Below are 72,089 nucleotides of genomic sequence, written 5' to 3'. Positions count from 1 at the left end.
CAGGAAACGACCCTCAGCTAGAAACCGGAGGCTCTGACATTTTATGTGGCGCAGCCCCTCGCTACACCCGCTAGGAAGGCACCACATAGGGTCAGGGAAACTGGCGCCAAGTTTACCAAGAGGAGGCCCGAGGCAGCCGGACAGAAGTGTTGGTAAGAAAGGCCAGACAAAGGACACACAAAGGGGGTCCTGTGAAGTGCTCCAAAGTTATCTGGGAGTTGTCTGAGCCCCTCACCTGGTGAGCACAGTACGACGTGGGCAGCCGTTACCTGCAGACGTGGTCTGGATAATAAGAACTGTGAGTAAAGGCCCTGAACTGCATCACTGACTCCGTGTCGTTACTGCTGCTGCCCTGCACCATCACCCCCATCCTCCGCATACACTGCCCTGAGGCTATACTCCTCCCGTGGGGAGTTATGCTACGCTCTGCTGCACCCACAACACCAGCCTCAGTGGTCTGCCCTGTAGCAGCGGTTCACTCTGACCGCAATCCACGGGTGGCGTAGTCGGACATTTAAACATGAAAACCACATAAATAGTTCCGCCACTGGTTTGACCGCCCTGAGCCACGGAACCGGGTCGCCGCCACGAAGACTACAACCACCAGCATCCACCAAAAAGGGTCCGGCTCCGGGTGTCCCAAGGCCCAGGGGGTGCGTCAGAACATTTTCATCACCTTTCACAATCACCAATGGGACAAGGCAGTGATGTCCTCTGTCCCCTCTCTTATACATCCTAGTGACGGAGCACCTGCTCTCATCAATTCGCCATAACCCCAATATTAGGTGGATTGAGGTGGGAGGCACCGAGTACAAGTGCTCTCTATTTGCTGATGATGTCCTAGTATATATCACTCAATCACATATATCCATCCATGCTGTTATGGCTGAAATAGATCACTTTGTTACATGGTAAAATTTTAAAATCAATGCAGCGAAGTCTGAGGCCCTCGATGTCTCCCTCCCCAAATCCATATAGGATTCCATCCAGTCCAACTTTCCCTTTGCCTGGCCCTCACAGGGTATCAAATACTTAGGAATTCCTATTCATAGAGACCTCTCCCATCTATGTTATCTTAATTTTGGGCCCTTTATTGAACAACTCCATACAGACCACGGTTGGCAAGTTAGAACTGTAAGATTCACTACGTGAACCACTGGTGTTTTGTGGAAAAGCACATGTACACTGCGTTCCAAATTATTATACAAAAAGTGTTTAGGAGTGATAAGGGAAGAATTTGTTTGTTTGTCAGTTAAACTCATTGATGGTGATGTGTGTCAGGGCTCTTTATATCACTGTAAGCAATTGCAGACACCTGTGCTAATTAGTTTGGCAGGTGTGTCCAATGAAAGGCAAGACTACTTAAGAAGGCTCTCTCACATTATTAAGCAGCCTACATTTTCTGCCAAAATGGGAAAGAAAAAGGATGTGTCGGCTGCTGAGAAGCAACAAATTGTGGAGTGTTTAGGTCAAGGCATGACTACAATCAACATTGTGCGATGATCAGGATGAAGTGTCTTGGCAATCAAGAAGTATGTAGCTGATTCACAGTACACACGTGTGCGTGCTGATAAGGACAAATTGAGGACTCTTTCCTACAGGCAATTACGTCAGGTTGAAAGAGCAGCGGCAAAAAAGCCTTGTCATAGCAGCAGACAAGTTTTTGAAGCTGCTTGTGCCTCCAACGTCCCCCGAACAACAAGATGCAGGGTCCTTCAGAGGTTTGCAGCTGTGCATGCGCCATCCTGTCGACCTCCTCTATCCACTTCACACAAGCAGAAACGGCTCCAGTGGGCCAAACATTACATGAAGACTGATTTCAAAACTGTTTTGTTCACGGATGAGTGCCGTGCAGCGCTCGATGGTCCAGATGGATGGAGTGGAGGATGGCTGGTTGATGGACACCCCACGCAAACACGGCTACAGCGCCAACAAGGAGGAGGTGGAGTAATGTTTTGGGCTGGAATCATGGGGAGAGAGATTGTCGGCCCCTTTAGGATCCCTGAAGGCGCTAAAGATGAACTCCATAATGTATGTGGATTTTCTCAAACAGCACTTCCTGCCATGGTTCAAGAAGAAGAACCGTGTATTTCACAGCAAGATCATTTTTCTGCATGATAATGCACCATCTCATGCTGCACATAAAACATCTGCATCTCTTCTTGATATGGGCATAAAAGGGGACAAACTTATGGTGTGACCCCCATGCTCCCCTGACCTCTACCCCATTCAGAACCTTTGGAGCATCATTAAAAGGAGTGTCTATGATGGCGGGAGGCAGTTCACATCTAAGCAACAGCTCTGGGAGGGTATTCTGTCCTCATGCAAAACAATTGAAGCAGAAACCATCCAAAACCTGACAAATTCAATGGACGAGAGAGTTCAGAAGCTCCTTTCGAACAAGGGGTCCTATGTGAAAATGTAACATCACCTAGAATAAAGTTTTGAGTTGAAAACTGTTTGATTTCAGTTTCTAACAACCTGCTAATGCTTATAATTTCAAAAATGACCATTTTTTTGGTCTTTATTAAAATGAAAAGGTTGATCGAAAAGTTTGGGGGATCTAAGAGTGTGGTAACCCAGTAGTCATGATTACTTCGAATTCTGACAATATGAGGGTCATGCTGCAGGTAGTGCAGCAAGAAGGCACTTATGTGCCTTGCGCATCTCGGAGCCCCAAAATTATTTTCCGGGCTAGATGCAGCTAAAAATTATTTTTAATTTTAAATCTGGTGAAGCTTTAGTATAGATGGCCTAATAGGATCAGTGCTGCACACTGCTACAAAGCCCAAATTATTTTCCAGTCAAGATACAGATAAACATGATTAGTAATTTGAAAGCTTAAAACGGTTGGTAGGGTGATTTTAACCAATCATCAAGCTTTTACTCTCCCCAGGATGACACAGGGGTAGAAAAGTCATTTCGGATCCATGATTTGTTCATCTTTATGAACGTGAGTCTGTCTACATTATCAGTGGAGAGCCGCGTGCGCTTATCTGTCAGCACACCACCAGCAGCGCTGAACACACGTTCAGACAGAACGCTGGCTGCGGGGCATGACAAGATCTCCAAGGCGTAAGTGGCTAGCTCCGGCCATTTATCCAGATTGGAAGCCCAAAAAGAGCAAGGGTCCAGTGACACAGTCGTGGCTTCAATGTTTACTTGGAGACACTCCTGTACCATCGTCTCTAGGCGTTGACTATGTGTCAGACTTCTTGTCTCCTGTGGCCTTGCAAAGGATGGGCTAAAAAAGTGGTGAAATGATTCCGCAAAATTGATGTTACCAGCAGATACTGTGGTTCTGTTACGGTTTGAGTGCTGAACACTTGACGGTCCCACGGTTGGCAAGTTGGAACTGTGAGATTCACTACGTGCACCACTGGTATTTTGTGGAAAAGCACATGTAAGATTCTGCAACAGTCTCTGCTGATACTCCTGCATGCGTGCATCCCTTTCTATGGCAGGAATAATTTCTGCAAATTTACTTTTGTACCGGGGATCTAACAGTGTGGCAACCCAGTAGTCAGGATTATTTCTAATTCTCACAATTCGAGGGTCATGTTGCAGGTAGTGCAGCAAGAAGGCACTCATGTGTGTTGCGCATCCAGGAGCACCAAGTCCCTGTTGTGTTGGTGGCGAGGTAACAATCATGCTTCCTTCCTCTGTCCTCTCCCCCCAACCTCGCACAACAGAAATGTGATCAAGGTCTCCCTCATCTGATGAGTCTTCCATCAGTTCGTCCTCCACTTCTTCCTGGGCTCCTGCACCTTCCTCGCTAGTTTGGCTGCTACCATGCGCCCTGGTAAAACCATCTCCCCCACCCTCACATGCCTGCCGCCTTGGTGCTGCCGACCGTCTGGACCTTGCAGATGTTAGCCCTTCCGCATACAACTCCTCCTCCTCTACTTCCTCCACCTCCTCTTGTGCCACCACCTGACTCCGAATTCTGTTTAACATGTGCTCCAGCATGTAAATCACCGGAATAGTCATGCTGATAATGGCATCGTCAGCACTAAACATCTTCGTCGCCATTTCAAAACTGTGCAGAAGGGTGCATAGGTCCCTGATCTGAGACCACTCCTCCAGCGTGATTTGCCCCACCTCTGAATCTCGTTGGCCCAGGCTATACGTCAGAACGTATTGCACCAGGGCTTGTCGGTGCTGCCACAGTCGCTGCAACATGTGCAGAGTTGAATTCCACCGGGTAGGCACATCGCATTTTAGCCGGTGAAGTGGCAGGCCCAACGACTTCTGTAGAGATGTAAGTCGCTGAGCTGCGGGATGCGAACGGCGGAAGTGAGCACACAGCGACCGTGCCCTCTGCAGAAGGCAATCTAGACTGGGATAGTGGGCTAAAAATTGCTGGACAACCAGGTTCAACACGTGAGCCATACAAGGCACGTGTGTGACATTGCCCCGGCGAAGGGCCGCACCCAGGTTTGCAGCATTGTCGCACACGGCCTTCCCTGGTTTCAGGTCCAGTGGAGACAACCATTCATGAAATTGGTTCTCCAGAGCTGACCACAACTCCTCAGCTGTGTGACTCACATTTCCCAGACATTTCAATGTAAAAACCGCCTGATGACGTTGAGCCCTACTGCCAGCATAGTAAGGAGGTGTGCAGGATCCCTTCTGTGCAGTTAGAAAGCTTGTGGCATGACCAGACAGGCTTTGGGTGCAGGTGGAAGACCGAGAGGAGGTTGAGGAGGCAGAAGCAGTGGAGGAACTTTGACATAAAGAAGATTGACGCACAACTCGTGGGGACGGCAAGACTTGGACAGCAGCCCCTTGTCCTGCTGTCACCATAGTTACCCAGTGCCCAGTCAGCGACATGTAACGCCCCTGTCCATGCCTACTCGTCCAAGTGTCTGTGGTGAAATGCACCCTGTCACACACAGAGTTTCTCAAAGAAGCGGTGATGTTGTGTGCGACATGCTGGTGGAGCGCAGGCACACCTTTCTTTGAGAAGTAGTGCCGACTGGGCATCTGGTACTGGTGCACTGCGACGGACATAAGGTCTCGAAAATCCTCTGTGTCCACCAGGCGGAAAGGCAGCATTTCTGTAGCCAAGAGCTTGCAGATGGTGAAATTCAACCTCTTAGCTTTCTCATGGCTAGGAGGAAATGGTCTTTTACTTGTCCACATCTGAGGGACCGAGGGCTGGCTATTGTGCTTAGACGGGGTTGATAAGGGTGTCCCCGGCAAACTGCCGGTCTGTGAGGAAGATGCAGGCGGACATGTTAGGTTGCCTTGATCCAAAGGTGGTGCTATCGATGTCGGACAGCGCTCAACACCAGCTGGTGTTACCACCTCCAAAGAAAATGATGACCTGCCAATCACGCTGGCTGTTGCGGGTAAAGAGGTGGCAGGTCTGCGCCCCAAAACAGGTGTGACTGCTGTCCCCCCAGTCACAGAGGATGAAGAGGCCGCGGATGCACAAGATATGGCGGTGATTGGCCCGGCCGGCTAGGCCGCATTGTAGCACACTGAGCTTCCCACTGCAACTTATGCTTCATGTCCATGTGCCGGTTCATGCATGAAGTACTCAAACTATGTATTTTTTGGCCTCTACTTAGCTTTTGCTGACAAATGTTACAGATAACACGAGTTGGGTCATCTTTATCGATCTGAAAAAATGCCCAGGCTATGCAAGGCTTAGCACCCATGCGACCTGAAGAGCCACCACGACTTGTGGTGAGAGGCAGAGTTGTGTTTGAGGATGCAGTTGTTGACGTGCTTCCAGTACTACGTCTCTGTCCAGGAAGGCGCAACCTGACCTCGTCGTCACTAGCATCTTCCTCCACCTCCTCTGCTGACCTCATCTCTTGGCTGACTGTGGGTTGACAGTAAGTGGGATCTCCGACCTCATCATCATCACCCTGTGCGTTATCACACCCGTCGTCCTCAGAGCCAACCTGTTCCTGCCCTGACAAAAAACTAAAGTTGTCGCTCCAATCAGGTATTTGAGTCTTATCATCGTCTTGTCTCATTGTCTCCACCAACAGGAGTTACAGTTTGGGAATGAGGGTCTACATTATGGTCAGAACCTTCTGCGTCTGGTCCTGGATCCGACTCATAAAGATTCTGGGCATCAGTGCAGATCATTTCCTCGTCTGGATTCACAGAAGCGCTGGAGTCGACCTCTGATTCCCAGGCTATAGTATGAGTAAACAGCTCTGCAGACTCAACCATCTGTTCTACCTCATACTCAGACGGGCAGCTGGAGATTTGGGAGCTGTGAGGAAGCAAGTGCGATTTGGGTGACACCTTTGAGGACTGGAGTATTTGTGATGTTGAAGTTGATGTGGAGGAGAGCCCACTTAAAGGAGCACTTGATATCCGTTGAAGCACCTGCTGTTTTTGTGCCTCATCTGGAATTTGTAGCGATTGGCGTGGCCGTAAGAAAGGGATCTTATCACATTGTCCGCTAAAAGAAGTAGACATTTTAGTTTGGCTGGAAGATGGTCTTTCTTCTGCAGATGTTACTGTTGCTTTAACACCTACCCCACGGACACAACCTTTTTTTCCCTTCCCAACACGCCTATTCCCCTTTCCACCAGCAGCAGGCCTTTTTCCACTCATTTTGGTGGTTAACTAATTCACAACTCTGGAGTTGTTTGCACAAAAAAACAATGGATGGTAACCGAGCAGAGCTGAGTGGCCAAACTGTGGTATTAGGCCAAAACAATTGGCTGGGTTAGATGCAGAAAAAAATTATTTTGAATTTGCAAGCTGATGGAGGTCAGTATAGATGGACTAATACAAATAGTCCCACACACAGCTAGAAGCCCAAATATTTTTTCAGAGGTACTGTAGATGCAGATAAAAATTATTTTTAATTTGCAACCTGATGGAGGTCAGTATAGATGGACTAATAGACCAAGTCCCACACACTGATAGAAGCCCAAATATTTTTTCAGAGCTAGATGCAGAAAAAAATTATTTTTAATTTGCAGCCTGATGGAGGTCAGTATAGATGGACTAATAGACCAAGTTCCACACACCGCTAGAAGCCCAACTATTTTTTCAGAGCTAGATGCAGAAAAAAATTATATTCAATTTGCAACCTGCTGGAGGTCAGTATAGAAGGACTAATAGAACAAGTCCCACACACTGCTAGAAGCCCAAATATTTTTTCAGAGCTAAATGAAGAAAAAAATTATTTTTAATTTGCAACCTGATGGAGGTCAGTATAGATGGACTAATAGACCAAGTCCCACACACTGCTAGAAGCCCAAATATTTTTTCAGAGCTAGATGCAGATAAAAATTATTTTTAATTTGCAACCTGATGGAGGTCAGTATAGATGGACTAATAGACCAAGTCCCACACACTGACAGAAGCCCAAATATTTTTTCAGAGCTAGATGCAGAAAAAAATTATTTTTAATTTGCAGCCTGATGGAGGTCAGTATAGATGGACTAATAGACCAAGTCCCACACACCGCTAGAAGCCCAACTATTTTTTCAGAGCTAGATGCAGAAAAAAATTATTTTTAATTTGCAACCTGATGGAGGTCAGTATAGATGGACTAATAGACCAAGTCCCACACACCGCTAGAAGCCCAAATATTTTTTCAGAGCTAGATGCAGAAAAAAAATATTTTTAATTTGCAACCTGATGGAGGTCAGTATAGATGGACTAATAGACCAAGTCCCACACACCGCTAGAAGCCCAAATATTTTTTCAGAGCTAGATGCAGAAAAAAATTATTTTTAATTTGCAACCTGATGGAGGTCAGTATAGATGGACTAATAGACCAAGTCCCACACACTGCTAGAAGCCCAAATATTTTTTCAGAGCTAGATGCAGAAAAAAATTATTTTTAATTTGCAACCTGATGGAGGTCAGTATAGATGGACTAATAGACCAAGTCCCACACACCGCTAAAAGCCCAAATATTTTTTCAGAGCTAGATGCAGAAAAAAATTATTTTTAATTTGCAACCTGATGGAGGTCAGTATAGATGGACTAATAGACCAAGTCCCACACACTGCTAGAAGCCCAAATATTTTTTCAGAGCTAGATGCAGAAAAAAATTATTTTTAATTTGCAACCTGATGGAGGTCAGTATAGATGGACTAATAGACCAAGTCCCACACACCGCTAGAAGCCCAACTATTTTTTCAGAGCTAGATGCAGAAAAAAATTATATTCAATTTGCAACCTGCTGGAGGTCAGTATAGAAGGACTAATAGAACAAGTCCCACACACTGCTAGAAGCCAAAATATTTTTTCAGAGCTAAATGAAGAAAAAAATTATTTTTAATTTGCAACCTGATGGAGGTCAGTATAGATGGACTAATAAACCAAGTCCCACACACTGCTAGAAGCCCAAATATTTTTTCAGAGCTAGATGCAGAAAAAAATTATTTTTAATTTGCAACCTGATGGAGGTCAGTATAGATGGACTAATAGACCAAGTCCCACACACTGCTAGAAGCCCAAATATTTTTTCAGAGCTAGATGCAGAAAAAAATTATTTTTAATTTGCAACCTGATGGAGGTCAGTATAGATGGACTAATAGACCAAGTCCCACACACTGCTAGAAGCCCAAATATTTTTTCAGAGCTAGATGCAGAAAAAAATTATTTTTAATTTGCAACCTGATGGAGGTCAGTATAGATGGACTAATAGACCAAGTCCCACACACCGCTAGAAGCCCAACTATTTTTTCAGAGCTAGATGCAGAAAAAAATTATATTCAATTTGCAACCTGCTGGAGGTCAGTATAGAAGGACTAATAGAACAAGTCCCACACACTGCTAGAAGCCCAAATATTTTTTCAGAGCTAAATAAAGAAAAAAATTATTTTTAATTTGCAACCTGATGGAGGTCAGTATAGATGGACTAATAGACCAAGTCCCACACACTGCTAGAAGCCCAAATATTTTTTCAGAGCTAGATGCAGAAAAAAATTATATTCAGTTTGCAACCTGATGGAGGTCAGTATACATGGACTAATAGAATGATGCTATGCCCAAAAGATTTTACTTCACTAGGTGCAGTAAAAAAATTGGTATTCTATACACAGGTGTTATATCTTGCAACACAGATAGGCTACTCCACTGACTAACACACTCTGCAATAGGCCAAAAAGGATTAGCTTTGCTAGATTCAGCCAAATGCTGTGAAAAAAACTTGCACAGCACTGGCACAGACCTGCCTGGCAAAAACTGATAGGAACTCATGTAACCTAGTCCTGAAAAGGACTCCAATTACAATTAGTCTTTACTCCCACAACCTATCTATTTAAGAGCACAGACCTCCCTGATAAAAGTCGTAGGAAATGCTGTAACCTAGTCCTTAAAAGGACTGCAATCACAACTATTCCCTACTCCCAAGCTATCTGTATATTTGTGCGAAAATTGGCTTGAAATTAACAAGGTATAGCGCACACAGCAACAGCGGTGCCGTCTAACACGCAGCTGCAGCAGTGAGAAAATGGTGGCGACGGGGAAAATGGCTTGGTCTTATAGGGCAAGGACATGTGACATACACTGCCAATGACACATGCCCTTGCTTGTGTGAAAAAAAGCACTTCGCTCCGTGTGTGCGCTGCTGATAGGCTGACAGATTGCACCTCCCCACTGCAAATGCGGGAAAGAGAAAAAAAAATGGAGATCTTCATTGTTCCTGCAGAGATCCATCCCCTGCCCCTCCCCCCACCCCGCTGTACACTCAAACTGCGTATTAACATTAATTTTCATCATTACTGAGAAAAAAATCCAGTTATGATTTTGGTGCACAAACAGTTATCGAACATAACCTCGAACAGCCGAATTTTTCTCAAATTGTTCGTGTTCGCCGAACGGCTCGAACACCGCCCAAAACAGCTCGAATTTGAGATTGGCGAACAGTTCGAGTAGAACAACGCTCATCTCTAATGCTTATGCTTATTATTTCTTAAACCGCATTGCAGATCAGGCCATTGTCCAACTCTGTATTCATGAAATTAAATGCGCAAAGAAAGATGTTTGTGTGACAAAGCACCACCGACAAGTGTGAGTTGATGTTGGACGGGCTGCCATTGCTTCGGCAACAAGCTGCATTAGAGGACTTCCTGTGAGAAATGACACCCAGGGTAGAAACGGTTTCCCTCTATTCCAGTCCTTTCACCGAGCTAAATACAACTCTCATAAAAAAAAGCTGTGGACTGGCTCCGTACTGTCCCTGGCCACATTCACCTGTCCACGTATTTGTGGTTAGGCGGTCCTTCCCAGTAAGTGCACTGGGGAGGGCACGGGTAATGTTGTGGGACCCGTGCTTGTGGAAGGTGGAGACGATACCGGGAGAAATAGTGGCGGCTGGGGACCAAGTATGGACACCCGGCTGCCGCCGGCATGAGGTTGTGAAAAGCTTCCACCTCCATGAGCCTTAAAGGCCACATTTCAAGTGCAAGCAGCTATCAAAAATTTGGCAGTATAGTATTGCAGCCTGTGGGTGGGTGGGTGGCTGGCTGCATGCTTGCGCTTTCATTCCATGGAATGTTGGTAGGGACAACTGAACACTGCACTGGGACAAGGACGTGGACGGTGATTATTGCAGGTGCATGGTGGGAGGCATCTTAGCATGCGCCAAGGATCACTTATGATGGGCACACTTTTAGGCAGTGACCTGTGAGTCAGAGATGCTTCCAGAGGTCTTCCCCATGCTGTTTCCATGTCTTTTCAGCACTGTGTGCATGTGTCTGATGATATGTTAAAATGTTAAAATGACATTTCCCAGTGAATGCTTTTGTCTTTGTTGAAAGCAATGCAAAAGTGCAAAAACGTATCAAAAACGCTTCGAGTGAACATAGCCAAGGTGTGGAGGATTATTTTTGATTTTGGTTATTTATTTTGCCTTATATACAAGTCATTAACCTGGGAAGGATGTTCCTTAACATATTTCCCAGGAAAATCCATTTTGGTTTAGTTTTTTATGTTTTATTGTGTGTCCGTAAAAGTGGCGTAATACTCTGACAACGTTGTTGACAGCAGTGACCTGGGAGTCAGAAATACCTCCAGGGGTCTTCCCCATGCTGTTCCCATGTCATTTAAGCACTGTTCCCATCGATTTGGGCAATTTTTAGGCCCTCTGCAGACCGCCGGGGGGAGCTGCCAGAAAAATGCTCGAGTTTCCCATAGACTTACATTGGGCTTGTTGCTCGGGTCGAGCACCTGAGTATTCCAATTTGCTCTACCCGAGCAACGAGTACCCAAGCAATTTAGTGCTCGCTCATCACTATTCACCACCTCTCCTGTTTGTGGTGGTGGCATCAGATTCGGCTGATAGTTGCCTCTGTGTAGGAAATGACATAAGCTCATTATCCCCCCACCCTCCACCTGATTCCTATCTCAAGATTTCTACTTGCTCAAACTGCTATTAGAACTCACTTCAGACGCTTAGTGCACATGATAAAGGTGTCCTAACCGTGTCCAGCAACAGAACATTCATGGGATTTCAGCCACTTTGATGGCGCCCATGGTGCAATGAATTTAAATATGTGAGTGGGTTTAACAGGATGACTCTAGGTATCTCAAAGGTTTCTGTAACACTCTGATGCTTCGGGGTAATGGAATTTTATAAAAATAATCCCATTTTATATAAGTATTTATAACACAACATCTGTACTAAATCAAAATTGAAAACCATCATTATTAGGCTGTGTGCCCACTATGCGTTTTTAAAGCATTTTTGATGCGGAATTTCCTCAGCAGAAACGCTTTAAAAACGCTTGGTAATCCATGCCCCATAATCCCCAATGAAAATCTGCATGTTCTGTGCCCATGCTGAGGAATTTTCCACAGCGGATTTTCCGCAGCGGAAAAATCTGCAGCATGTCCATTATTTGTGCATTTCTGCGGATTTGAGGTCCCAATGCACTTGAAAAACGCAAGTCAAATCCGCATGTCAAAACGCTGCAAAATCGCATCTAAAATCCGCAAGCGTTTTTGACTGCCAAGAACATGCAGAAACGCTGCAGACATTTTCTGCTTCATTTCTGCATCGTGGGCACATAGCCTTATAGAGAGTACATTGACAACAGGACACTGGGGTCAGCTTTATATAAGAAACTCTTCTGTCAGGTTCTCTTTAACACTATTTGTGCTGCATTCAAATAGCGTAAACATTAAAACATCAAAGAACAGCATAATGGCTGTTTATGTCTATTTCGCCTCATAAAGAATTAGTAAAAGATAAGAAATATGTTGTATGTACCTCAGAAATATGCAACTGACAAATACAACTAATTCTACGAAAAACAAGCCTTCATAAGGCTACGTCAAAGAAACAATAAAATGATTATGGCCCTTGGAATGGAACAATGAAAAACTGAAGAGATGTTTGGTCAATAAGGTCAAAATAGATCTCATCCCTAGGAAGTTAATGATTGTTCATTAAAATATTTATTACACGTCTATGGTTTTATTAGAGTAAAAAAAGTGCATACAAATTGCCTTTCCCTTAGCTTCTCTGATTATTTACAATCATTGACAAACACATGAAATGAATGGCAGCTTATAATACAGAGGATATTACACGTATCTACTTACAGGTCATCTATAGTTCACCTATTAGTGAGCGCTTTAGATCTTTATTTAATTAAAGCATTTATACTCCCGCTATATAAATGATGTAGACTCATGAAAACAATGCAGACTACACTATGTCTCATCTTTTGTATTGTTTGATTAAAGTGCTTACAATAGCCACGATAAGGCTGCACCTGTAGAGGATGTCCTAAATTATGTGTTAATATACGACGAAAAGTCCTAAACTGATCTCATGCATCGATAGTGCAGATGTACAGAGGACAATCAATTTCATAGACAGAAGAACGCACTTTCTGTTCAAGGTACTGTAGATTTTGGCTTTTATTATTGAATTGCAAGATTACTGTTAATTCTTAGATGTTTTGTAAAGGATATTTTATGGAAGCTGGAGGGGCCACATTATCTTGCATATTTTTTCAAGTTAGTATGCTTAAAGCTAGCCTTCTACAGATGTCCTAGCTCTCCATTAGATAGATCATTGATATCAGATCAGTGGGAGTCCAACACCTGGCACCCCCACTAATCAGCTACTCTTAGTGTCGGCAGTTGCGGAGCTGAATAACACAAGTCAGTCAACTACTTAGTGGCTACTGCCAGATACTGCAGATCTGTTCCTATTAAAATGACTAAAGTAACCATATAACAGTGGTATACGATATATATTGTGAGTAGTGATGAGTGAGCATGCTCGTTCCTCGAGATTTACGAGCATGCTCGGATGTATTTCGAGTATCTTCAGCGTGCTCGGTGTTATGTTTGAATCACTCCTGTGTGCATGATTTGTGTCTGACAGCTTTATTACACGTTAGGAATGCCTAAGAAACAGTCATTCCTCACATGTAATAAAGCTGTCAAACAGTCGCAAATCATGCACACAGGAGTGATTCAAACATAACATCTGAGCATGCTGTAAATACTCGGTAAGCACTCCAGCATGCTCGCCGAAAGGGTTAACAGAACATACTCGCTCATCATTAATTGTAATACATATATTATGTCAAAATAATACCGCAGATGTATACTCCTATTCATTGGAATGGATCTTAGTACCCGGCAGTGAACACTCACTAAAGATAAGTCATAAATACCAATCCAGTGACAACCCTTTATGGTTATAGCGGTATTACTCTGATATTACAGTAGACATTGTAGAGCACTGGTATATGATTACTTTATTTGATGACTGTATTGTGTCTTATTAGATCACTTTGTGGCTGCACTGCATAGCTTTGTTTCTTATCTAACTGTATGGAAGTGATATTTGGCTAACATATTGCTCCATTATTTGGGCACCCTATTGCATGGCACCTATACTGTATGTTTATTCATACACTGTTTGACAATACTCTAAATGGGTACATGTAAAAAATCACTTCTATTTCTTATGAGCTTTCACTTATATACAGAAGTGTATAAATCCTGTGGCTTCATTTTAAGGGTGTCAGAAATATTATCAAGCTCATAGAAGACATGTTGCTGTATTTGTACCCCATCATCTTGTTTTTCATGTGCTATGAAGTGAGATTTTGCAGCCCAACAGATGACATTAGTGAGTATTAAAAATTACTACATAGACTATCTATCTATCTATCTATCTATCTATCTATCTATCTATCTATCTATCTATCTATCTATCTATCTATCTATCTCTATCTATCTATCTATGTATCTATCCATATCTATCTATCTATCTATCTATCTCTATCTATCTATCTATCTATGTATCTATCTATCTATCTATCTATCTATCTAACTATCTATCATATATCTATTAGAGATGAGCGAGCCCGAACTTACAAGTTCGGCATTCGTAATGGACAGTTACTGTCCAGTGCTAAACGCGAGCACGGACTTTCACCGGAATGTTCGGCGTTCCGGGGTAAGTGCAGAGAGAGAGAGAGATTGTCCCCATTGTTTTCAATGGGGTTCGGGTTCTGGTTCAAGTTCGGGTACCAGGACCCGAACTTCCACGGGTCCGCTTATCCCTAATATCTATCTGTATATTAATATAATCAGTATTATATCCACTCTTTTCCTTTATTGTAGTATCTATCCTTTTTCGGAGGATTGCTTTTATTTTTTTTTACACATTTCTGCATAGATGTTATCCTGTGCTTCTTGTGCACATCTCTAAAGTTTAGCTTCAGAAGTTGTGTGTCTAGTTTTGCCACTGTATGTTAATGGCTTGGCTGTCTTGTTGCAGTAATGTCCGTAATGAGCCCGTTCTTCTGAACAGGTCCTTCAAAAACTAATGCACAAGCTTCAGAAAAAAAAAGCATTCATGTACGTAACAGATTTTCCAATACAGACATTTCTGCAACAAATCTGCCCTATGTGAATATACTGTTGGAATAATGCTTATTATTGTATGTATTGCAACAACTACTATTTACTACTGTTTAGTAGTAAATCACAATTAGAAAAGAAAAACAGAAAGTACATGCTCACTGTGTGTGTAGCTGAAGAACAGTTTTAATTTCACTCTGCAAGCTGGCAGACAAGATGCTAAGATCCTAAGCTATAAGAAATGCCAGTTGTAAGCTGTGTTATCTTTGTTCCTGAACAAATATATATTCACTGTTGAACAGCTGAACAGTACAGAGATTAATCTGCTGCCAACATATACCCATAGGGGCCGAATCATGAAGACTGCCAGTCTTAATGAAAGACTCGGTAGAGTATGATTTACCAACATTTATTAAGAGTCACATAACAAATTCAGAACATCTTCACAGTGGCATGTGCCTCCATGGGCCTCACCATGGACTGGAGTAGCATTTCTGGAGTAAGAAACACCAGCATTTTTGCTGAACTTGATTTGCATAGTCACCTCCCTTTCCTGGCCTGGATCCTCCCCATCTCTGCCAGTTTTGTCGGAGATGATTTAAACTATCTTGAAGCAATTTTGTATAAGATGTAAATAAATGTGATACATAACATTCAATAATGATTGGCTCCTACTCCCTTTTGTGTCTGCAGGTTCCCTTCCAATAGAAAAAAGCAGGTGTGAATCATATACAGGTACATGTAATATGATATAAATATTATAAGATTGAGAACATTATGGCAAAAATATGTTCTGTATTAAGGAAGAAGTATTGAAAGCAGCTGTATATGTCTCTTGCAGAGGCCACTGCAGAAGAAATGTAGTATAACATAATAACCACCAATTTAAAGGGTAACCATATAAAGGGATTGTTCACTAATTTTACATTGAATACATATGTTTTGGACAGGTCATCATTATCAGATCGGTAAGGCCGAGACGCCTGATACCCTCACCAATCAGCTGTTACCGGTTCCAGAAAACAGATGTTATCAGTTGCAGAGCGGAACAGTATAGTGGCAGTGGCCGGGTACTGCACACCTGCCCCTATTTGAATGAATAGGAGTGGACTTAGGCTATGTGCCCACGATGCAGAAATGAAGCAGAAAATTTCTGCAGCATTTCTGCATCTCCCTGGCAGAAAAAACGCATGCAGGTTGTGCATGCGTTTTTCCTGCAGAATACATGCGGATTCACATGCGTATCCAGATGCGTTAACGCATGTGTTTCCGCATGCGGACTGACAAGCACTTTCCAGGAGATAGCATTACTTGGAAAGTGCTTGACAACTAGGTCACACTGTATACATCCATGCAAACAGCATGGATGTATACAGTGTGACCGTATAAATAAAAAAATAAAAGCTATACTTACCTCCGATGCCGTCGCGCTCCTTCCTGGTTCCTTCCTGGCTTGCCGGCATCTCGCGAGACAGCCTGCGGTCACATGACCGCGACGTCATCTCAGGTCCTGGAAGAAGCGCTGCAGGGGCCGCCGGACAGGTGAATATAAACTTTATTTATTATTTTATTCTTTTTTCACAGGTACAATGGTACCTAGGTCTGGATGAGAGTCTCCTCTCCTCCAGAACTGGGTACCATCCGCACATTGAACCGCATATAATCCGCTTGTACAAATGTACAGACACGGATTCTATGCGTCTCAATGCAAGTCAATGGCGGCGCTTCCGCAAAATTAATGAACATGCTGCGGATTTATGAGCGCTGCAGAAACGCTGCGGAAAAATCAGCAGCATGTGCATTGACATTGCGGAATGCCATTGGGGACCATGGGGTGCGGATTACCATGCGTTTTTGATGCGTTTCCGCTGCGGAAATTCCGCAGCATAAAAGCATGAAAAACGCATCGTGTGCACGCAGCCTTACAGTACTCTATTGCAGCCACCATACAAAGTTGAATTGTTTCACTCCCCTACTGATACCATTTAGCCACCAACATCGAGAACAACTCATCGGTAAAGGTGCCGAATATCACTTCCCCTGATCTTGTATTGATAACCTATCCTAAAGATAGGTCATCAATATAAAAGGAGTGGACAATCCCTTTAATTTGCCGTGGTGCTAGATTACTCAGGATTCCTGCTCAAGGAGGTAATAATAGGTTATGTCTCATAGGAGCGTATTAATGGGACAACTTCTTTAAGAATCACAATCTTTCCAAATTGGTCAGGAAACTAAACTCCATAATAGCAAACACACCATGATAACTAGAGTTTTGTTCTTCTTTAAAGCAACTTGAAAAAATCCTAAATATATTGTCTCTAAGCCAAAAGTACTGTACTATTAAAAAAGAGCAGTCTCTACATGTGTCAGTGCCCAATCCCTCTATGAAGAACAGTTGATTGTCAATCTACACTACTTCTCCCATGATGTTCATTAATGTTTCTAGACAGCTGTTAAACTGTGGATGCACAGCACTTGTGATAATGACTCTCATTACATGTAACCAATTTGTTTTATCATATTATATAATGACAACCAGACAAGTTCTCCTTATTTGACAGAGTCGTCTTCTCTGACATACCTGGTGGACACAACAGGTTCAATGCATGACGATCTTCAGCAGCTGAAGTTGGTCAATGGCTGGCTTCTAGATCAAGTGTCAGCCCGATTTCCTTGTGGAATACGAAAATATACAATGGTGGAGTACAATGATCCAAGTATGAGAATGTTTTTTGTATCCTTTGATTATCTAGAAGGCAATAGGTTTGATTACAGAAAGGAAAACAGGGCCAACAGTAGGTAGTTTGTTTTGTTCCTTTTGTGGACATGTGTGTTAGTAAGACAACAGAAATGCAACATCTACAAGTTGAGGTGAGCATTTACATTAGGCATTTCCTTGAGTGCAGAAGGCTGCAGAAGGCTCATACATTGAGATAAGAGAATACATTTGAGCATACTTAAAAAAATTCTACTCAAATTTTGCAACATTTCTGATAAAATGTTACTCAAAATTCTACATAAATTTTGCAAAAGTCAGTAACTTTTGCAAAAAGTCTGCCATTTTTCTAAACCATAAAAGACCATCCAAATACTATGAATAATGCTTAATATTTATACTGTAGTAATACTTATAATAATACTGATACTATCCTCTCTGGCCCCTTCGCTACTCACTGCTACCCGTTCAGTCCTCGTCATATCTTCAGATCAGCATTGTCAGATGTGAAATCTCTGGGTTTACTAGGCCCAAGGGGGTTCTGCACAAGCTTCCGTAAAGGTTGCAGCCCGCGCCTAGATGTATCACGTCACTGCATGCACTGCTGCCTTTGCGAATTTCCTTGGAAAACATGCGCGAACAGTCGTTTTCAAATTTTGCCTGATCTGCTCATCTTTACCCTTACAGTATCCCAGCAAGAGCTATTTATACACATCCTGTTACACAGAAATTTAGTTGCAACATTTGCTCATTGGCGTGTACTTGTTTTAGATGTAGTTGAAGGGGCTGTCCAGGATTTTCCTAGTTTTTTTTCCTATAGCTTCGAGTCTCCATAATATGGTGTAGGGTTTGGTACTCACTCGGCTGCGGTTGAGGTAGGCAGGTTTATTAAAACAGCATAAACCGCTCAGGAAGCAAAACAAAACAAACATAGCCTTTTCTGGCACAAAGTGGAAGCACAAAGTAAAATGTCCATACAGTGTTGCAGCCTCGCCACTTGGGCAGAAATTTGCTCTCCACCGTTGGTACCAACACTAGCACCCGCTCCCCAGGGTTGAAGTGTCTCACCCTCCCTGATCTATTGTACACTCTCGACTGTGCCTCTTGTGCTTTGAGGAGGTGTTCTTTCACAATGGGCATCACCTCTGCAATCCTCTCTTGCATCTGGTCCACATATTCGATTACACTCTTGTAGGGTGTAGACCCCGCCTCCTAGGTCTTCTTTGCCACGTCCCTGAGTTCACGGGTTATGACAGCTCAAACGGGGAGAATCCATTAGAGCCCTGCAGGACTTTTCTAATGGAATACAGAAGGTACGACAGTAGACAGTTCCAGTCCTGGCCGTCTTTCTCTATGACCTTCTTTAATGTGGCCTTCAGGGTTTTATTAAACCTCTCCACTAAGCCATCTGTTTGGAGGTGGTAGACTGAGGTCCTGTGTGATTTGCAGGGTTTTGCACAACTCTCTCATCCCCTCATGACATAAATGGGGTCCCTTGGTCTGGGAAGATCTCCTTAGGAAACTTCGTTCTAGAGAAGATGTGGACCAACTCCCGGGCTATACATTTGGCAGAGGCGTTATGTAGTGGCACGGCCTCTGGATACCACGTAGCATAGTCCAATACCACCAGGAAATACTGATGTCCTCTGGCGGACTTGACCAGGGGTCCCACTAGAGCCATGGCTATGCGATCAAATGGCACCTCAATGATTGACAACGGCACTAAGGGACTATGGAAGTGGGCCACCGAGGTCGTCAGCTGGCAGGTGGGATATGACCTACAAAAATTTACAATTTCTTGGTGACAACTGGGCCAATAGAACCTCTGTAGGATCCCTTCCTGGGTTTTCTCTACCCCCAGATGACCACCTAACAAATTTGTATGGGCCATATCCAACACCCTGCGCCTGTACGGCCCTGGCACCAGTAACTGCTCGATTACCTCCCCTCTGAGCTTGGTGACCCGATATAGTAACTCCCCATTTACTGAGAAGTGCGGATATCTGGTGTCAGCCCCCGGCTCCTGAGCAACACCATTAAGGACAGTGACATTACCAAACGCCCCTTTTAGAGTCAAGTCTCTGAGCTGGGCGATTCCAAAGTTTCCCCCAGACAACTCCAGCTCAGGGATGTTGGCCTCCGGGGATGCTGCCTCATCCTCATCCCCAACAATCACATACTAAGGAAACCCATCGGTGGCGGCCTGTGACAAGGTTTCTTCCGGAGCGACCTGGTTGTTATCTAGACAACCTGGCTTCCTCCCTTTCTCCCAAAGGTCCTACAGCAATGCAAAGTACCGCCATTTTATAACAGGGTGCAACAGGCCATTGACTATGCCCACCTCATGGACCTCGGCGCCACAGTTTGTGTTTATGACTACTTGGGCCACAGGGTAGTCCTTAGCGTCCCCATGGATACAACGGATGCCAACCTTTTTCCCCCGGAACCAGCCAGTGAGGAACTGCGGCCAGCACTAGGGTTACCAAACTCCCCGAGTCTAACAGAGCAGTCACTTGTATTCCATTCACCAATACGGAGCATGCCTGCAGACCCTCGCCTGGTTGAGGAACAGCACTGCAGGCAGGATATGCAAAGTACGAACAGCACCGTCCTGCGCTGCAGTCCATTGGCTCACTGGTCATGGGGTAATGGGCGGCTATGTGACCTGGGGTATGACATCTTCAACATACTACATTATTGGGCGTGACCTTTGGCAGCAACTCAGCCCCCTCCTCGGCTCTAGGATGCCCCCCAGATGTGGCTCTAGTTCCCCTCTTATCGGTGTCCGTCCCCTTTTGGGAACCCCACTATGGAGGTGCTACGACCCCTGGCTTCCCCAAGGCATTCTCTACCACCTAGCACCTTTCCACCAACCCCACCAGGTCATCGGCATTATGGGGATCCCCCTGGGCAACCCAGGATTGCACCGACCTTGGAAGGGAGTGTATGAACCTATCCACGACGACCCTATCCACCATCTGTGCTGAGGAGGAAGATTCAGGTTGCAACCATGTTTGGACGAGGTGTAGTAGGTCGAACATTGGGGACCAGGGAGGTTTGTCACTGCAATAGGCCCAGTGGTGCACCCATTGCGCCCTGACAGTCAGAGTCACTCCCAAACGCACCAAGATTTTCATTTTAATTTGTGATACTCCTTTGCGTCCTGCAAGGTGAAGTCATAATAGGCCTTCTGCAGCTTGGCTGTCAAATATGGTGCCAAAACCTCCGCCCACTGCTCCAGAGGCAATTTCTCCCGCTCTGCCACCCTCTCAAAGACCGCCAGGAACACCTCAACGTCATCAACCGTCATCTTTTGCAATACTCTTCTTACCATCATCCTTACGTGAGAGTCATCAACTGGAGTTGGGGGTGCGGCGGTTGCCCTGCCACGGATCACCTCTGCTAGGAGCTCCATCTGCTGCTTGTGCTGAAGTTGTTGCATCTGCTGCTGCTGTTGCCACTACTGCTGCTGCGTTTGCTGCTGCTGTTGCCACTGCTGCTGCTGCTGTTGATGCTGCTGGAGATTAGCCTGCACCAGTTGCTTTATCAGCTCCTCCATGCTGCCGACGACCCTTGCTGGCTGGCGGCCTTCACCCAGGACATATACGGTTTTCTGTAGCAGTCACACTGCCGCTTGAGATTCGTGCCCATGCTTCTAGCACCAATTGTAGGGTTTGGTACTCACTCGGCTGCGGTTGAGGTAGGCACAGATGCATTTTCAGTGAAATCCAGGCAGGTTTATTAAAACAGCATAAATCGCTCAGGAAGCAAAACAAAACAAATGCAGCATTTTCTGGCACAAAGTGGAATTACAAAGAAATATGTCTATGCAGCGTTGCATCCTCGCCAGCTCAGGTTAGAGTCCAGTCCTTAGGTCCTAACACAGACCAACACTCTGGAGATCCACACATCTCCAGACACAGACAGCAACTGAGACACTCGGTCTCTATTTTATACACACGCCCTGGGGTGGGGATATGGGAGCAGCCAATCTCCCCCCCAACTCTTATGACTGCTCGGAAAAACAGTCCCTGATACGCCCTATTAACCCTCTCAGCACTATGTGTGCTGGAGCATGCTTTCCTGGTTACATCACCGAAGCTATCAACCTGGGTGATACATATCTCCCCTCAAGGACCTGACCGGCGCCCATATTACAATGGTAACTTGCAATTAACCTTCTTCACCCGTCTGGCACCCATTTCCACATCCGGTCACACATCACGTGATTGCCCCTCTCAGTAATTCTTCTAATTTTTGTGACATTGCGCACACAGAGTGTTGGCTTCTCTTCTTCTCTGGTCTGTGTATGGGTCATCACCACTGATGTTACTTTGACAGACGGGTGGATGTATAAGAGGGAGACTTTCCCATTTTTCGATGTAGGATGCTAGACTGTGCTATATTTGATGGAGCGGATTGGTTCTATATAGGCAGAGCGGGCATGACAGCATAAGTGCTTGGTGAGAAGATAGTTCTCAACTTAATAAAAAATGCAATCCTTAGCCCTGGAAATAGCAGGGTCTTAGAAAAAAGCACACTACAAAAAGAAAAAAAACACTTTAATGGACACTTGGGAGATATTTACAATATTATAAAAGAGTTTTTGAAAAAAAAAATGTTGGTATCTGAAAACCACTTTTAGAAAAGATGATTGGTTTGGTATAACTAGAAATAATTTGAATAACATTAACCTTTTCTTTCAGTAATAGGACCAACAAAATCAACATTCTCTGTAAGTGAATTTGACAGTTTCTTCAATAATCTCACCGTAAGAGGTGGTGGGGACTGTCCCGAAATGGTTATTACCGGCCTTAAGGTTGCGTTGATGGATTCCCCAGATAATTCGTTCATTCTGGTTTTAACGGATGCATCTGCAAAAGATTATAATGATGAAGTATTAAAAAAAGATGTTTATTCTCTCATAAACAGAAAGCAATCAAAAGTAAGTGTATAAATAAAATGACTCGGAGAGACTAATTGTTATAATTAGAGAACTGTACATGGTACCCTAGGTATAAGGGGGTGAAAACATGTTTTTAAAGTGTAACTATTAAAAAATCTCAACAAAGCTCTATGTCCAATCCATTTCCAACTTCAGAGCCGCATAAAATGTTTTGTTTCTACCCTGCTGGGTAGCTTTATCAGGTTGTTGGTTGTTTTCATAGTGATGATAGCACTGATGACCATTTAAATAGAAAATCACTGAATAGATTTGCTGTTTGATCTCAGTTTTTTTTCTGCTACCAGCAGTTACACCGGTGCAATACACCTAGATCTCTTCTGGTATTGGGGAAGAATCTTTGTTTTCAACAAAAACATGCAATGTGGTTGCAGATACCTATTTGACATCTACTAACAATGAACAGATTGAGTATTAGTAATCCATGCCTAAATATTTTCTAACAGATCTTTTTTCTGATAACTGGCTTATGTGCTGGTAGAACAGACCCAAGATACCTAATTTGTAGAGATATCGCCTCCTTAAGTTTTGGACATGTATTTGAAGTCAATCTCTCAAAACTAAATAAGGTAAGTGAAGTATTTTACTATATAGGAAGTGTTACTGCCAGTGATGTATAGGGCTATAGTACTGTAAATGTGTACATCTCCATTGCTATATACACACAGTGGAAGAATTATCCTGAGATGCAGGTATATGACCCCTTGACTTGACATGGGTGACAAATCTTGATGACCATATTGTTTGTGCGTCAATAGAGATTCATGGAATTATTGGATATGTGTAGAAGACCGATGGGTAGAATTATTTTTGTATCTCTCATGCATTGCTGTCCTTCTTAAATAGGTCCATATTGCCAGATGACAACTTAGACATTATATATTTGTACAATGTATATTTGTTCATTGATGAAAATAGAATTTCTCTTATCCATGAGCCTAGTAAAAGCATTAGGAATTGATGAAATCTCTTGTTTGGAGAAAATAGGAGATGAAGACTAAGATACTGTGTAAACATGTTGAGGGAATGCTTAATCAGGCAGGTGTGCTCACTTAACTTTTTCTTCATCATCCAATTACAATGTTGTCGATGTTGTACCATGTTGCCCATGGGCCCATGGTGTGTGGCTCGTTGCTGTCTGCCAGCTTGGTGCATTAGTACCAGGTGTATCAAACAGCTATGAAGAGTAGATCTCTAGAAGGTGACTTTTGAGTGTAGCCCTGCACAAAAGAGGAGATCTGAATAGGGGTGAGATAGGAAACCCTGGAGTTTGGCATACTGCCTTGGTGTGATTTCAGTGGAAAAGCTTTGGCTGTCATTTTTACCAGTAATAGGGGACTCTGGGTGTCACTAATGTGAGTGGAGCAGGAGCTGGATGTGACTTGAGACCGTCTCTCAGAGCTAAATGTGTCTCTCAAGGTCAGAAAGGTTTAGGGAAAAGTTTTCCATTGGGAAAAGTTGCTGGCTCCTCCATTCTACAGTTTTCTTCAAATCCTTGTTTTTTGGCTTTGAATGTTGAGAAAAATTCTACTGATGCCACAAAAATGTTTATGATGGGTAAATAATGCATTATATGCATTTCATCTTATGTTTTATAATTACCTTTTAATACCATTTAAGGTTTTCTACTATTTGGACTTCACTCTGTCAAGACCCGTTAACAGCTCAACCAGACTATTGTCTAGGGACTATAATGCAGAAGATCATTCTGCCAACTTCTCAGTAGCAGACAACTATACTGCATTGATATTGACCACAGACGGGATCATCCATTCATTACAAGTGATTGACCCATATGGTAAATGCATAAATGTGCAGTGATGATAATATTGGATACTATTTAAAAAAAAAAAAAATGTGACTTAACTTGTGGTGGCGGTGATGGTCTCTGCTTGCTTGTTCTCTTCTTACAATGGACAATAACAGTGCGCTCTGTTGCCGGCTCGTCATTTCTGAACATAGTCGGAGAGAGAGCGCATTGTCACTGTGCACTGAGAAGAACAGTGCATCTGTATTGAGCATCCATTGGAATTGGTGGCTCAGTGGTTAGCCTTGCAGCGCTGGGGTCCTGAGTTCAAATCCCACCAAGGACAACATCTGCAAGGAGCTTGTATGTTCTCCCCTTGTTTGCGTGGGTTTCCTCCAAGTTCTCCAGTTTCCTCCCACACTCCAAAGACATACTGATAGGGAATTTAGATTGTGAGTGCCAATGGGGACAGCGCTGATAATGTATGTAAAGCGCTGCGGAGTATGTTACCGCCATATAAAAATAAAGGTTATTATTATTATTAATTGAGAATCGACGCATGCTCAGTAGAGTAGGGACTAGCCCAGCCACTATAACGGGCGTCTCTGAGGCCCCCTGATGACAACTATTTTGAGTATTTCAGATGCACTGAGATTCTCAAATGAAGCGTCATCACAAAGGAAGTAGTAAAAGAAAAAAGAAAACAGAGTAGTGAGGGAAGGATAGATAATTTTTAATTAAAGTATATTACAATGAAGATCATGACATTAAATAGATAAACATTTAGGATTCAAATAAAATTTAGTTTTGGACCACCCCTTTAAGATTTTTTTTAATGCAAAATAAATGGTATGATTTATTTATTATTATTATTTATTATTATAGCGCCATTTATTCCATGGCGCTTTACACGTGATAGGGATATACATAGCAAAAACATTTACATAATCTTAACAAAACGAGTCAGCGACTGGTATAGGAGGAGAGAGGACCCTGCCCGCGAGGGCTCACAATCTACAAGGGATGGGTGAGGATACAGTAGGTGGTGGTAGAGGAGGTCATGCAGTAATGTGGTGGAGCGGTGGTTACTGCAGGTTGTAGGCTTGTCGGAAGAGGTAGGACTTCAGGTTTCTTTTGAAGGCTTCCATGGTAGGCGAGAGTCTGATGTGCTGGGGTAGAGAGTTCCAGAGTAGGGGGGATGCACGGGAGAAATCTTGTATGCGATTGTGGGAAGAGGAGGTAAGAGGGGAGTAGAGAAGGAGATCTTGTGAGGATCGGAGGTTGCATGCAGGTAAGTACAGGGAGACTAGGTCACAGATGTATGGAGGAGACTGGTTGTGGATGGCTTTGTATGCCATGGTTAGGGTTTTGAACTGGAATCTCTGGGCAATGGGGAGCCAGTGAAGGGATTGACAGAGGGGAGAGGCTGGGGAATAGCGGGGGGACAGGTGGATTAGTCGGGCAGCAGAGTTTAGGATAGATTGGAGGGGTGCAAGAGTGTTGGAAGGGGACTATTTTCATTACTTATTTTATCTATTGCAGATTCAGAAACAAAGCTTAAAACCATTATATCCGAACCCTGGGGATCCATGTACATTGTTGAGAACCCAATAATAGGATCTTGGGAGCTCCATGTCAGTGGAGATGGGCATTACGCTATTCGTGTAGAAGGATTTAAAGGTACACATCAAGTTTTCACAAAAATAATGAATTGACTTTAAATGCTCTCACCCTTATCTTTTTTTTTTTTTTTTCATGTCTTTTAGTGAAGAATATATCAAGTAAGTCACCGAGCCTGAATACACATTTTGACTGTGAATTGACTTTTTCCTACTAAGGGTCCAGTGTAACATCAAACTGATCCCAATGCTATCACAAATGTACCGTATGTTCACAGAAGTGTCTGTATGAAGAAATACATCCAAATTAATTACTGTTAAAGAAAATGGTTATTCCCATCTGATAAAATATTGACATACCACTAGGATATGCCATGACTTTATGGTCAGTGGGGGTCTCACCTACATGAATGAAGAAGCTGTAGAACTTGTTTACCAATGCACAGTAGTCTATATTTTTTCAACACAGCAGCATAACGTCAACCTGCTGTGCAATTGGGAATTTGCTGGGGTACCTAGCTGGTTGATGGGGGTGCTGCTGTACAAGGAAAACTTTGACTGTGGCTCATCGCTAAATCAGCCCTATGACTAGGTTCTTCTTAATATCAGTTGGAGTCTCATATTTCAGTCCCATCAATCATAAAGTGATGTCCTATAGTAATGAGTTGAGAATAACCTTTAAGTTTACTAATGCTACTGTGTATTTCCATAATGACCTTTGACTATATAAATCTTCAGACTCCAGACTGCTCTAAACACTTTTCATCTCAATTTTTCTCTACATGAAATTCAAGGGAGGTGAGGAATTCCTTCAATTTTCTGCTCATGCTCCTCACCTAAGAATTCCATTAATATTATTCAACAATCTGTTGAAATTCCTTTTTCATAAATTGCTAGAAAATAATATCCATGTTCCTAAAGCAGCAACATCCTCAGTACTTAAACTTTATATGTGGCATATTTTTGATCTCCATTTAAAGCCGATTGGTCCCCAGATTTCACAATAAAAACTGTATTTACTATTAAATAGATTTTTTAGACTTGATGAGACCTGTGTGCTTACTTTGAACACACACCATAGAATAGCTGTAGAATACTTATTTAAAAATATCATCTCAATCCATGCCCATCTAAACTGATTGGCAGCTCCTCAAAGTACCTCCTCCCTGCTGCTGCCGAGATCTCATACTGCTGCATCTGTCAATCAGGCTGAGTAGATGGAAATTTAATGCACCTAGACTCATGAGCTCTGTTACTCTTAAATTAAACTCAAAAAACATTATTTGATATCAGGATAATGCACATGGATTTTCAAAGTATGTTCACATGAGACAAGTGAATTGATTTGCTGCAAATTTAATTTGAAATTGATTTATTTTAAATTAGCTAGACCCAACGAATTCAAATTATTCGTGATTCGATTTGTGCAAAATGCCATTCATCCATATTACACAATGCGAAAGGTTTCATTAGACAGACTTTGGGCATGACTAGGTGGGCTTTCTTGTAATGGTTTACAGCTACAGTATAACATGACATAGAATATCACAGTCAATCAAGAGGAACTATCGTAGCCTGTATAAAAACAGAAGCAGGGAATGTAGTAGCCATTTTTGTGGGGAATCTAAATTGTGGGAGGATGTCACATCTCAGCAATGGAGATTGGCAGAAAAGCCATAAAACAGTGAATAAACATTACAGATATGCAAAAAGGGAAACATTAGTGAGCTTGCCACATTTGATTGAAATTATAAGTCCTTCAGCCTGGTAATGATGGGTGCCAAAACCCGCTGGTGATTAACAGCAAATTTCCAGAAAAACAAGAGTCTATAAACACATTCATTAAAAATTGTATTCACGCTTTATTTTTATTTCTTTAAAAGATGTCAGCAAATGCGTCTGTTTTTTCTTAGCATGTAGGACTTTGGTGTATGAAAAGATTACAAATAAAGCATAAATTCAATTTTAATCAAGTGCATGTGAGTGTAGACTGTTGTTTCTTCAGACACATTTCAGATAGTGTGTGACAGCACATCAGAGAAGAACAGTTTCCATTAATTTACCCATAGTCATGTATTTTGAGATCAATATGAAATATCTAAAGAAGTATTTACATTAAAGGGGTTTTCCCATGAACAAAAGTTCTTTTTATTCAATAGATCTTGGAATGATAATAATTTCCACAATTGGATGTATCTAAATAAAATGTTCCTGTGCTAAGATAATCTTAAAAAATGTGCCCCTGCTGTGTACTGTGTAATGGCTGTGTCTGACCGTACAGGAACATGGTCTGATCATACCACATCTCCTGGGCAGGGGAGGAAGGAAAAGAGTATACAGACACACAGCAGGGGATCACAGCTGATTCTTTCTTTGAAGTAAAATATTGTTTAAAAACAGGTAGTGAAATGTTTTACCTCACATAAAGAATCAGCTGTGATGCCATGCTGTCCTGTCTGTATACTCTTTTGCTTCCTCCCCTGCTCAGGAGTTGTGGTATGATCAGACCATCTTCCTTCATGGTCAGACACAGCCATTACACAGTACACAGCAGGGGCACATTTATAAGATTATCTCAGCACAGGAACATTTTATTTAAACACATCTAACTGTGGACTTATTATTATTCCAAGATCTATTGATTAAAATCAACTTTCGTTGGTGGGACAACACCTTTAAGGAGCTTGAAGTGAGTTGGATACAGTTGCAGGATGCTCAGAGTGTTAAAGAAATCTTCTCAGGGCTATTGAATGACTTGTGATTCACCACAAATTGATTGTCCGTAAAAAGAATGAATTTTTGTAAGAATTAGTCGTAGTTGGTGAATTTCATTTTAAAAAAATTTCACCTAATCTCATACACCAACCATAATCGGTCTTAGATATTTATTTAATCATGTATACAATTTGTATTGTAAAATCTGATGACAGATCCACTTTAAATTGTGAAACATCAAAGATTTAATAACATTTATTTATTTTTTTGCCCAGATACTGAAAACTGTTCTGAATGTGACTCCAACGCTATTTGTGAAGAATATTTTGGCATCAAAGAATGTTCATGCAATGAAGGCTTTATCGGCGACGGCTTTGCATGCTCTGATATTGATGAATGTGCCTATCCTTGGTCTAATGACTGTCCGGATATCTGTGAAAACACACATGGTTCATACGTATGTGAGTGCCCAAATGGCTACACCAAAAATATAGATAATAAATGCATTGATATATGTTCGGACCCTACACTGTATCGCTGTCGATCTTTGGATGATTGCTCAGAGAAAGGGGGAGATTCTTCTTGTTCATGTGAGTCTGATTTCACTAAAGATGGATTCAATTGTAAAGATGACGAATGTGCAACAAGTCTATGTGACCAAGGTCTGGAATGCCGAAATGAAGATGGATCCTACAGATGTTCTGATCCATGTTCAAGCTATAACACCCTTAATGATCCTTGGAGAAGTATCTTCAGATCCCAAGGTGATAAGTGTGATAGTAAAAAAAATGGGTGGTACAGATTCGTAGGGACTGGAGGAATTCACCTTCCAGAAAACTGCGTGCCTGAAAATAAGTGTGACACCGAGGCCTCAATGTGGATAAATGGTTCACATCCTTTACCCAATGACGGAATAGTAACCTTCACCTCTTGTGCTCAGTGGGATGGTGACTGCTGCTACTGGTCAAGCATTGTGCAAGTCAAAGCCTGTCTAGATGGATATCATGTATACAAATTACAAGGAACACCCAAATGTCCAGCAGCATATTGCACAGGTAAGGCGTTATTTCATATTGCATGCATCAATGGAGCCATCTGCCCTTCTTACTAAAGAATATTTAGTAGGTTAGTAATTGACAGCTGGAAAGAAGTAGGACCACTAGATCTAAGCTCACAGTATGTTTTCCAATCTATAACCATTAAGACATATAAGTTAGCATAAAAGCTGTAGATACAAAATAAAGACAATTAGGAAAGTTTCTTAATTTTTTTTCTATTTTAGGTGCATTGCATAAACCAAAAAAACTGTGACCAAAGTGGACATATACAACATTTTAACCCTCATTTTTAGACCTAAAATTGCCTTTCAATGTCAAATAATACTTCTATGCGAAGCCCATAATGTAAGATCTAATACCATCATAAAATCCCTATATAATAACTTCATATAATATTTATATAAGACTAGGTTGCTCATGGGAGTTCAGTCCTGGGGACACTTTAGGAAATGGAAGTCTTTGGACATTTGCCCTGTTTGCAAATATCATAAATTGACCCTACCAGAGGCTCAGGTCTAAAAGTGTTTTTCTGGGTCGCTTTATCTAGGGTTATAAATCTTTATGATATGGTATTGATTGGAGGCATGTAAGATACATATGAATCTGTTGGACAAGACCTGTAAGCTCAGCTCTATTGTATGAACGGAATCATGATTGAAAGTAACACACTTTCCAAGGTTTCAATCAATATTATAAGGACATAGACTCCTAATGCATTTAAAGGCTTTTAAAGTCTTTTGTCTTCACTGTCTGCTTTAATAACTGGGAGATCACTAAAGGAAATGAAGAAGTAAGATCTGTCTCATATTGACTTACCAACAGATCCAACCTCTGTAAATAATCCATGTTCCTGTATGAAAGATGAGGAATGCAAAAGAGTGAATGGTGTTGAAGGTTGCTACTGCAAGGACGGGCGAGATGTTCAACGTAAGTAAAATATTGATACTCCTTACTAATTTTACTGCCCCTAGGATAGCAGGACTAGATCAGAATGGATTTTTGGGTTGACTATGTAGTGGAGTTGTAGTCAAAACCTTTGCAACAATTCTGCATGCATTAGCAGGAAAATCTACACCAAATTGTGTGAATGTTGGTGAAGATCTCGCTGCTGATTTTCCTGCAGGATCAGCTGCTTTTGTGTTTCTCTTGCTTGGTCCCTGTGTGATCGACTGCAGTGGTCACATGAGATGAAAGTGATCGACAGGGGACTAAGCCCCAGAAGAGCCAAGGAAATTAAAGTATTTTTCTTTTAATCTTTGTGAAAGTGTTTTTCTTTCACGTCTTGCTATTTTTGCTGAGGATCAATGGAGTAGCAAAAGATACAAGAGATTCTTTTTTTTTAGATTTTTACTTTTACAGTAGAATAAAAAGTCACAACAAATCTGTGACAATCTGTGACAACTAAACTGACATGCTGCAGATTGGCAAATCAGCACAGCAGGTTAATTAATGCAGATTTATTCAAATCTCATCCACTTTGCTTCTACTATTTTCTGCTTATCTACTGATATGATGAAAATAAGTAACTATTTTAATTTGCTAGTAAAAACTTTTGGTGAAACTACTTTTGTCTCATCTTTCTAGGTTTAGAAGACTTGGATTTGAAGTTACAATGCAACACACACAACATGGAAATGTCATTTAGAACATGTCAATTAAAAAGCCTAAATGCAAAAGATATTTACTTCTCCGACGATCGCTGCATAGGAATAAAAGACAAAGAGAACACTAGCATGATTTCCATTATATCTCCTCTTCAATATGAAAAGTGTAGAGCTCGCCTACATGTAAGCATGAACTGAAAATATCTATGTATCTATTAAAGAAATGTGATTCTTTTCCGACATCTCAGTCACTTCTCTCCGGCACTGATTATTCATTCTGAAAAACTGCTCATATCTGTCTACAGATCTGTCTTCAGGGAGGGATCAAATTGACCATGTGGTCTAAAGAGCTCTTTGGAGCCAGAAGGGAAAAAGAGCTGGAAGGAAAAGGCAGGAAGGAGGCAGAGCACACATAGAGAAGCTGCTGAGGCTTCTAGTGTAGAGGAAATAACTGCTAACAATGCAGTCATAAATGGCCAGAAATTGTGTTATTCCTTATGTACAAACACATGACAGATTCTTTTGAAAAGTCACTTGAAAAGACAGGTACGCTTTTGCATCATTTTGGTTTATACAGTCATGGCCGAAAGTGTTGACACCCTTGAAATTGTTCCAGAAATGAATTATTTCTCCCAGAAAATTATTGAAATTACACGTTTCTTTTCTTTGTATGTATTGGAGCAACACGAAAGAAAATCAGAGACAAAAAGTCAAATTGGACATAATTTCACACAAAACTCCAAAAATGGGCCGGATAAAACTGTTGGCACCCTAAACTCAATATTTGGTTGCACGCTCTTTGGAATAAATAACTACAGTCAATCGCTTCCTAAAACCATCAACAAGCTTCTTACACCTCTCAACTGAAATTTTTGACCACTCTTCTTTTGAAAACTGCTCCAGGTCTCTCATATTTGAAGGCACTTTCTCCCAACAACAATTTTAAGATCTCTCCACAGGTGTTCAATGGGATTTAGATCCGGACTCATTGCTGGCCACTTCAGAATTCTCCAGCGCTTTGTTTCCATCCATTTTTGCGTGCTTCTTGAAGTATGTTTGGGGTCATTGTCCTGCTGGAAGACCCATGACCTAGAATGCTAACCCAGCTTTCTGACACTGGGCACTACATTGCAATGCAAAATCCTTTAGAAATCTTCAGATTTCATGATACCTTGCACATAGTCAAGGCACCCAGTGCCAGAGGCAGCAATACAACCCCAAAAGATCTTTGAACCTCCACCATATTTGATTGTAAGTAGTGTGTTCTTTTCTTGGAATGTCTCATTCCATTTTTGGTAAACAGTAGAATGATGTGCTTAAGCAAAAACTCTATCTTGGTCTCATTTGTCCACGAGATGCTTTCCCAGAAGGATTTTGGCTTACTCATGTATATTTTGGCAAACTACAGTCTAGCTTTTTTATGTCTCTGTGTCAGCAGTGGGGTCTTCCAGGGTCTCCTGCCATAGCGTTTAATTTCATTCAAATGTCGACGGATAGTTTGCACTGACACTGATGCACTCTGAGCCTGCAGAACAGCTTGAATTTCTTTGGAACTTGATTGGGGCTGTTTATCCACCATCTGTACTATCCTGCGTTGCAACATTTCATCTATTTTTCTCTGCCATCCACATCCAGGGAGATTAGCTTCATGAGTTGTAAACTTCTTGATTATGTTGCACACCATGGACAAAGGAACATCAAGATCTCTGGAGATGGACTTGTGACCTTCAGATTGTTGATATTTTTCAACAATTTTGTTTCTCAAGTCCTCAGACAGTTTTCTTCTCCTCTTTCTGTTTTCCATGCTTAGTGTGGCACACACAGACACACAATGCAAAGATTGAGCCAACTTATCCCCTTTTAATCTGGTTTCAGGTGTGACTTTCATATTGCCCACACCTGTTACTTGCCACAGGTGAGTTTAAACAAGCATCACATGCTTGAAACAAAGTGGTTTACCAAAAATTTTGGAAAGGTGCCAACAATTTTGTCTGGCTCATTTTTATGGTTTTGTGTAAAATTATGTCCAACTTGCCTTTTTTTCTCTGCTTTATCTATGGGAGAAATACTTAATTTTCTGGAACAATTTCAAGGGTGCCAACACTTTTGGTCATGACTGTATAGATAGGTCCCAAATTCTCAGTTGATAAATCTTATAATAAATCTTTTTAGCTATCAGAGCTCTGTTGTTCTGATACATGATATGAAAATTAGAGATGAGTGGATCAGACAAAATATAATTTCACCTGTTCGAGCATATTTTACTGGAAAACTTGGATTTCATGTCCCTTATTATGAGGTAGGGTCTTTTCAGACCCAAGAGCATAAAAAACACAGTATTTAACAAATCATACAAATCCTTATACTCACCTTTACCGCTCACATCATCAGCCACCCCATCACTTCTCACCTTCAGCCATCTGGTCCTTGCTACATCTTCAGATTGCCACTGCTTGCATTGAAGTGCGAGACATCTCACGCTGGGCGTGGACTTCCAGAGCTGATGAGACCTAGGAGGATTCTGTGCAAGCGCACACCAAAGATTTTGGTACCATGACATTTGCCTTGACCTTGCGTCTGCTTGCGCAAAACCTTCCTGGGCGTAATCAAACCAGAAAGCCCCAGTCCAGCATGAAAGGTGCGATCTGAAGATGCGTCGAGGACTGGAGGGGTGATGGTGAGGAGAAGAGGTGCTGGGGAGGTGAGCGGTAAAGTGAGTGAGCAGAAGGATACATACTTTTTTCACATTTTGATCATCTTTTATGATTTAGAAAAATGGCGTCCGTAAGCTGACACTTTGTTGAATCTTTGCCGAAGTGAATTAAAAAATGTCTCCATTTTTTGCACGTGCAGATTTTTGTAAAATTCATGTAGAATTTCATTCAAATTCATTTGCTGATCTCTAGTGAAATTAATTTCCTAGTATTTACTAGCACTTATTCATCCTGGCCACTGGCTATGAAGACCAACACTAGCTGGTGTGACTTTTATCCTTTAAATCTGGTGTTAACTAACATAGAGATAAAGTGGAAGGAAGGGGTGTAGACAAGTCCACGCTATTCTAAAATAGTAAATTATAGCTGAAAGATCATGTAAAATTTCAGTTTAGAGTTATAAGTAATAAGAGTAATAAGATTCCAATAAGAAAATGTTAGAGGAAACTAATGCAAGAACTTTGTAACCTACAGAACAATGGGACGCATGCTGTCTATTGGAATACAATGTATGTACAGCTGGAACCAACTAAAATCATTGTGAGGAGCTCTGAACTTCAGCTAAACTTTTCTTGTTCATATCCGCTGGATCTTACTATTAAGACATCTGTAAAACCTGTCCTAAGGTAATGTGCCAGCTTTGAGCAATTTTGTAATATTAATACATTTAGTAAAATTTGTAATATGTGTAAAATTAAAAGGAGCATTTTACTTAATTTTAAGACATAAAGCATTCTGAGAAGTTGTACAATTTTATTATATGCTTCACATATTATTATATAATTGATCATTGTAAGATCTCTTCTTTCTGTCATAGAAACTTAAACTTTTTATTTTCGAAAGGATGAAAATCCATCATTGGCATATTGTATGATAGTAAAACTTTTGAAAGCTCCCTGGTAAAGAAATTAGCATGTGTGTAGTCATGACATGGAATGATAAGGAAGTATATGGAGACAGAGACTTTAAATTTCAATTGCTTTTCTGTATCACTGTACTATACATTCAATGTATCTTACCTGACATTTTAGTTGTGCATGAAACAGGAAAGTACCGTAATCATTGTTTTGTCACCGTTTTTGGAGTAAATGTTTCACTTTTAGGCATTTTTCATTTTTGCTCTAAATTCATTATGGTTTTTACGCCATTTTTACGCTATTTCTTTCAGGCCTTGTTATTTTTTTTATTGCTGAACAATGTGCGCTTGGTTTTTATTATCATAACGTTTTCAGCTAATTCATCATTTCAAACTTTTCAAAATTAGTAAAGTACAACATTTTTCTATCTATTTTTTTTTTGCATAGCTGACATGTCACATTTTAAATTGAAAGGGTTGTGCATTTTACTCAAAAAAGAGTGCAAATCAAACAAAATTCCCCAAAAAATCTTGTTTGAATTTGCACCAATTTCATCAAACATCGTGCACCATTCTCATTAATTTTTCGCTAAAAAAGACAAAAAATTGGCTTAAAAATTTCCATTATTTTTGTTCAATGGTATGACATCTGCTAACGAAGCAGGTTTATATATTACTAGTAATTACTGATTATTTAATTACAGTTCCATATCTTTCCACATTGAGGGTGCAGGGGACTTCAAGGCACACATGGCAGTGTATAAGGACCAAAGTTATCTGTCCACATATGAAGATCAAGAGGTGGTGCTCTCAACATCATCAACACTGTATGTGCAAATCTTTCTAGAGGGTCTTAAGCCTTCAGATTACGTCACGGTGATGAAGACTTGTTATGCTACTCCGGGGAAACTCATAGATGATCCTTTAAAATATTACATCATTAAAGAGAGGTGAGAATACTCAGTAGAAGATATAAGCTTTACTAATCTCAGTAAATCCATGATCATAATCAACAGTAAATCTTTCTACACTTTTTACAATCTCCCTTAGATGTTGGGGGCACTATATCAATACATGGGACACTATATCAATACATGATCTTTCTAAAAGGATTTTTCCAATAGTAGAAGTGACATATTTTTAGGATATGCCATCATTTCCTTAATTGTGTCGATACCACCTTATCCATCTTGATCTTCAGATTGAAACTTTGCAGCTCCTACGAAGATTTTTTTTTGCATAGTTTCTCTATTGTGGCATGGAATTTTTTTTTTTTTCATATATAGGGAGTCTGTCAGCAGAATTATATGCCTCAGACTGTTTATTTGTACAGGTGCATCTCACTAAATTAGAATATCATTAAGAAGTTAATTTATTTCATTACAAACAGAGTGATCTATTCCAAGTGTTTATTTCTGTTAATGTTGATGTTTATGGCTTACAGCCAATGAAAGCACAAAAGCCATTATCTCAGTAAATTAGAATACTTTATAACAACAGCTTGAAAAATAATTTTAAAATCCGAAATGTTATCCTACTGAAATATATGTTCAGTAAATGCACTCAATACTTGGTCGGGGCTCCTTTTGCATCAATTACTGCATCAATGTGGCGTGGCATGGAGGCGATCAGCCTGTGACACTGCTGAGGTGGAAGCCCAGGTTGCTTTGATAGCAGCCTTCAGCTCGTCTGCTGGCCAATCAAGCACAGAGATACTGTTGTTTGTAAACCAGGTATTGGTACTTTTGGCAGTGTGAACAGGTGTCAAGTCCTGCTGGAGAATGACATTTCCATCTCCAAAAAGCTTGACGGCAGAGAGAAGCATGAAGTGCTCTAAAATTTTCTGGTAGACGGCTGCGCTGACTTTGGTCTTGATAAAACAAAGTGGACCTACACCAGCAGATGACATGGCTCCCCAAACCATCACTGATTGTGGAAACTTCACACTAGACCTCAAGCAGCTTGGATTTTGGCCTCTCCACTCTTTCTCCAGACTTTGGGACCTTGATTTCCAAATGAAAATTGGAACTCTGGGACCTTGTTAAGTGTGTCAGTGACTGCCTTCTGGACATCTGTCAAGTCAGCAGTCTTCCCCATGATTGTGGGGCCTACTAAAACAGACTAAGGGACCTTTTTAAATGCTTAAGAAGTATTTGCACGTGTTTTTTGTTAATTATTCTACTTTACTGAGATAATGACTTTTGTGTTTTCATTGGCTGTAAGCCATAATCATCAACATTAACAGAAATAAATACTCGAAATAGATCACTCTGTTTGTAATGACTCTATATAATATATGAGTTTCACTTTTTGTATTGAAGAACTGAAATAAATTAACTTTTTGATGATATTCTAATTTAGTGAGATGCACCTGTACATGTAGCTCTTACAAAGACAAGTCCAGCAATACCTTTAGCTAGCTACTAGTCTGTTTCTCTGTTTCTGAGAAATTGCTGTTTGAATCAATATGAATATGTGGATGAAGTGCTTTGAATGTGTGGAAGCACTTCCCAAACCTCTGTCACTCCAGCTCTATTCTCCGGCCAGTGCGGTCTTCTCTTTCTACTTAATTAATGGCTCCTTTGATTGAAATCATAAAGCAAAGAAGCAGTCAGTCAAGCAAAATGTGGCTGGGCAGGGATTATAGCTGGGGAATGCAGAGGCTTGAGAAGTGCTTCTACTTATCGAAAGCACTTATGCCTCATTTGAATATTGATTCAAACGACAATTTCTCTGTAATGCAAGCTAAAGATATAGATGAACTTGTCTTTGTAGGAGCTACATGTGCATTTAAATAATTTGGGGGGTGAAATCCTTCTATCATATTCCCCTTAAATAGGACAGTGTTGTAGTTTTCTGCACAGGAGGAGAACACAAACAGTGGAAGTTTTGTGACAGATCTGAATATACCGCCTTGATCTCATATAGCTACACATTAATTGTAAGCTATAAAATGTATTGGCTGCTTACTGTATATGGTATATTCACCATAGAACAGAGGAAGGGAACCATGCTCTGTATATCTCCTAAAGGGTCTTCTCTCCCTACTTTCTTTTGAAGGGCTCCCATAAAACAGATTCAAATGATTATTAAGAGTTTTCCACTTTATTTTTATTTTAATCAATATGTTGTGAACATTATATTGTGACATTTACTAAAATAAAAGTATGCCAGGTTCTCCTCCTGCACTTGTTAATGCCGCTTTCCTCTAGTCTGTACAGTGTTCCTGTTCCCAAAACAACAGTTGATAGAGAACCTTGTGACTAGAGCCATCCATGAGTTTCCTCTAAATGAAAGCCAACTTTCCCATGTACAGTGTTTTTCATTTGGAGGAGGATGATGATGGACAGGTTGGGTCACATGCTCCTCCATCAGCATCCATTGTGTGGACAAGACAGCTGTGTGGTTTGTAAAGAAGGCTGTACTAACAATAAAAAAGGAGGAGAACCCGTAAGGCTATGTTCACATATTGTGTTTTTGATGCATTTTTTTTATGCAGGTAAAACCTATTGGCAGTAAAGAAGCTGCTTACAAAAAGGTGATTTTTTTTTACTGCACTTTTTCTGCTTTTTTTTTGCTGCATTTTTCAGGATCCCAAAGTTCGGCTTTGGTTCCACCACAGAAACATGAACAATGCAAGGTACTAGGTCGCCAGTGCAAGACATATGTGAAACCATAAAACCATTTTGGAAAAGAGGGCAATTTGATCAAATTATTTAATGGAAAAAGATTTTTATGTCTGAAAAAATAGTGACTATTCTGAACAAAAAAGTTCACATGAGTTCATGAAAAAATACACAATTACAAATGTAACAGTGGGGGGAGTTGAATTGGTCTGGAATTGTTTACCTAAGACATTGGCAGAATATTGAGTTTGTAGGACACTATTTACATTCACACTTTGGTTGGCCCTTGAGTTGCTCAGGTATTGTTCAATTTCAATACTTGGTCAGGCATTGTTTACTTTAACACATTACTAATTTAATTAAACTGTACTAATCCTAACTGCCATTCTCACGTGAGGAGACCAAGACGTTATGGTTTAAACTTGGGAAAATTACAAAAATAAATGTGTCTCACATACTGCTGTACATGCTTTTTTCACTCAAAACATTTTTTGCTGTGTTTTTTTCCGCATTTTTACACTTACTCATTTCTTTCCATGGGTAAAAAAAAGGTGCAAAAACATTACAAAAACACTGGAAGAAGAGACATGTTGCAGTTTTAAAAAATGCAGCAGTTTTCCAATATAGTCAGGAAAAAAAACAATGTGTGAGTGACATTTCTGAAATCTCATCGCTTTTGCTGGTTCTGTAAAACGCAGCTTTTAATTTGCAAAAAAAAACACAGCAAAATTGCAACTTGTGAACATTGCCTTATGCTCATGTATTTGTAAGTGTCAAAAAATCATATGCTCAACACTTATAGTAAAACTAGATGGTGGCCTGATTCTAACGCATCGAGTATTCTAGAATATGTATGCGGCTGACCGGGCGCGACTATTCAGCGAAGCAGTATTTAAATGGGTTGTGCACTACTTTAAATTAACCCCCCAATGTATCCCCCCCTCCCCGGGCCCCTAATGAATTTTGTAATTACGTCATGTTGTCAATACTGCTTGTGACAACATCGCTGATAACGCACATCCAGCACGTAATTCCCCCAGCTGTAGCCGGCTCTTGCTTCCTCTTACATCACGACCAATCAGCAGAGCGGTGTTTAAATTTGGCACCAATATCGCTGATTGGTCGCGGCCGGCGGCGCGACCAATCAGTGAACCGTGTTAGTGTGGACCGGGGAGCGGCGCTGCCTGTGCAGGTACTTCTGCTGTGAGCAGCCGGGAAATGACCGGCTAGCGCCGGTCATCGCCCGGCTGCATCGCCGCTGACCTCCATGCGGCAACAGTCGGCTAGGGCCGCTGATCTCCTGATGGCATGTGTGAAGGGAGGACCGGGGAGCGGCGCCACCTAGGCTGCCGGTCGGGGTACTTCTGCTGCGAGAAGGGCATCTCCCGGCTGCATCGCCGCTGACCTCCGTGCGGCAGATTAGCCGCTAACGGCCGCCATCTTGTTCTGAAAACCCGCGTCACTGATTGGCCGCGGCCAGACCAATCAGCGACATGGGATTTCCGGGTCGGACAGACAGACGGGATAAGCCGATTATGTAGTAAAATAAAGATAAAATAGACAACCCCCTTTTTTAAGTGATTAGATGTTTGATTTCAACAAATTAAAGTTCTTTATTGTGTAATAAAAAGTTATACAAAATTCTAATATATTTCTGTATTAATCTATCACATTTTCAAGATCTTAGTTGGCTGGCTTTCAGTAGGACCCTTTGTTTACTCACTGTTAAAAAAAAACATCTTTGCTATTAATATTTGCTCTGTAATTTTATTGTTACTCTTCAACTTTCCTGCCCTTGACACAATGCCATAATCTAGTTCACAGAATCTATCTTCCGGCCATATACACATTTACATTTCAATTTCCTTGGTGATAATCAAACTAATATTGGTTCAATTCATAAAAATGAAAAACCTGTTACAGCCACTTCTGAGAGTGTTTCATTTTTTTCTAGATGTCCTAATAAAGAAGATGCGAGCATCAAGGTACTGGAGAATGGAGTCTCCTTACGAGGACGTTTTTCTCTGCAGATGTTCAAATTTGTTGGCGAGCACAATCTGGTGTATCTACATTGTGAAATAAACCTCTGTGACACCAAGAGACAATTGTGCAAACCGGTGAGTGAGAGTTAGTGGAAAGTACTAAAAAGGGAAGAACCTTAGGGTCCAGCAGAACTACATTAAAAGGGTGTTGTGTGTGAAGAAGGGAGACGATGCTCTGGGAGCATGTTCTGAAGTAAATAAGTATCAAGTGGCAGAAAAATTCCTTATCTCAGGCAAGTGGGAGCTTATCTTATCTTTATTAGATAAAAAGTTCAAGTTTAGCCAGACCTGAGGGTCATAGCGAAGACTGTCCAGGCTAGGACAACTGTTCTTCTAAAGGAAATTGAACAGGTACGAAGATGAAGTAGTACACCAAAAGGCCCACATCAAATGGAAATTGACAATAGTTGTGAGGGTCGTAGTGACACAACTCGACCTGTGTGGCCCTCACAAGGGAAGATGAAGGTTCCCATTCTGGTCTGTTTGTTCCGTGCAACATGTAATGGAAGAAATGTACATCCACGTTGTGGTAAGACGACTCACTCGGCTGTCTTCAGAAGTAGACTCAGGACACGGTTTCCTCTGCAAGTTTATTGTACGGCATAAACCTCTGCAGATTCATAAATAATAAACACGGCCTTCCTGGCATAACAGCAAAACAAAAGGTAAATGATAGAAAGTCTATAGGAGTGTGGGGTTCACCCACACAGGTTGTAACACAGAACTTCAGCTCCTCCTGAGCTATGACTTTCCAGTCTGGAGAGCTTGCCTCTCCAAACACAACAACAGAAAAAAAATAGTGACCGAGCATTTAAGCTTGCTCAGCCACACCCTGAGAGGAGGTAGGGTGATGACTTCCCACCCGATCTCTATGCCATTCACACAAAACCACTCCCTTTTTAGGTGAATTAACTCCCAACATATAACCTGCTGGAGAAAAGTTGTAGGTTCAGTTCACACAGGCTAGCAGCCGGAGTGACACATACCACCCCTATCATATAACACCAGTGACTGTCACAACGTGTAACCATGACGTTCCTGCCTCTGGATTGTGAAGAAGATGTATTCTGTAAGTGTAATGCCTGCAGTCTGATGTTTATACGTTTCACCAGTTCACTTAGTAGAGAAAAGTTTATTTTTTCACTCTGGTGTCTCTCATTCATCTCTACCTCATCGGATCCTAACCTGCCATGTCAAGATGCAGCATGAGGTCTGCAATGGTGTCTTGCTAAGGTAACAGCACACCTACCCAGCCAGGATCCTCATTTTTCTGTAAAGTCCAGGGACACAGAAACAACCCTCAACAATGGTGTGTACTGGTGTTGCACTATTTTGGAGACATGAACATGCAGTGAATTGACTAGCGATCTTTTATAAAGTCCTGCCTTTGACAGAGCTTCAAAAGAATAAAAGATAGCTACTATGGAAGTCTACCCCTGTCTCTAACCATTTAGATGCCATGGTCTAGACGAGAGTAGCTGCAGAAAACACATCATTATTCTGGCCGAAATGGTCTATATACGTATTACATTGATGACCATTTGTTAGAATGACCAGCATGTAGAATTATATGTTCCTTGAAGTATCCATTGCTAGTAGATTGTGCTGCCAACTGGAGCTTCTCCCAATGATATTAGTTGACCACTGAAACAGCTTACTTATAAAGTATTTGACATGGTGAGATAACTCTTACAATGTAAAATTTATTTCCATCTTTTTATTGTTTCTGTTACAGTCCTGCTCTGGACCGCAGTCTCGAAGAGCTGTAAATGATGATAGAGTTTTCGTTCTGGAGTTTGGACCTATAATTTGTAAGGGTAAGTTCATATAAATCATACTCCAGAATACAACACAAATGTTGGTAATAGAATTGTAGGTTTATTGCCAACGCGTTTCTGAGTCCATTGACTCCTTCCTCAGGACAACCATACATCTATTGTTACATCTGCTATTTAAATCTTGGAGGTAGGGTGTTAGTGGAGATAGATTGCTATGAGAGGACAACAGAGGAAAAGGCAGTCCCTCTTTCCGTAAAATTCATTTTCAAAAAGTCTTGTCTCTTTGACCGCTGACTTGCCGTAGACAATGATGATCTCTGCTCTGTCAACAAATGTTTTGGTTGGAAAAACAACTCATGTGCCCAAAACTTCATGCCAGTCAGATGAGCAGTTAATATAAGAAATGCTCTGCTTAGTAATACATTTGGATGTCTAACTTGAAGGAGAAATAACCACTTAAATAACTGACAAGGAGATGGTTGTTTTGGCAACTTAATTTCACTGGTACCACACATCCTATACATGATACAATGCTGGCCAATTCTTTGATGTCAGCTATGATATCAGACAATATATGAACAGTTATTTTTACCAATGACTTACATGTCCCTTTTTTATTGTTTCTGAGTTTTCTTTATGTAGAAATATCATATCCATATGGATAACTCCTTAGTTTCACTACATCACATCCATAAAGGAAGTCAAATGATGGATCCAAAGGGCCACCGTTAGTTGCTAATGACTTATAATTGTCATTCTGTTATGTTGACCGTAAAAATTATAAAAACAGGGATATTTGATTCTCAAAATTATATAAAGTATACCTTCTTTTGTGTTTTTCTTTTATAGATTTTTTCCAGTTGTCACTTGCTCTCAGTAAGTTTCTTATTTTGTTTTGCACTAATCATTACTCTACAGTATGTTCCATATCTATACTGCCTTATACAGTATATTGCTGAATAGTGTAGTCTACGTCCTTTATGTGTAGCTGTAGTAACTGTCTTTTATCTTGTATTTTTCAGGAATGAATACTTCATGGCCTCTTCTTACACTACTCATTTTGCTTTGCACTATATATCTGATTCTACCATAGATTCTACCTGTCTTGTGCACTTTATGCACAATTACTAGGCAATTTGTATTTTTGATGATTAGTTTTATTACTGAACAACTCCAGTGCTGTCAGTCAATCCAAAAGGTTAATAAACCTGAAACCTGAATATTTAAGAAAGTGAGTTTTTTTATTTCTTAGGAGAATATCTGTGTGCAGAGTTATTATGCTAATAAGTGAAAATACGTAAATTTGTACCTCGGCCATGTCTCTGAGCTCTGAGCACCTCGTACTTCTGGGCAGTCCAGGGAGGCTGCAATTCTGGAATATGACAGCATTGGAGGATAAGGGTATGTGCACACCGTCAGGAATGGTAGCGCTTTGAACACTGCATACTTAATGCTGCTGATGAGTTTACGCAGCATTAACTAGAAGCACAGTGGGCATGGGATTTCTTTAAATCCCATCCAATTTGCTTGTAATGTAGAATGCAGCATTTTGTGCTATTCCTGATCGTTGACAAAAAGCCTTAGAAGGCAGTAGAGCTGTAGAGCAGTACAATAATGAGTGTCTGCAGGCAACAGTGAAGCATGGTGGAGGTTACTTCCAAGTTTGGGGCTTTATTTCACAAAATAAAGTTGGGAATTTGGTCATGATTAATGGTGTCCTCAATGCTGAGAAATACAAGCAGATACTTATCCATCATTTAATACCATCTGGGAGGCGTCTGAATAGCTCAAAATATATTCTGCAGCAGTACATTGACTCCAACATGCAGAAAATGTCATTAATAACTATCCTCAGCGTGAAGAAGAACAAGGAGTCCTTTAAGTGATGATATGGCAGCACAAAGGCCTGGTCTCAACATCAACCAGTGTATCTGGGATTAGATGGAGAGAAAAAAGGATTTGCACAAACCGACATCAACAAAAGATCTGTGGTTAGTTCTCCAAGATTTTTAGAACAACGTACCTGCCTAGTTCCTTCAAAAACTGTGCAAGTATATCTAGAAGAATTGATGTTTTGATGCTGCTTTGATTATAAAGGGTGATCACTAGTGTTGAGCGATACCTTCCGATATCGGGAAATATCGGATCGGATTGGATCAGACCGATGCCGAAAAAGTATCGGATATCGCCGATTCCGATACCGGAAACCAATGCAAGTCAATGGGACAGAAATATCGGAATGAAAATAAACCCTTTCTTTCCTTGTAGGTTAATTCTACATGAAGGAAAACAACTAAGAATAATGTAGAATGTATTGGGGGAGGTGGGGGAGACAATAAAGGCATAGAGGTTTAGCCCAATCAAATGGAATAGCAGGAATTAATATTTTTTTAAGACGTTCTGAGTTACGGAAATATTGACTATGTTAAGTATTTTTATATTTTGTCAGATATTTATGTTTCACTACTTCCATGCTCTTCACCTTCTTTTTTACTTCTCCCACACTTTCTCGTTCATCATCCTCAGCATCTTTTTCATCCACTTCTTCTTCACCTTCTTCATCTTCTTCTTCTTCTTCACCTTCTTCGTATTATTCTTTTTTTTTACATTCTTCATATTCTACTTCTTCATCTTCTTCATCTTCTTCTTCTTCATCATATTCTTATTTGTGACAGGCATTCCTGTAGTTGTTATCAATAAAAGGTTGGACATTACACCTTTCGTTCTGCCCGTCACAAAAGATTTACAACAGGATTTGTCCGCGTTCAGTTTGGCCTGCAGCAGCAGGTCTTTTCCAGGGGCACCACGAGGAGGAACGGACTCACCCCCATACACTGCTTAGTCATCTTCTGCTTATAATTTAGATATTATCTTTTGCTCTGATTTTTAGTCTTATGCTTAATGTTCTTCCGCTTTTTGTTCTGCAGCTTCTTGTATTTCTGCTTCTTGGTTTTCTGTCTCTTGTTCTTCTGTATCTTGGTGCTTGTCTTCTCTTCTTTGTCCTCTTGGTCAACTTCTTCAGGGTCATCTTCTTGGTCTTCTTCGGGGTGGTCTTCATGGTCGTCGTCTTCGGGGGTCCTCGTCTTCGGGGTCCTCGTTTTCTTCGGGTTGGTCTTCTGGGTCCTCGTCTTCGGGGTCCTTGTCTTCTTCGGGGTGGTCTTCAGGGTCCTCGTCTTCAGGGTGGTCTTCAGGGTCCTCGTCTTCTTCTGGGTGGTCTTCAGGGTCCTCGTCTTCTTCGGGGTGGTCTTCAGGGTCCTCGTCTTCAGGGTCGTCGTCTTCGGGGTCCTCATCTTCTTAGGGTTGGTCTTCAGGGTCCTCATCTTCAGGGTCCTCGTCAGGGAGATCCAGAGTGGTTACCAAGAACCATTTCAAAAAGCTTGAACTTGGAAATGTAGCAGAAGGTACAAGAAAGCTGAGGAACTACCGAGGACCAGCTGACGGTACTGGAACCCGGATGGGTAGCAGAAGGTACAAGAGCCAATGGAACTGCCGAAGACCAGCTGACGGTACTGGAACTCGGTTACTAAGCAGGAGGTACCTGTGCCAGAAAGCACTACCAAGGACCAGCAGACGTTGGTGGAACCCGGATGGGTAGTAGAAGGTACAAGAGCAAATGGAACTACCGAGGACCAGCTGACGGTACTGGAACCCGGATGGGTAGCAGAAGGTACAAGAGCCAATGGAACTGCCGAAGACCAGCTGACGGTACTGGAACTCGGTTACTAAGCAAGAGGTACCTGTGCCAGAAAGCACTACCAAGGACCAGCAGCCGTTGGTGGAACTTGGATACCGAGAAGGAGGCACCTAATCCAAAGGCACTGCCGAGAACCAGCTGACGGTACTGGAACCCGGATGGGTAGCAGAAGGTACCCATGTAAAAAAAAGTTCAAGGCCGCGAGCCGGCCGCAGTTACCAAAACCCACAGTCCTACAGGGGGTGCTTGTCCTATTGGCACTATGGAACCAGCCTTCATTGCCAGATCCCGCAGCCCACATAGGAGTCACCTAAACTGCAGGCACCATAGAGTCGGCTAACCCGACCGCAACACGACAGGACAACGCATTGGAGGCAAAGTGACGTTGACACTACCCGGAAACAGCTGGCATGCTGGAACCAGGCTGGGCAGGAGGGAGTACCAGTGCCAAAGACACTGCCGAGAACCAGCTGACGGTACTGGAACCCGGATGGGTAGTAGAAGGTACAAGAGCAAATGGAACTACCGAGGACCAGCTGACGGTACTGGAACCCGGAAGGGTAGTAGAAGGTACAAGAGCCAATGGAACTGCCGAAGACCAGCTGGGGGTGTTGGAACCCAGGGTAAATACTAAAAACAGAGTGGAGCCAGAGGTGTAATTGGAGCAAGTTTTAAATCCGTAGTACAGTGGATGTGGACAAAGCAGGAGAATTTGCCGGACACACAGCAGGGGAACAGCTGACATTACTGAACCCCAATAACACGGCAGCAAGTGTTGACTGTGCAGACGGCACTTACGAGCGCCAACTAGCGGTGTTGGAGCTCAGGGATAATACTGAAAACAGAGGAGCCAGAGGTGTAATTGGAGCAACTTTAAAATCTGTAGTAGTGAGAATGTGGACAGAGCAGGAGAAATTGCCGTCCGCACAGCAGGGGAACAGCTGACGTTACAGAACCCCAATGACACGGCAGCAAGTGTTGACTGTCCAGACGGCACTTCCGAGCGCCAACTGGTGGTGTTGGAGCTCAGGGATAATACTGAAAACAGAGGAGCCAGAGGTGTAATTGGAGCAACTTTAAAATCTGTAGTAGTGAGAATGTGGACAGAGCAGGAGAAATTGCCGTCCGCACAGCCGGGGAACAGCTGACGTTACTGAACCCCAATGACACGGCAGCAAGAGCAGACGGCACTTCCGAGCGCCAACTGGCGGTGTTGGAGCTCAGGGATTACATTTCAGGTGGTAGAAACATGAACAGAACAGGAGACCTGGATACTGTTGCAAACCAATTATTTATTCTGGAAGAGGACTGGCAAATTCATGAGAGATCCAGGCCTTGTTCATTTTGAGAAAAGTAAGCCGGTCAACGTTATCGGAGGATAGTCGCATGCGACGGTCTGTTAGTACACCACCTGCTGCACTAAAGACGCGTTCCGATAATACACTAGCAGCAGGGCAAGCTAGCACCTCCAATGCATACTGACTAAGCTCTGGCCATGTATCCAGCTTACAGACCCAAAACTTGAAGGGAGAAGAGCCGTCTGGGAGTACACTAAGAGGGCAAGACATGTAGTCTGTCACCATCTGACGGAAACGTTGCCTCCTGCTGACTGGAGCCGTCTGTGATGGTGTAGACATTTGTGGCGGCGGGGACACAAAACTTTGCCACATTTCGGACATACTGGTCTTGCCTTGTGCTGAGGCGCTGCTTCTGCTCTCTCTTTGTGCAGAGCTTCCTCCACTGCCTCGACGCACTGAGCTGCTTTGTAAAGCACTAGCAGCACTGCTCTCGGTTGGAATGGAGAACATGATGGAATGCACCTATGCGTCTTGGTACTCCCGCATTTTACGCTCCCGGTTCAACGGTGTTATGAGGCTTTGTAAGTTGTCCCGGTAGCGAGGATCTAGGAGGGTGGACACTCAATAATCAGCCGTGTTGAGAATGTGGGCGATGCGGCGGTGGTTTCTCAGGCACTGCAGCATGAAATCAACCATGTGCTGCAGACTGCCAACTGGCCAAGAAACGCTGTCCCCTGCTTGAGGCGTGATCTCTGCCTGCTCTGCATCACCACACCCTCGCTCTAGATACTGACTACTAGAGCATTGTGTACCTCCCTCCTCTGGACAGATGTCTTCCTCATCCATTGACTCCTCCTCATCCTCCTCACAAAGTGTCCCCTGCCTAGGCCTTTGTGAGGAACCACGTTGCGCAGACTGTAGAGAAGCAGATGGCATTTGTGACTCCTCATCCTCCACCTCTTCAAAAACCTCGTCCCTTAGTGCTTGCAGTGTTTTTTCAAGCAGGCAGATAAGGGGGACAGTCATGCTGACTAGTGCATCATCTGCACTCGCCATCCGCGTGGAATAATCGAAGGCACGCAAAATGTGGCAAATGTCCTTCATAGAGGCCCACTCAGTGGTGGTGAAGTGTGAACGGCGCGCACTGCGACTTGTTTGTGCCTGCTGCAGCTGGTACTCCATTACTGCTGCCTGCTGCTCACACAACCTCTCCAACATATGTAACGTTGAATTCCACCTGGTGGGTAGGTCACATATGATGCGATGTTCCGGAAGACGTAATCGGCGCTGCAGAGCTGCAATGCGTGATCTTGCATTGCTGGAACGCAGCAAGTGAGCGCACTCTATGCGGACCTTGTGAAGCAGTGCATCAAGATCCGGATAGTCCCTCAAAAAACTCTGCATGACCAAGTTGAGCACATGTGCCAGACATGGGATGTGAGTGAGGTTGCCTAGGCCCAGAGCTGCCACCAGATATCGGCAATTGTCACACACTACCATGCCTGGCTGGAGATTCGCTGGCACAAACCACACGTCGCTCTGCTGCTTGATGGCATTCCACAGCTCCTGCGCTGTGTGGCTTCGATTCCCCAAAGAAATTAATTTTAATACGGCCTGTTGACGTTTGGCCACGGCTGTGCTCATATTGGTCACCATAACAGGTAACCGTTCACAGGTCGATGTGGAGGTAGACCGTGACGGCTCCTGCAGCGCTGATTCAGAGGAACTGGAGTATGAGGAGGAGTCAATGTGTACAGACTGGATTCCTGCAATCCTTGGAGTGGGCAGAACACGTACAGCACCACTCTCAAGATCTGTACCCGGCTCCACAACATTTACCCAATGGGCAGTGAGGGAAAGGTATCGTCCCTGTCCATGCTTACTTGTCCACGCATCGGTGGTCAGGTGGACCTTGCTACTGACGGCGTTTTGTAGCGCATGTTTAATTTTTCCCTCCACATGATGTTGCAGGGCAGGGACGGTTTGCCTGCTGAAATAAAAACGGCTGGGCACGTTGTATTGTGGGACTGCCAATGCCATAAAGTTACGGAATGTGTCAGTCTCCACCGGCCTGAATGATAGCATTTCAAGGGCCAGCAGTTTAGCAATGCCAGCATTCAGAGCCTGTGCTCGGGGGTGGTTTGCCGAGTATGGGTGCCTTTTCTCCCATGCCTGTGCTAACGATGGCTGTAGACTGGCCTGGGAGTGTGAGGATGACTGGGAAAGTGGTGCTGTGGATGGAATTACACTGTGTCTCTGTACAACAGTGCCAGAGATTCTTCCATGGCGATCCTGTGAGGAAGCCGAACCAGCTGTGTGTGAGCTGGAGGAAGAGGCTGCAACACAAGCTGAAGAGGTGGTAGGTGGCGCTGTAGGTTGGCCTTGGTCTTCAGTGTGTTTTTGTAACTCCACCATGTGCTTGGTCCGCACATGTTTCCACATATTTGTGGTATTGAGGTTGCTGACACTTTTCCCTCTTTTCACCTTCTGATTACACAGCTTGCATTTGACAAAGCAAATGTCATCTGCAACTGTGTCAAAAAAGGACCAGGCACTGCAAGTCTTGGGAGCGCCCGCTTTGGATTTTGGAAGAGCCATGCTCCTAATGGGTGCCAAAGTGGAGGCTACAGGCAACAAAGTCTGCCCCCTCCCTCTCCCTCCTTTTTGGGCTGTTCGGGGAATCTCTTCCTCAGAGCTGCTCCCACCACCTTCCTGTCCCTCACGCCATGATGGGTCAAGGACCTCATCATCTACACCACCCTCTTCAAACAACTGCTTCTCCTGGGTAGTCTCGACAGCACAGTACGCACCAGAAAGTGGCACCTGAGTCTCATCATCAGATGCGTACTGAGGTGTGCTGCTGACCATAGGCACTGGCCCACCCGCCTCTTCAGATTCAGAGAGACAAAACGGTTGCGCATCAGTGCATACTACCTCTTCTTCAAATTCTCGAATTCTGCTTGGCTGGTCCCCTCTTTCCAAGCCAAGAGATTCAGAGAACAGAAGTAGAGATGGCTCCTGTCCAGGGCTCTCTGACTGCCTGGGCAATTTGGCAGGTGGTGAAGAGACAGATGGGTGCTCTTCAGTGCTCAGGACCTGAGAGGATCTTGAGCTAATTGAAGTCGATGCGTTAGCTGCCATCTATCCGACAACGGCTTCAATTTGGTCCTCCCGCCGCAGTGGGGAACGGCTAGCTCCTGCAAAGCTGCGCATAAAGGACTGTTCCCTGGTAAAACTGGGGGATGCTGAGTCACTGGTGCCCGCAGCAGGCACAGAATCCCCATGTCCTCTCCCTGCAGGCACAGAATCCTCACGTCCTCTCCCTGCAGAAACTCCACGCCCACGCCCACGCCCACTACCACATGCCTTACTCCCTGCCTTCTTCATCTTGGTAGACTGATAAAGATAGGCAGAAAAGTACTAAGGGCTTAGTGTGCTTATTCCTGAACAGCTGCTAACAGGTATAAGAAACACTAATTTTATAAAGTGTGGACTAGACTTTAATATGAGCTAATGTGACCTACACAACTGTAAAGTGGAGTGTTTGGTGAACTTTATTTAGGTTTTTTTTTTGCACAAAAAGACACTGGATGTGCCTAAAGATGTAATACCGATAGTATCACAAACTTTTTGTAGCTATTGCAATGTTGGAAGGTAACCTACAATGCAATAGATGAGGCTACAAAAAGTAGGCTAATACTAATCTGGCTGGGGCTGCAGGGCCCAATGCTGCAGAAAGGCTCCTCTAACTACTCCTATATTGTATGTTTGGAACCAATTTAGCTGAATACGGATGGAACCACCACACTAATAGGAGAAATCAGGAAAAATTATGAATTGGCAAAAAAGGACAATGTATGAGGCAGTGACACACACTGAGTGCACTACAACCAGACGTGGTTGAAGCACACACTACAGGGTGAGCTGCACTCACACACCAGACCTTGCAGACCTTGCAGACAGCGGTGAACAGTACAGATGCAGAGCACTGTGCACTAGCGCTGCAAGACCAAAAAAAATTCTCTATCTACTCCTATATAGTGTGTTTGGAACCAATTTAGCTGAATACGGATGGAACCACCACACTAATATGAGATATCAGGAAAAATTATGAATTGGCAAAAAAGGACAATGTATGAGGCAGTGACACACACTGAGTGCACTACAACCAGACGTGGTTGAAGCACACACTACAGGGTGAGCTGCACTCACACACCAGACCTTGCAGACCTTGCAGACAGCGCTGAACAGTACAGATGCAGAGCACTGTGCACTAGCGCTGCAAGACCAAAAAAATTTCTCTATCTACTCCTATGTAGTGTGTTTGGAACCAATTTAGCTGAATACGGATGGAGCCACCACACTAATAGGAGATATCAGGAAAAATTATGAATTGGCAAAAAAGGACAATGTATGAGGCAGTGACACACACTGAGTGCACTACAACCAGACGTGGTTGAAGCACACACTACAGGGTGAGCTGCACTCACACACCAGACCTTGCAGACAGCGGTGAACAGCACAGAGAACTGTGCACTAGCACTGCAAGGCACAGCGATTTATAAAGTAGCTTGGGTAAAGCAGAATAGACCAAATAGGTAGCTAAAACTGTCCCTCAGAACAACAGCATCATATCCCTAACTGAATTCACAGCAGAGTGAGCTCAAAATGGCGGTGGCGGCTTTTATAGTGCATCATGACATCATTTCAGCAGCCAATCACAGCCATGCCATTAGTTAAGATGCCTACATGCCTAACAGGATGTGCCCACACTTCATAGGATCCTCATTGGCTGAATAAAATGAAAATGGCTCATTGCATTATGGGAACTTCCGATTCCGGTATACGATATTGCAAAAGTATCGGAATTAGGTATCGGAATTCCGATACCGCGAATATCGGCCGATACCCGATTAGAGATGAGCGTTGTTCTACTCGAACTGTTCGCCAATCTCAAATTCGAGCTGTTTTGGGCGGTGTTCGAGCCGGTCGGCGAACACGAACAATTTGAGAAAAATTCGGCTGTTCGAGGTTATGTTCGATAACTGTTCGTGCACCAAAATCATAACTGGATTTTTTCTCAGTAATGATGAAAATTAATGTTAATACTCAGTTTGAGTGTACAGCGGGGCGGGGGGAGGGGCAGGGGATGGATCTCTGCAGGAACAATGAAGATCTCCATTTTTTTTTCTCTTTCCCGCATTTGCAGTGGGGAGGTGCAATCTGTCAGCCTATCAGCAGCGCACACACGGAGCGAAGTGCTTTTTTTCACACAAGCAAGGGCATGTGTGATTGGCAGTGTATGTCACATGTCCTTGCCCTATAAGACCAAGCCATTTTCCCCATCGCCACCATTTTCTCACTGCTGCAGCTGCGTGTTAGACGGCACCGCTGTTGCTGTGTGCGCTATACCTTGTTAATTTCAAGCCAATTTTCGCACAAATATACAGATAGCTTGGGAGTAGGGAATAGTTGTGATTGCAGTCCTTTTAAGGACTAGGTTACAGCATTTCCTACGACTTTTATCAGGCAGGTCTGTGCTCTTAAATAGATAGATTGTGGGAGTAAAGACTAATTGTAATTGGAGTCCTTTTCAGGACTAGGTTACATCAGTTCCTATCAGTTTTTGCCAGGCAGGTCTGTGCCAGTGCTGTGCAAGTTTTTTTCACAGCATTTGGCTGAATCTAGCAAAGCTAATCCTTTTTGGCCTATTGCAGAGTGTGTTAGTCAGTGGAGTAGCCTATCTGTGTTGCAAGATATACCACCTGTGTATAGAATACCAATTTTTTTACTGCACCTAGTGAAGTAAAATCTTTTGGGCATAGCATCATTCTATTAGTCCATCTATACTGACCTCCATCAGGTTGCAAACTGAATATAATTTTTTTCTGCATCTAGCTCTGAAAAAATATTTGGGCTTCTAGCGGTGTGTGGGACTTGGTCTATTAGTCCATCTATACTGACCTCCATCAGGTTGCAAATTAAAAATAATTTTTTTCTGCATCTAGCTCTGAAAAAATATTTGGCCTTCTAGCAGTGTGTGGGACTTGGTCTATTAGTCCATCTATACTGACCTCCATCAGGTTGCAAATTAAAAATAATTTTTTTCTTCATTTATCTCTGAAAAAATATTTGGGCTTCTAGCAGCGTGTGGGACTTGTTCTATTAGTCCATCTATACTGACCTCCATCAGGTTGCAAATTAAAAATAATTTTTTTCTGCATCTAGCTCTGAAAAAATATTTGGGCTTCTAGCAGTGTGTGGGACTTGGTCTATTAGTCCATCTATACTGACCTCCATCAGTTTGCAAATTAAAAATAATTTTTTTCTGCATCTAGCTCTGAAAAAATATTTGGGCTTCTAGCAGTGTGTGGGACTTGGTCTATTAGTCCATCTATACTGACCTCCATCAGGTTGCAAATTAAAAATAATTTTTTTCTTCATTTATCTCTGAAAAAATATTTGGGCTTCTAGCAGCGTGTGGGACTTATTCTATTAGTCCATCTATACTGACCTCCATCAGGTTGCAAATTAAAAATAATTTTTTTCTGCATCTAGCTCTGAAAAAATATTTGGGCTTCTAGCAGTGTGTGGGACTTGGTCTATTAGTCCATCTATACTGACCTCCATCAGGTTGCAAATTAAAAATAATTTTTTTCTGCATCTAGCTCTGAAAAAATATTTGGGCTTCTAGCAGTGTGTGGGACTTGTTCTATTAGTCCTTCTATACTGACGTCCAGCAGGTTGCAAATTGAATATAATTTTTTTCTGCATCTAGCTCTGAAAAAATATTTGGGCTTCTAGCGGTGTGTGGGACTTGGTCTATTAGTCCATCTATACTGACCTCCATCAGGTTGCAAATTAAAAATAATTTTTTTCTGCATCTAGCTCTGAAAAAATATTTGGGCTTCTAGCAGTGTGTGGGACTTGGTCTATTAGTCCATCTATACTGACCTCCATCAGGTTGCAAATTGAATAAAAAAATTTTCTGCATCTAGCTCTGAAAAAATATTTGGGCTTCTAGCGGTGTGTGGGACTTGGTCTATTAGTCCATCTATACTGACCTCCATCAGGTTGCAAATTAAAAATAATTTTTTTCTGCATCTAGCTCTGAAAAAATATTTGGGCTTCTAGCAGTGTGTGGGACTTGGTCTATTAGTCCATCTATACTGACCTCCGTCAGGTTGCAAATTAAAAATAATTTTTTTCTTCATTTATCTCTGAAAAAATATTTGGGCTTCTAGCAGCGTGTGGGACTTGTTCTATTAGTCCATCTATACTGACCTCCATCAGGTTGCAAATTAAAAATAATTTTTTTCTGCATCTAGCTCTGAAAAAATATTTGGGCTTCTAGCAGTGTGTGGGACTTGGTCTATTAGTCCATCTATACTGACCTCCATCAGGTTGCAAATTAAAAATAATTTTTTTCTTCATTTAGCTCTGAAAAAATATTTGGGCTTCTAGCAGCGTGTGGGACTTGTTCTATTAGTCCATCTATACTGACCTCCATCAGGTTGCAAATTAAAAATAATTTTTTTCTGCATCTAGCTCTGAAAAAATATTTGGGCTTCTAGCAGTGTGTGGGACTTGGTCTATTAGTCCATCTATACTGACCTCCATCAGGTTGCAAATTAAAAATAATTTTTTTCTTCATTTAGCTCTGAAAAAATATTTGGGCTTCTAGCAGTGTGTGGGACGTGTTCTATTAGTCCTTCTATACTGACGTCCAGCAGGTTGCAAATTGAATATAATTTTTTTCTGCATCTAGCTCTGAAAAAATATTTGGGCTTCTAGCGGTGTGTGGGACTTGGTCTATTAGTCCATCTATACTGACCTCCATCAGGTTGCAAATTAAAAATAATTTTTTTCTGCATCTAGCTCTGAAAAAATATTTGGGCTTCTAGCAGTGTGTGGGACTTGGTCTATTAGTCCATCTATACTGACCTCCATCAGGTTGCAAATTGAATAAAAAAATTTTCTGCATCTAGCTCTGAAAAAATATTTGGGCTTCTAGCGGTGTGTGGGACTTGGTCTATTAGTCCATCTATACTGACCTCCATCAGGTTGCAAATTAAAAATATTTTTTTTCTGCATCTAGCTCTGAAAAAATATTTGGGCTTCTAGCAGTGTGTGGGACTTGGTCTATTAGTCCATCTATACTGACCTCCATCAGGTTGCAAATTAAAAATAATTTTTTTCTGCATCTAGCTCTGAAAAAATATTTGGGCTTCTAGCAGTGTGTGGGACTTGGTCTATTAGTCCATCTATACTGACCTCCATCAGGTTGCAAATTAAAAATAATTTTTTTCTGCATCTAGCTCTGAAAAAATATTTGGGCTTCTAGCAGTGTGTGGGACTTGGTCTATTAGTCCATCTATACTGACCTCCATCAGGTTGCAAATTAAAAATAATTTTTTTCTGCATCTAGCTCTGGAAAAATATTTGGGCTTCTAGCAGTGTGTGGGACTTGGTCTATTAGTCCATCTATACTGACCTCCATCAGGTTGCAAATTGAATAAAAAAATTTTCTGCATCTAGCTCTGAAAAAATATTTGGGCTTCTAGCGGTGTGTGGGACTTGGTCTATTAGTCCATCTATACTGACCTCCATCAGGTTGCAAATTAAAAATAATTTTTTTCTGCATCTAGCTCTGAAAAAATATTTGGGCTTCTAGCAGTGTGTGGGACTTGGTCTTTTAGTCCATCTATACTGACCTCCATCAGGTTGCAAATTGAATAAAAAAATTTTCTGCATCTAGCTCTGAAAAAATATTTGGGCTTCTAGCGGTGTGTGGGACTTGGTCTATTAGTCCATCTATACTGACCTCCATCAGGTTGCAAATTGAATAAAAAAATTTTCTGCATCTAGCTCTGAAAAAATATTTGGGCTTCTAGCGGTGTGTGGGACTTGGTCTATTAGTCCATCTATACTGACCTCCATCAGGTTGCAAATTAAAAATAATTTTTTTCTGCATCTAACCCAGCCAATAGTTTTGGCCTAATACCACAGTTTGGCCACTCAGCTCTGCTCTGTTACCATCCATTGTTTTTTTGTGCAAACAACTCCAGAGTTGTGAATTAGTTAACCACCAAAATGAGTGGAAAAAGGCCTGCTGCTGGTGGAAAGGGGAATAGACGTGTTGGGAAGGGGAAAAAAGGTTGTGTCCGTGGGGTAGGTGCAGAAGAAAGACCATCTTCCAGCCAAACTAAAATGTCTACTTCTTTTAGCGGACAATGTGATAAGATCCCTTTCTTACGGCCACGCCAATCGCTACAAATTCCAGATGAGGCACAAAAACAGCAGGTGCTTCAACGGATATCAAGTGCTTCTTTAAGTGGGCTCTCCTCCACATCAACTTCAACATCACAAATACTCCAGTCCTCAAAGGTGTCACCCAAATCGCACTTGCTTCCTCACAGCTCCCAAATCTCCAGCTGCCCGTCTGAGTATGAGGTAGAACAGATGGTTGAGTCTGCAGAGCTGTTTACTCATACTATAGCCTGGGAATCAGAGGTCGACTCCAGCGCTTCTGTGAATCCAGACGAGGAAATGATCTGCACTGATGCCCAGAATCTTTATGAGTCGGATCCAGGACCAGACGCAGAAGGTTCTGACCATAATGTAGACCCTCATTCCCAAACTGTAACTCCTGTTGGTGGAGACAATGAGGAAGACGATGATAAGACTCAAATACCTGATTGGAGCGACAACTTTAGTTTTTTGTCAGGGCAGGAACAGGTTGGCTCTGAGGACGACGGGTGTGATAACGCACAGGGTGATGATGATGAGGTCGGAGATCCCACTTACTGTCAACCCACAGTCAGCCAAGAGATGAGGTCAGCAGAGGAGGTGGAGGAAGATGCTAGTGACGACGAGGTCAGGTTGCGCCTTCCTGGACAGAGACGTAGTACTGGAAGCACGTCAACAACTGCATCCTCAAACACAACTCTGCCTCTCACCACAAGTCGTGGTGGCTCTTCAGGTCGCATGGGTGCTAAGCCTTGCATAGCCTGGGCATTTTTTCAGATCGATAAAGATGACCCAACTCGTGTTATCTGTAACATTTGTCAGCAAAAGCTAAGTAGAGGCCAAAAAATACATAGTTTGAGTACTTCATGCATGAACCGGCACATGGACATGAAGCATAAGTTGCAGTGGGAAGCTCAGTGTGCTACAATGCGGTCTAGCCGGCCGGGCCAACCACCGTCTGCCATATCTTGTGCATCCGCGGCCTCTTCATCCTCTGTGACTGGGGGGACAGCAGTCACACCTGTTTTGGGGCGCAGACCTGCCACCTCTTTACCCGCAACAGCCAGCGTGATTGGCAGGTCATCATTTTCTTTGGAGGTGGTAACACCAGCTGGTCTTGAGCGCTGTCCGACATCGATAGCACCACCTTTGGATCAAGGCAACCTAACATGTCCGCCTGCATCTTCCTCACAGACCGGCAGTTTGCCGGGGACACCCTTATCAACCCCGTCTAAGCACAATAGCCAGCCCTCGGTCCCTCAGATGTGGACAAGTAAAAGACCATTTCCTCCTAGCCATGAGAAAGCTAAGAGGTTGAATTTCACCATCTGCAAGCTCTTGGCTACAGAAATGCTGCCTTTCCGCCTGGTGGACACAGAGGATTTTCGAGACCTTATGTCCGTCGCAGTGCCCCAGTACCAGATGCCCAGTCGGCACTACTTCTCAAAGAAAGGTGTGCCTGCGCTCCACCAGCATGTCGCACACAACATCACCGCTTCTTTGAGAAACTCTGTGTGTGACAGGGTGCATTTCACCACAGACACTTGGACGAGTAGGCATGGACAGGGGCGTTACATGTCGCTGACTGGGCACTGGGTAACTATGGTGACAGCAGGACAAGGGGCTGCTGTCCAAGTCTTGCCGTCCCCACGAGTTGTGCGTCAATCCTCTTTATGTCATTTTTCCTCCACTGCTTCTGCCTCCTCAACCTCCTCTCGGTCTTCCACCTGCACCCAAAGCCTGTCTGGTCATGCCACAAGCTTTCTAACTGCGCAGAAGGGATCCTGCACACCTCCTTACTATGCTGGCAGTAGGGCTCAACGTCATCAGGCGGTTTTTACATTGAAATGTCTGGGAAATGTGAGTCACACAGCTGAGGAGTTGTGGTCAGCTCTGGAGAACCAATTTCATGAATGGTTGTCTCCACTGGACCTGAAACCAGGGAAGGCCGTGTGCGACAATGCTGCAAACCTGGGTGCGGCCCTTCGCCGGGGCAATGTCACACACGTGCCTTGTATAGTTCACGTGTTGAACCTGGTTGTCCAGCAATTTTTAGCCCACTATCCCAGACTAGATGGCCTTCTGCAGAGGGCACGGTCGCTGTGTGCTCACTTCCGCCGTTCGCATCCCGCAGCTCAGCGACTTACATCTCTACAGAAGTCGTTGGGCCTGCCACTTCACCGGCTAAAATGCGATGTGCCTACCCGGTGGAATTCAACTCTGCACATGTTGCAGCGACTGTGGCAGCACCGACAAGCCCTGGTGCAATACGTTCTGACGTATAGCCTGGGCCAACGAGATTCAGAGGTGGGGCAAATCACGCTGGAGGAGTGGTCTCAGATCAGGGACCTATGCACCCTTCTGCACAGTTTTGAAATGGCGACGAAGATGTTTAGTGCTGACGATGCCATTATCAGCATGACTATTCCGGTGATTTACATGCTGGAGCACATGTTAAACAGAATTCGGAGTCAGGTGGTGGCACAAGAGGAGGTGGAGGAAGTAGAGGAGGAGGAGTTGTATGCGGAAGGGCTAACATCTGCAAGGTCCAGACGGTCGGCAGCACCAAGGCGGCAGGCATGTGAGGGTGGGGGAGATGGTTTAACCAGGGCGCATGGTAGCAGCCAAACTAGTGAGGAAGGTGCAGGAGCCCAGGAAGAAGTGGAGGACGAACTGATGGAAGACTCATCAGATGAGGGAGACCTTGATCACATTTCTGTTGTGCGAGGTTGGGGGGAGAGGACAGAGGAAGGAAGCATGATTGTTACCTCGCCACCAACACAACAGGGACTTGGTGCTCCTGGATGCGCAACACACATGAGTGCCTTCTTGCTGCACTACCTGCAACATGACCCTCGAATTGTGAGAATTAGAAATAATCCTGACTACTGGGTTGCCACACTGTTAGATCCCCGGTACAAAAGTAAATTTGCAGAAATTATTCCTGCCATAGAAAGGGATGCATGCATGCAGGAGTATCAGCAGAGACTGTTGCAGAATCTTACATGTGCTTTTCCACAAAATACCAGTGGTGCACGTAGTGAATCTCACAGTTCCAACTTGCCAACCGTGGGACCGTCAAGTGTTCAGCACTCAAACCGTAACAGAACCACAGTATCTGCTGGTAACATCAATTTTGCGGAATCATTTCACCACTTTTTTAGCCCATCCTTTGCAAGGCCACAGGAGACAAGAAGTCTGACACATAGTCAACGCCTAGAGACGATGGTACAGGAGTATCTCCAAGTAAACATTGAAGCCACGACTGTGTCACTGGACCCTTGCTCTTTTTGGGCTTCCAATCTGGATAAATGGCCGGAGCTAGCCACTTACGCCTTGGAGATCTTGTCATGCCCCGCAGCCAGCGTTCTGTCTGAACGTGTGTTCAGCGCTGCTGGTGGTGTGCTGACAGATAAGCGCACGCGGCTCTCCACTGATAATGTAGACAGACTCACGTTCATAAAGATGAACAAATCATGGATCCGAAACGACTTTTCTACCCCTGTGTCATCCTGGGGAGAGTAAAAGCTTGATGATTGGTTAAAATCACCCTACCAACCGTTTTAAGCTTTCAAATTACTAATCATGTTTATCTGTATCTTGACTGGAAAATAATTTGGGCTTTGTAGCAGTGTGCAGCACTGATCCTATTAGGCCATCTATAATAAGCTTCACCAGATTTAAAATTAAAAATAATTTTTAGCTGCATCTAGCCCGGAAAATAATTTTGGGGCTCCGAGATGCGCAAGACACATAAGTGCCTTCTTGCTGCACTACCTGCAGCATGACCCTCATATTGTCAGAATTCGAAGTAATCATGACTACTGGGTTGCCACACTCTTAGATCCCCCAAACTTTTCGATCAACCTTTTCATTTTAATAAAGACCAAAAAAATGGTCATTTTTGAAATTATAAGCATTAGCAGGTTGTTAGAAACTGAAATCAAACAGTTTTCAACTCAAAACTTTATTCTAGGTGATGTTACATTTTCACATAGGACCCCTTGTTCGAAAGGAGCTTCTGAACTCTCTCGTCCATTGAATTTGTCAGGTTTTGGATGGTTTCTGCTTCAATTGTTTTGCATGAGGACAGAATACCCTCCCAGAGCTGTTGCTTAGATGTGAACTGCCTCCCGCCATCATAGACACTCCTTTTAATGATGCTCCAAAGGTTCTGAATGGGGTAGAGGTCAGGGGAGCATGGGGGTCACACCATAAGTTTGTCCCCTTTTATGCCCATATCAGCCAGAGATGCAGATGTTTTATGTGCAGCATGAGATGGTGCATTATCATGCAGAAAAATGATCTTGCTGTGAAATACACGGTTCTTCTTCTTGAACCATGGCAGGAAGTGCTGTTTGAGAAAATCCACATACATTATGGAGTTCATCTTTAGCGCCTTCAGGGATCCTAAAGGGGCCGACAATCTCTCTCCCCATGATTCCAGCCCAAAACATTACTCCACCTCCTCCTTGTTGGCGCTGTAGCCGTGTTTGCGTGGGGTGTCCATCAACCAGCCATCCTCCACTCCATTCATCTGGACCATCGAGCGCTGCACGGCACTCATCCGTGAACAAAACAGTTTTGAAATCAGTCTTCATGTAATGTTTGGCCCACTGGAGCCGTTTCTGCTTGTGTGAAGTGGATAGAGGAGGTCGACAGGATGGCGTATGCACAGCTGCAAACCTCTGAAGGACCCTGCATCTTGTTGTTCGGGGGACGTTGGAGGCACAAGCAGCTTCAAAAACTTGTCTGCTGCTATGACAAGGCTTTTTTGCCGCTGCTCTTTCAACCTGACGTAATTGCCTGTAGGAAAGAGTCCTCAATTTGCCCTTATCAGCACGCACACGTGTGTACTGTGAATCAGCTACATACTTCTTGATTGCCAAGACACTTCATCCTGATCATCGCACAATGTTGATTGTAGTCATGCCTTGACCTAAACACTCCACAATTTGTTGCTTCTCAGCAGCCGACACATCCTTTTTCTTTCCCATTTTGGCAGAAAATGTAGGCTGCTTAATAATGTGAGAGAGCCTTCTTAAGTAGTCTTGCCTTTATTGGACACACCTGCCAAACTAATTAGCACAGGTGTCTGCAATTGCTTACAGTGATATAAAGAGCCCTGACACACATCACCATCAATGAGTTTAACTGACAAACAAACAAATTCTTCCCTTATCACTCCTAAACACTTTTTGCATAATAATTTGGAACGCGGTGTACATGTGCTTTTCCACAAAACACCAGTGGTTCACGTAGTGAATCTTACAGTTCTAACTTGCCAACCGTGGTCTGTATGGAATTGTTCAATAAAGGGCCCAAAATTAAGATAACATAGATGGGAGAGGTCTCTATGAATAGGAATTCCTAAGTATTTGATACCCTGTGAGGGCCAGGCAAAGGGAAAGTTGGACTGGATGGAATCCTATATGGATTTAGGGAGGGAGACATCGAGGGCCTCAGACTTCGCTGCATTGATTTTAAAATTTTACCATGTAACAAAGTGATCTATTTCAGCCATAACAGCAGGGATGGATATATGTGATTGAGTGATATATACTAGGACATCATCAGCAAATAGAGAGCACTTGTACTCGGTGCCTCCCACCTCAATCCACCTAATATTGGGGTTATGGCGAATTGATGAGAGCAGGTGCTCCGTCACTAGGATGTATAAGAGAGGGGACAGAGGACATCCCTGCCTTGTCCCATTGGTGATTGTGAAAGGTGATGAAAATGTTCTGACGCACCCCCTGGGCCTTGGGACACCCGGAGCCGGACCCTTTTTGGTGGATGCTGGTGGTTGTAGTCTTCGTGGCGGCGATCCGGTTCCGTGGCTCAGGGCGGTCAAACCAGTGGCGGAACTATTTATGTGGTTTTGATGTTTAAATGTCCGACTACGCCACCCGTGGATTGCGGTCAGAGTGAACCGCCGCTACAGGGCAGACCGCTAAGGCTGGTGTTGTGGGTGCAGCAGAGCGTAGCATAACTCCCCACGGGAGGAGTATAGCCTCAGGGCAGTGTATGCGGAGGATGGGGGTGATGGTGCAGGGCAGCAGCAGTAACGACACGGAGTCAGTGATGCAGTTCAGGGCCTTTACTCACAGTTCTTATTATCCAGACCACGTCTGCAGGTAACGGCTGCCCACGTCGTACTGTGCTCACCAGGTGAGGGGCTCAGACAACTCCCAGATAACTTTGGAGCGCTTCACAGGACCCCCTTTGTGTGTCCTTTGTCTGGCCTTTCTTACCAACACTTCTGTCCGGCTGCCTCGGGCCTCCTCTTGGTAAACTTGGCGCCAGTTTCCCTGACCCTATGTGGTGCCTTCCTAGCGGGTGGAGCAAGGGGCTGCGCCACATAAAATGTCAGAGCCTCCGGTTTCTAGCTGAGGGTCGTTTCCTGCCTCCACTAGTTCGGGGACCGGTCTCCCCCTTTGGCCTGACCCCTCCACGCAGGTGGATTCGGGCGTGCGGTGGCGACTCGCCCGTCCGCACCCCTGGGATCCCTTCATTCCTCGTTCCTGGAGCCTTCTCCGCTCCTCTTCCTTCCTTCTCCCTCTTGCAGGCCTGGGCCTCTGTTACTAGGCCCGCCTCCGGAGCAGAGCTCATGCAGAGCCCCTGCTCCCTGCCACTTCTGCTCAGACTTCTCTGCACTGAACTAAGATGGTGCCCACCTTTTATACTCCCTTCTCAATGCACCCAGGAACTGCTTCCTCCCTGCTCCTGCACTGCAGGGTTCCCCTTCCTCAGTGTTCCCTCCCCCCACTCCAGCCAGGGACAGGGACTGTCGTGCCCATCTCAGGGGCATATTGGTCGCCCTGCCCCACGGCAATGTGGTGTAATGCATGCAGGTGTCGGGTCCTGATCCACACTCCATCCTTATCTGAGAGTGAGATATCACACCTCTGGGTGAGGTGCAATACGTCTGTAGCAACCGAGCCCTCGGTGCTACAGTTCCATTTATCTTCAGCCTAGGTGACGTATTGTGATACAGGGCCGTGATTTTGGCTATAAAAGGGTCCCCTAGACCCCTACCCCAAGCTTTTTAAGAGAATCATATATGGCGTGCCAGGAGACTCTATGGAATGCTTTCTCAGCATCCAACGAGAGTATCTACTTACAAATTTTTAACTGCATCTAGCCCAGGAAATACTTTGTGCCTAGTAGCAGTGTCTGCTAGTCAGCGGATTATCCCGGCTGTTAAGCAAGCTACACCACCTGTAGTTTGGACACTTAATTTTTTCAAAGGAAATGCTTCGGGACCACGGGATACTTAGTGAAGAGCATCAGGAGGCACCCCAAGGCATAGGGGCTGGGACTGGCACTAGGATGCCTTGCGGTGGACAGCCGAGCTCGATCCTTATAAAAGCTTTTTAACTGCAGCAGCTTTAGTGGACGCTACTGGAGCTGGAATTACGCGGCTGCTGGCATGAGACTTGCCCTCCAATAGATCCTTGTAAATGGATTTAAAGTGTATTCATTCAAATTAGAGGGACAATTTAAATTAAAAAGCTTAGAGCTGCCTCCACCACAGGGGGGCTCTCTCGACCCACCAGCGGACAGGCACCAGTATTGGGAGAGGGGGGCTGGCCGTCAGGGTTCACCGCGGCTCTGGCACAAACCCGGCGACACGGAGGTGGCACGGGCAGGAGCGGACTGGCCGTCTCGGCTTCTCACTTTTTGGATTTTAGAAGGGCATGACATGCCTATATCTGTGTCTCCCCCTCCTTTTACTCCTCCACCTCTTTTCTTTTCGCATGACTATATGTACTTGTCACTTTTCCATGTGTTAGTTGTGTCTTCTGAGCAGTTTGTCAGCTTTTGGACACCTTTGAAGGTGTTTTCTATGTGTTTCTATGTGTTTTTGTTTGCCTGCCATTGGTTTTAATGGTGTTCGAAGGTGTTCGACGAACAGTTCGACGAACTGTTCGGCGAACACACGGGTGTTCGACGAACCGAACCGAACTCGAACACTACGGGGGTGGCTCAACACTATACCCGATATTTCAGTATCGGAATGCTCAACACTAGTGATCACATCAAATATTCATTTTATTTTGATCTTTCCTTTGTTCATTCACTTTGCATTTTATTATTTGATAAAAATAATCTCTTAACACTTCTAGTTTTTAAAGCTATATTACTTTGCAGCATTTTTTCCGTATGTTTTTTAAAACCAATAAAACTCACTCAGTATAGCTGATGTAATGTCCTTTAGGTATTGGAACTTGACTCAATGATTAGCCCTTGGCAATTGCTCTAGGTTGCTCCTGACACTGATCATTTTGGGTTCAGTAGTTGTCTTGCCTGCTGAGTTAACACTTTATTGTCACATCTGCTGGATATTTATCAGGAATTGAAGCTATATGGAAAAACATAGTAAAGTCCTGCTATATCTTATATGTGGTTATGTAAATTCAGGGGTGACACGATCACGGTTGGAGAGAATGTGACTACAGCCGGGCCAGTGCGGGGAGAAGGTCCGCCAACACCAGCAGTTATTTCAGCTGGATGTGCATCCGAGGAGGCACATTACCTCAAATGTATTGGGTGCAGAGACTCCCTGAGTCACTCCCCGAGTCACGGCAGTAACATCATGCATTGCTAGTCGCTTGCACGCTGCAGTCAGCCGCTGGCCTTGGAAGAGGATGAACTTTGTGGGAACGGGGGAAGGTGAGAAGAATCGGTTATTTTTTTAAATGTGTTGGAGAAGAACCAGAGGACAGGGACATTATTACTGGAAGAAGCCTAGGATTCAGGTACATTTTACCAGGATGGGGGTATTACTAGAATCGGCCCAGGATGGGAGGCATTATACCATGATGGGGGATATATATTACTGGAAGGGGCCCAGGTAGGAGGAAATTATACTAGGATAGGGGCATATATTCCTGAAAGAAGCCCAGGATGGGTACACATTTTACCAGGATGGGGGACATATATTACTGGAAATTGCCCAGGTAGGGGGAAACTATACCAGGATGGAGAACATATATTATTGGAAAGGGCCCAGGATGGGGGGCATTATACCAGGATGGGGGAAATATATTACTGAAAGGGGCCCAGGTAGAGTAAAACTATACAAGGCAGGAGGATATATATTCCTGGAAGGGGACATTATACCAGGACATTATACCAGAATGGGGGTCATTATTACTGGAAGGGGTCTTGAATGGGGACATTACACCAGGAAAAGGACCAGAATGAAGGACATTATACCTGGAAGGAAACAAGTCAAAAAATAAATAAATAAACATCCATGATTATTGCATAAGTAGCGATAAACAACATATAGATAGGGGAGTAGGGAAGAAAGGAGGATTAGGGTTAAAATATTGGGAAGGAATAAGTATAACAACCTACCAGTGTAGTTGAGTGAGCTGCATATAGGGCAGATGCCCAAGTGGTGCGGTAACTGCAAGGAAAATAGATGGTAGAAGGGAGAGTAAATGTACCCCAAAAGGATCCATAAAGATAGTGCAGGGTAGTTGTACATACCTCGGTCATGGTAGAGACTGAAATGGAAAGTGGTGGTTCCCATATACCAGCACCTGGGATATGAGAGTGCGAACACATATGTCTTCACAGGATCTGGAACTCTATAAGGGCCCATACAACTGACGAACACGCAGAGGGGCCCTGGCCCAAATTTTGCATCTGGGCCCATCGGACTCTAGTTACGCCACTGTATAAAATTCTATAGGAAGAAAAGTACTAAAGGTCAAATATACAATAAGGCCAGGACTAGCTGTATATTAATTGACATCTATTGGCCATCTAAAAAAAGGATCATGGTTTACAGCCTACAGGTAAAAATAATTAACATTTCCACTTCATTATTATCAGGCAGGGGAATAACAACAGAGTGACAAGTATATTCTAACACTTCAATGTGATACAAAGTAAGAGTTTCAAATCAGGGAGTGACGGTGTTAGCTTGGGAAAGCTTAGGATGTCACGTGCCAGACTCCATTCACTACAATAAAGTGGCTGTGCCATTAGGGATAATCATGGCATATGAGCATGACTTGCATCTATCTCAACAATGGGGGGGTGCAAAATCGCACACTGTCAGAAATGAAGAAGTGGACATGCATGTACTGCTCTTTCCCTTTATATCTATGAATGGAGAAATCTGTGCAGAGCTTCCTTTCCTACTGGGAAATAAGTTTTGGTCAGTTCCATAGAGGACTTCCATACCACAATATGAAATAAATTAGCATAAACTAATTAAACAGAAAAAAAAACATGAAAAAAATCTATACTCTTGTATAACGTTAAAGCAAAAACCTGCAGTTTTTAACCATGACCAGAAGGTGTCATCATAATACAATCGTCTGGGTTCTTAACTGCTCCTGGTACAGCAATATACAGTATTTTGAAACCTCATTCACTTTTGCTTTATGTTCTTAATGCACGTAGCAAGCAAGTAAAGCTGCAGAATAGACCAATAATAGAGAGCTTTAACTCCACTTTTAAAATATCTGTGTCAATCATCTAGATTCAACAATTGTCTAATACTGAATTTTTCATGTTAAAAGGAACCTGTCCTGCTGTACATGCAGCCTGATCTGTGGACAGTATGGTGTATAAAAGTGGAAACTGAGTAGAATGATAAATTGGTTTGTTGGAAAGATTCAATCAAGCTTGTATTTTATTCAGTGATGTCCCTGATGTTTATATGCAGGAGTCAAGTGGGCGGTCCTACTAATGATTGACAGCTACAGTGCAGGCCAAAAGTATTGGCACCCCTGCAATTCTGTCAGATAATACTCAGTTTCTTCCTGAAAATGATTGCAATCACAAATTCTTTGGTATTATTCTCTTCATTTAGTTTGCTTGCAAGGAAAAAACACAAAAGAGAATGAAGCAAAAATCAAATCATTGATCATTTCACACAAAACTCCAAAAATGGGCCAGACAAAAGCATTGGCACCCTCAGCCTAATACTTGGTTGCACAACCTTTAGCCAAAATAACTGCGAACAACCGCTTCCCGTAACCATCAATGAGTTTCTTACAATGCTTTGCTGGAATTGTAGACCATTCTTCTTTGGCAAACTGCTCCAGGTCCCTGATATTTGAAGGGTGCCTTCTCCAAACTGCCATTTTGAGATCTCTCCACAGGTGTTCTATGGGATTCAGGTCTGGACTCATTGCTGGCCACCTTAGAAGTCTCCAGTGCTTTCTCTAAAACCATTTTATAGTGCTTTTGGAAGTGTGTTTTGGGTCATTGTCCTGCTGGAAGACCCATGACCTCTGAGGGAAACCCAGCTTTCTCACACTGGGCCCTACATCATGCTGCAAAATTTGTTGGTAGTCTTCAGACTTCATAATGCCATGCACACGGTCAAGCAGTCCAGTGCCAGAGGCAGCAAAGCAACCCCAAAACATCAGGGAACCTCCGCCATGTTTGACTGTAGGAACCGTGTTCTTTTCTTTGAATGCCTCTTTTTTTTTCCTGTACACTCTATGTTGATGCTTTTTCCCAAAAAGCTCTACTTTTGTCTCATCTGACCAGAGAACATTCTTCCAAAACGTTTTAGGCTTTCTCAGGTAAGTTTCGGCAAACTCCAGCCTGGCTTTTTTATGTCTTGGGGTAAGAAGTGGGGTCTTCCTGGGTATCCTACCATACAGTCCCTTTTCATTCAGACGCCGACGGATAGTACGGGTTGATACTGTTGCACCCTCGGACTGCAGGGCAGCTTGAACTTGTTTGGATGTTAGTCGAGGTTCTTTATCCACCATCCGCACAATCTTGCGTTGAAATCTCTCGACAATTTTTCTTTTCCGTCCACATCTAGGGAGGTTAGCCACAGTGCCATGGGCTTTAAACTTCTTGATGACACTGCGCACGGAAGACACAGGAACATTCCGGTCTTTGGAGATGGACTTGTAGCCTTGAGATTGCTCATGCTTCCTCACAATTTGGTTTCTCAAGTCCTCAGACAGTTCTTTGGTCTTCTTTCTTTTCTCCATGCTCAATGTGGTACACACAAGGACACAGGACAGAGGTTGAGTCAACTTTAATCCATGTTAACTGGCTGCAAGTGTGATTTAGTTATTGCCAACACCTGTTAGGTGCCACAGGTAAGTTTCAGGTGCTGTTAATTACACGAATTAGAGAAGCATCACATGATTTTTCAAAGGGTGCCAATACTTTTGTCCACCCCTTTTTTAGGTTTGGTGTGGAATTATATCCAATTTGGCTTTAGGACATTCTTTTTGTGTTTTTTTCATTGAAGACAAATTAAATGAAGATAATAATATCAAAGAATTTGTGATTGCAATCATTTTCAGGAAGAAACTGAGTATTATCTGACAGAATTACAGGGGTGCCAATACTTTTGGCCAGCACTGTATCTCTGTGTGGCGCCCCTGAGGGTTCGACCGCCACAGGGATGCTGTACTTCTCTAATGGAGTGTAGTGTTCCTCCTCTGAGGTAAGAACAGTGTGATGGTCGGGACCCCACCTCCACATCCAACACCACACTTCTCCCACCAGAGGGGGCTAGTAGGCACCAAGTGCTGCCCCTACTGGAAGTTGGGAGACTGGGGAACCAAGAGATAGGGGAACCAATTAGTGGGTGAGGGTGGAGGACTCACATTTTAGTGACACTGTAAATTTCATATTTAATCCTGAGCCATTTTGGTTCTTGGTTCTTTTGATGGTCTTTGGATGGTTCTTTGATCGTGACCTCCCTCTCTGAGCGTGGATCCTGTGTGGACCTGCAGAGGATGGAGACACGGCCCTCGTACCCCGGCCTTGGGTCGAGGGGCAGGCTGTAGACAATGTAAGTCTCAGCCCGGTCAAGGACCATGACCAAGAAGGCCCGGAGCTTAGGAGTGTAGCTCCACCGCAAATGGATCCCGGGGAGGATGCAGACGGAGTGGTATACGCCACTTGTCCTCGCCTACCTGATCTATTCAGAGGGATTCCGGCTGCAAGAGGGGTACAGGCCCCCGACACCTGACCTTGCTACTCTACGTCCTGGCCAGGGAAGTCTGGTAGGCCCTGAGGAACCCACCGGGTAACGGAAGGAGTGGAGCTGCCACCCGTACCCTTTTTCTGAGTGAAGTTCAGAGGGAGAACCGGCCTATCTACACACACACACAGACAGGAAAGGACTCAGTCTGAAGTTTAGGAACACTCTGGCGCGGGGTCCTGATTGAACACTGGACTTACTCAGAGGTTGTTGGACCCCCCGTCTCTGGTGACCGCAGAACTCCGTGAGGAGCAGGGAGAAGCCTTCCTACTGCCATCTCCATCGTGAGTAAACATCCTGGAAGTTAACCCCTATGGCCTCCGGACTCTTTATTCTGCATTACACCGCATTACGTAGCACCAGACCTCCTAGACTACTACTCTCTCCATCCTGTCCCTCTGCCCTGAGGCCCTGCTCCGCCTGTGGGGAGTAGTAACAACAACAGCTGCAATAACACCATGCCTCAGCGGACTGCAGCAGTGCTGGTGGTCTTCACCAGGTGCCACAGGTGGCGTAGTCGAGATCAGCCACTCAACCCGGATAAGCCCATACCATCTCTTTTTTAATGTGATGGCCCTGGGCACGGAGCGGGTCCGGGCCACGGCTGCACCCCATCTACAACATAGGACCCGGCTCCGAGTCCCCCATCTCCCAGGGTAGGGCTTTCCAGCGTCACACAACCTGGCGTCACACCTGCATGCACAGTTATACAAAGAAATATATCAAGAGATATCAATCATTGAATAGGACTTCCCCCTGGACTCCGGCATACATAAACCATGGATATCAATGAATAAAATGCAATTTTTACTAAAACTTTCCGCACATGTCTATCAGCACTTTCTGCTCCATAGCATCCTGCCTACAGAACAGATACCATTTTCATCATGACTGGTCCCCATTTATACTATAAAGTATATTGGGGATGGTTATGCATTGTAATAACTAAGTTTTAATAAAAAATAACGTGAGTTTCTCTTGCCTCTGCCACATAGTGTGCAGCTTCCTCTTTTTGCTTCTCCTTGAGCAGTCACAATCTAATTATGTCATTGTGCTCCCTGTGTCCGGGCGCAAACATCCTCTGAAGCTGCAGACCTCTGTTTGGCAGTGGCAGGCAGCCGATGGTGCTCTGCTCCACAATAGGCACAAAAGGATGAAAGGCCCCTGAGGAAGCCACAATTTGGTAGCGACTCGCATCAGGAATTTTTCCCTGTCATCTATATATATAATCGTCCAATTCTGTCTGTTTGTTTGTAACGGAAATCCTGTGTCGCTGATTGGTCGCGCCAGCCGCCCCCGACCAATCAGCGACAGGTACAGTCCGGCCGCGAATTGGCGCGGGATTTGAACCACGACCAATCAGTGATATTGGCGCGGCTACTTTAAAATAACTCCCAAATGTATCCCCCCAGGGCCCCTAATGAATTTCGTAAACACCTCATGTTGCCAATACTGCCTGTGCGTGGCGCTATCGCTGACCGCGCACAGGCAGCACGTGACCCCCGGCTGCAGCCGGCTCTTGCTTCCGCTTACGTCACGACTATTTGCGGCTGCAGCCAGGGGTCTCCTGTTCCTTGTTCCACGGTGAGTGATGGGTTGTGGGCGGCTTTAATCCCCCCATCACGTCACACCCAGCATCCACCGCGCGCTCTCTCACCATTACTGACCCACTGTCAAACGGGTCATGCTGAAGGATGTTGCAGGCAGCAGATCGCTCTCCACGGCGTCTCCAGACTCTGTCACATCTGTCACATGTGCTCAGTGTGAACCTGCTTTCCACGGTGATTGACGGGTTGTGAGCGGGTTTATCCCCCATCGCGTCACACCCAGCATCCACCGCGCGCTCTCTCACCATTACTGACCCACTGCCAAACCGGTCATGCTGAAGGATGTTGCAGGCAGCAGATCTCTATCCACGGCGTCTCCAGACTCTGTCACGTCTGTCACATGTGCTCAGTGTGAACCTGCTTTCGTCTGTGAAGAGCACAGGGCGCCAGTGGCGACTTTGCCAATCCTGGTGTTCTCTGGCAAATGCCAAGTATCCTACATGGTGTTGGGCTGTGAGCACAACCCCCATCTGTAGATGTCGGGCCCTCATACCACCCTCATGGAGTCGGTTTCTAACTGTTTGTGCAGACACATGCACATTTATGGTCTTCTGGAGGTCATTTTGCAGGGCTCTGGCAGTGCTCCTCCTGTTCCTCTTTGCACAAAGGCGGAGGTAGCAGTCCTGCTGCTGGGTTGTTGCCCCCCTACCTCTGGACACTACGCTGACAGACGCAGCAAACCTTCTTGACACAGCTCGCATTGATGTGCCATCCTGGATGAGCTGTACTACCTGAGCAACTTATGTGGGTTGTAGAGTCCATCTCATGCTACCACGAGTGTGAAAGCACAACCAACATTCAAAAGTGACCAAAACATCAGCCAGAAAGCATTGGTACTGAGATGTGGTCTGTGGTCCCCACCTGCAGAAACACTCCTTTATGGAGGGAGTCTTGATAATTGCCAATAATGTCCATCTATTGTCTATTCCATTTGCACAACAGCATGTGAAATTGATTGTCAATCAGTGTAGCGTCCTAAGTGGACA

At 43.4% G+C, this 72,089-nt stretch overlaps 1 protein-coding gene across 3 annotated transcripts; it reads left to right on the top strand.

Annotated features, from left to right (window-relative positions):
* The first annotated feature begins 12,645 nt into the window (after positions 1–12,645).
* Positions 12,646–43,498, top strand: LOC141162011 (uromodulin-like). Of its 3 annotated transcripts, XM_073647624.1 has the most exons (18): positions 12,646–12,842; positions 13,978–14,089; positions 15,520–15,561; positions 17,391–17,546; positions 22,252–22,490; positions 22,955–23,077; positions 24,129–24,306; positions 25,798–25,935; positions 26,022–26,036; positions 28,865–29,644; positions 30,470–30,574; positions 31,232–31,434; positions 34,440–34,591; positions 35,526–35,771; positions 40,402–40,564; positions 42,225–42,306; positions 43,117–43,143; positions 43,290–43,498. In XM_073647624.1, exons 2-18 carry the CDS (start codon positions 14,011–14,013, stop codon positions 43,358–43,360), a joined length of 2,799 nt encoding a protein of 932 aa, XP_073503725.1. In that variant the 5' UTR covers positions 12,646–12,842; positions 13,978–14,010; the 3' UTR covers positions 43,361–43,498. The 3 variants fall into 3 exon arrangements, with proteins under 3 accessions (XP_073503725.1, XP_073503726.1, XP_073503727.1); XM_073647625.1 differs by lacking the exons at positions 12,646–12,842; positions 13,978–14,089; positions 15,520–15,561 and adding an exon at positions 16,295–16,368; XM_073647626.1 differs by lacking the exons at positions 12,646–12,842; positions 13,978–14,089; positions 15,520–15,561; positions 17,391–17,546 and adding an exon at positions 16,295–16,368.
* The last annotated feature ends 28,591 nt before the right edge of the window (positions 43,499–72,089 follow it).

This window comes from Phyllobates terribilis, unplaced genomic scaffold, assembly GCF_046119375.1.
Source record: "Phyllobates terribilis strain yellow unplaced genomic scaffold, ASM4611937v1 Scaffold_9__5_contigs__length_417890890, whole genome shotgun sequence".
In the NCBI taxonomy this organism is placed as follows: Eukaryota; Metazoa; Chordata; class Amphibia; order Anura; family Dendrobatidae; genus Phyllobates; species Phyllobates terribilis.
Note: the sequence above shows the minus strand (reverse complement) of the source record. Positions and strands in the feature narration are given on the sequence as shown.

Bases quoted from the DNA above. Each gene is read 5' to 3' on its own strand.
- LOC141162011 (XM_073647624.1), top strand. From the start codon at position 14,011: ATGTTGCTGTATTTGTACCCCATCATCTTGTTTTTCATGTGCTATGAA. The intron at 31,435-34,439 runs GTAAGCATGAAC...TGTAACCTACAG, and splicing joins AGTGTAGAGCTCGCCTACAT to AACAATGGGACGCATGCTGT. The intron at 42,307-43,116 runs GTAAGTTCATAT...TTTCTTTTATAG, and splicing joins TGGACCTATAATTTGTAAGG to ATTTTTTCCAGTTGTCACTT.